Source organism: Mesoplodon mirus, assembly GCF_964341445.2.
Source record: "Mesoplodon mirus genome assembly, chromosome: 5".
NCBI lineage: Eukaryota > Metazoa > Chordata > Mammalia > Artiodactyla > Ziphiidae > Mesoplodon > Mesoplodon mirus.
Window position 1 is genome coordinate 18,407,230 of NC_138980.1, and position 72,089 is coordinate 18,479,318.

At 40.2% G+C, this 72,089-nt stretch overlaps 1 protein-coding gene and 1 pseudogene across 2 annotated transcripts; both read right to left on the bottom strand.

Moving 5' to 3' along the window:
- Positions 1–20,653: 20,653 nt before the first annotated feature.
- LOC309805245 (RNA-binding protein EWS-like) lies at positions 20,654–41,904 on the bottom strand (annotated as a pseudogene). The gene is made up of 2 exons: positions 41,823–41,904; positions 20,654–21,708 (listed from the first exon to the last, which is right to left on the bottom strand). The product of its transcript is annotated as an RNA-binding protein EWS-like (transcript).
- Positions 41,905–51,506: 9,602 nt separating this feature from the next.
- On the bottom strand, positions 51,507–54,654 carry DRD1 (dopamine receptor D1). Its single transcript, XM_082622647.1, has 2 exons — positions 54,245–54,654; positions 51,507–54,150 (listed from the first exon to the last, which is right to left on the bottom strand). The coding sequence occupies exon 2, from the start codon at positions 53,650–53,652 to the stop codon at positions 52,312–52,314; it is 1,341 nt and encodes a 446-aa protein (XP_082478773.1). The 5' UTR covers positions 53,653–54,150; positions 54,245–54,654; the 3' UTR covers positions 51,507–52,311.
- Between the last annotated feature and the right edge of the window lie 17,435 nt (positions 54,655–72,089).

A 72,089-nucleotide genomic window follows, 5' to 3' on the forward strand; every position in this document is an offset into this window, starting at 1 on the left:
ATAAGTTGAACAATTCCCATTCTCACATGTAGCTGGGAGACATTTGAGTTTCTACCAGTCAGAATGGAGAAAACTCACTAAAAACTGATGACCTTCAGTAGAGACCCCAGACAATACCCAGTAACTGCAGAATATACATTTCAGTCAAGTGCACATGTAAAACACTGTTAGATGATATGCTGGACCATAACAAGTCTAAATAAACTTAAAAGAACTGCAATCACATGGATATGTGCTCTGACCATAATGAAACTAAATAATAAATCAATAACAAAAAGATATCTGAAAAGAACCTAAATATAAATAAGAAACATACATATAAATAATCCATGAGTCAAAGAAGAAATCACAAGAGAAATTAGAAGATACATAACAGAATGAAGTAAAAATAGAACATAACAAAATTTGTGGGATGCAGCTGAATCAGTGCTTAGAGAGAAATGTATAGCTATAAATACTTATGGTTTTTAAAAAGAGAAAGACCTAAAATCAATTACCTAAGATTTCACCTTAAGAAGCTAGGGAAGAAAAGACAAATTTAACTCCAAGTAAGGAGTAGAAAGAAAATAATAAAAATGAGAAGGGAAATCAATGAAATAGAATATATAAAACAATAGAAATTTTAAATAAAAGCAATAAACCCAATTGAATTTGTTCTTTGAAAATATATTTTTAAAAAAATACAAGGTTTAGCTCAGGAATGAAAGATTGATATATCATTAGAAAATCAGGCAATGTAATTCACCACATTAACAAACACAAAGAAAATAAAAACCATACAATTATTTCTTTGAACTAGAGAAAGTATCTGAGAGAATTCAACTTTCATCTCTAGAATAAAATAGAAATAAAAGGAAATATCTTTAATGTGTAAGGGGAATCTTCAAACAAACAAACAAAAACCTATAATTAGCTCCATATTTAGGGATATGAGACTGAGTGATTTTCTACAAGATTGGGATAAGGCAAGGCTCTCCACCCTCATCAATTCTATTCAACAATCTATTGGAGATCCTAGCCAATGCAATAAGATAATGAAAAGAAATGAAAGAAATACAGGCTGGAAAGGAAGAAGTAAAATTGTTTATTCTCAGATGATATTATCATGTACATAGAAAATCATAACAAATACCTGAAAAAACTTCCAGAACTAATTAGTAAATTTATGAAAAAATATAATAAACAAGAACAATATACCAAACCCAATTGTAATTATATTTAATAACAGCAAACCATTTAGAAATAAATTTTTAATGCCATGTGTAATAATATCAACAACAAAAAATACTTAGGGATAAATTTAACAAAATATGTGTAAGACCAGAACCCAGAGAACCATAAAACACTTCTGAGAGTAATTAAAGAATTCCTAAGTAAATAGAAAGATAGACTAGAAGACTAGAAGATTCAATATTTTTAAGGTGTCAATTAGCCCCAAACTGATCTAGAAAGTCAATGCAATTCCATTCAAAATCTCATCAATCTTTTCTTTAGAAATTAACAAGATGATTTAAAAATGTATGTGAATGCAATAAACCCAGGATATCCAGAGCAAATTTGACATAGAAGGACAAACATGAAGGATTTATACACCTCATTTCAAGACTTGCGACAAAGTCAGCAACTTTCCCTTTAAAAGGCCAGATAGTAAATATTTTAGGCTTTGCATGCCATATAAAACTCTTTAAAGATATGAAAACCATTTTTAGCCCATAGGCTGTACAAATCAAACTATGGCTGGATTAGGCCTAGAGAATTTAATTTGCTACATGACAAACTTCCCTAACAATAGTCAAAATAGTGTGGAAATGATGTAAGGATAGATATATAGGTCAATGGAACATAACTGTGTCCAGAAATAGACCCACACATATATGGTCAATTTGATTTTTGGAAAGAGAGCCAAGGTAATCCAACAAGGAAGACATTAGGCTGCACTGCCCAAGAAGACAGGGTTGGAGCTGAAGACATAATTTAGAGAGGCAAGAGTTTAATTTACATCTTATGGTTTTACAACCTTCAGCAAGAGGAATAATCAATAATTTTTCATTCAAGAATTTAACCTTCTTAACTGTTTCTAAATCCCACATTGGTTGCTTGGTTGTTTACTGCTGTTCAGTCCTAAAAACAGGAACACAAAAAAGTAACCATGACATGGTTTTACAACTTCAGAGAACACTCTTAAGGAAGTACAATCTCTACCATGCCAAGAAATCTGCCACCCTTCCTCCTTATTTAAGAAGGCTCCTTTAGAACTGGACCACTCCCCACCTTCATCCACTAAGTCACACAGCCCCAACCCCATCTTCTTGGGCAGTGCAGCCTAATCTCTTCCACAGGCCAAGATTTCATGAACAAAGACCTGTTAACTCTCTCTAGGAAGAAAAAGAATCACAGGTCTCAGAGACACAAAGTCCTACTGAAAAGTAGAAGGAAAGATGGGTTTTCCTCAGTGATGAGACTACTTCCAAGAAAAGAAGACTTAGTCAATTTTTAAGTGTGTTAGTCTACTTTATTAATTTTTCAAGAAATTAATTGCCTTGTTGCCAGAATAAATAAGAAAATTAAAACAACTCATAATCTCACCCCCTGGAGATTAATGAATTAATATATTTGTTATACACAGAGCTAGAACTAATTGTGAAACAGAAATTAAAAAAAAAAAACTCATAAGATGCCAACACCTAAATGGGTAAACGACATGACAGCTAATTCACAAAATAGGAACTAAAGCTGGTAAACAGCTTTATTCTTTCTTAAAGCCTAAAATGCAAATTCAAACAATAGTGTTGTTCTAAATTTCACCTATTAAGTTAGCAACAAACAAAAATACTGGAAATACAAATCCACAATTATAGTTGCAGACTCCAACATACCTCTCTCAACAACTGATAAAACAATTAGGCAAAAAAATCAGCAAGGATATAGAAAAACTCAAGACCACCAACCAACAGGATCTAATCAACATTTACACAACACTCCACCCAACAACAGAATGCACATTTTTTTCAAGCACCTATGGAACATACATAAGGATAGACCAATATCCAGGCCATTAAGAAAAAAAAAAAAAACTTCAGCATATTTAAAATAATTAAATCATACAGAGTGTATTCTCTGACCACAATGGAATCAAACTAGAAATCAATAACAAAAAGATAAAAGGGAAATCTCTAAACACTGGAAACTAGACAACATAGTTCTAAATAATCCATGGGTCAAAAAGGAAGTTTCAAGAGAAATATTTAAATACATTGAATTGAATAAAAATGAACTAAGATGAAAATTTGTGTGACAGAGCTAAAGCAGTGTTGAGAGGGAAATTTATAGCACTAAATTCATATATGAGTAAAGAATAAAAGTTTCAAATCAATTATCTAAGATCCACCCAAAGAATTAGAAAAAGGAGAGCAAATAAACCCAAAGCCAGCAGAAGGAAGGAAATAATACAGATAAGAGCAGAAACCAATGAAATCAAGAACAGAAAAGCAGTAAAGAAAAAAATCAATGAAATAAAGAGCTGGTTCTTTGAAAAGATCAATTAAAATTTCAAATCTCTGATAAGACTAACAAAGAAAAAATAGAAAAGATATAAATTACTAATATCAGAAATAAAGCAGGGGATATCACTACAGACCCTGCAGACATAAAAAAGATAATAAGAAGTACTATAAACAATTTTGCACACATAAATTTCACAATTTAGATGAAACGAACCAATTACTCAACAAGTACAAACTATTCCAACACACACAATCTGAAATAGATTATTTGAACAATAGATTTAAAAATCTATTGATCTATCTATAGATTTAAAAATCTCCTCCCAAAAAAGAAATATACAGGCCTAGATGATTTAAGTGTTTAAGAAGAATTAATACATATTCTGTTTATTTTTTCCAGAAAATAGAAGACAAGGGAATACTTCCCAACTTATGCTATAAAGCCAGTCTTATCATGAATTCCAAAACCAGACAAAGGCAATACAAAGAATATCCCCCATGAATATAGATGCAAAAATTCTTAACAAAATATTCGCAAAGAGAATTCATCAATACATTAATTAATTATACACCAAGATCATGCAGGGTTTATTCCAGGGATGCAAGTCTATTTCACTATCTGAAAATCAATCAATGTAATGCATCATATTAGCAAGCTAAAGAAGAAAAATCACATAATCATATCACAATGCAAAAAAAAAAAGCATTTGACAAAATCCAATACTCATTCATCATTTTTTAAAAATCTTTCAGAAAATTAGGAAGAGATAGACCTTCATCTATCTATTCTATCTATCTATATAGATCCTTTACTCTCAACTTGATAAAGAACATCTACAAAAATAAAACATAACAAAACCTATAGCTAACATCATACTTAATGATGAAAGATTGAATGCATTCTCCCTAAGATTGAAAGCAAAGCAAAGATGTCCACTTTCACCATGGCTATTCAACATAGTACTGGAAGTTTTAGCCAGCACAATAACACTGGAAAAGAAAATAAAAGACATGCAAATCAGAATAAAACTATCCCTCTTTGCAAATGATCTATATAATACCAATAAACAGGATACAAGATAAAAATACAAAAACCAATTATATTTTGTATATACTACAAATGAACATGTAGACAATGAAATTTTAAAATACAATAACATTTATGATCATTTAAAATAATAATAACCAGGTATGAATTTTCCAAAACATGTACAGGACTTGTATTTTGAAAACTATGAAACGCTGATGAAAAAAAAATCAAAGATCTAAATAAATGCAAAGGCATGCCTTGTTCCTAGATTAAAAGACTGAACATGAGAAAGATATCAATTCTTAAATTTATATACAAGTTTAATGCAATTCCTATGAAGATTTTGTAAATAAAGAGAAGATTATTCTAAATTTTTTTTTTTTTTTTTTTTTTTTTTGTGGTACTCGGGCCTCTCACTGTTGTGGCCTCTCCCGTTGCGGAGCACAGGCTCCGGACGCGCAGGCTCAGCAGCCGTGGCTCACGGGCCCAGCCGCTCCGCGGCACGTGGGATCCTCCCGGACTGGGGCACAAACCTGTGTCCCCTGCATCGACAGGCGGACTCTCAACCACTGCACCACCAGGGAAGCCCTATTCTAAAATTTTTAAAGGACTAAAGTAAGTAAAGCTATTCTGAAAAATAGATTCTTGATTCTGGAATCAAGACTGTGTGCCTGCTCAAAAAATAAATAAACTCCTAATTAATCTTAAAAAGGACTGTGTGGTATTGATTAAGGACACATAGATCAATAGAACAGAATAGACAACCCAGAAATAGCCTGACACAAGTACAGACAACAGATTTTGACAAAGGTGAAAAGCAACTCAATGGAGAAAGCACAGTTTTTTCAAAAAATTTTATCAGAACCACTGGATATCCATAACAAAAATAAATAAACCTCAATCTAAGTGTCATCTCTTACACAAAAACTAGCTCAAAACTGGCTATAGATTGAAATGTTAAATATAAAACTATAACACTTTCAGAAAAAAAAAAAACACACACAGAAGAAAAACCTTTGGGACCTGGGGATTGGTGAAGAGTTCTTAGATATAACACTGAAAACATGATCCATAAGAGAAAAAAAAAATCAATAAATTGGACCTTACCAAAATTAAAAGCTTTTTCTTTGTGAAAGACCCTGTTAAGACAATGAGAATGCAAGCTACAGACTTGGAGAAAATATTTGAAAACCACTTATCTGACAAAGGACTCATATCTAGAACATATAAAGAATTCCCAAACTGAAGATTTTTTTAATCAATTCAATTAGAAAATAGGCAAAAGACATGAAGAGACATTACATAGAAGAGAACAAACATGGCAAATTGTTATATAAATGAGCCAAAAATGGCCTTTTTGTATTGGCCCCTAGGTTGCTTACTTCTTCATTGCAGGCTGAGATGCATTAGCCTAAAAGCCTGCTGGCACCAACTTGAATTTTTACACATCCAGCTGTTTTAAAGATAGACCAACTAAGCAGATTTTTAGCCATTTATGGCTTCCTTGCTTTACATTCCCTGAAAAACCTCATTCCGCATCTGTTGACCATTTATAAGCTAGAGCCTTATGGTTATAAAACCCCAAGCTACTATGGCCCTTAGGAGTTCTGTGACCCAGAGGCTCCCTGCTGTGCTGCTACATCACCCAAACAGATAAGCCTCCTCTCTGATCCTCCTCTTTCCTTGACCTCCCCTCATTCTGAGTAGCAACCCCTCAAGCCACAGCTTCAGAACAGACTTCTGCTAGGAGAGATTTCCCTCCACATGCAACCCTGTCCAAGCGCCAGCCAATTAAGCCTGTTGTGTTTTACTACCTTTCCTGGTCATATCTTTTTTCTTGATCTGTCCAAACTCTCTCAATCCCCAGCCATAAACAAACACTTGGAAAGATGTGCTGTATCATTAGCCTTTAGGGAAATGCAAACTAAGACCATGATGAGATATCACTATATACCTATTAGAAGAGCTGAAATTTAAAATATTGACAATACTAAATGCTGGTGAGAATGTGGAGAAACTGGATATCTTATCTATTACTGGTAAAAATATAAAATGTACAACCACTCAGGGAAGTAGTTTGGCACACGCAAACCAAACGACCCCAGGAATTATGCTCTTAGACATTTATTCCAGAGAAGTAAAGGTATATGCCCACATAAAATCATGCACATGATTGTTTATAGAAGCTTTATTTGTAAAAACACAAACCGTGCACAACTAAAATGTCCTTCAATAGATGAATGATTAAACTCTGGTTCATCCATACCAGGAAATACTATTCAGCAATAAAAGAAGTGAATTATTGATACATGCAACAATTTGGATGGATCTAAAAGGCATTATGCTGAGTGAAAAAGCTCAATCTCAAAAGGGCAAATACTGTATAATTCCATTGAAATAACATTCTCCAAATGACAAAATTATAGAGATATGCAATGGATCAGTTGTTGCCATGGGACAGGGATCATAGAGGGGAAGGGTGTAGGTGTGACTATAAAGGGATAGCACTAGGGAGATACTTGTTTGTGATCGAATAATTCTGAAATTGACTTCAGGCGTGGTTACACAAATACACATGACATAGAAAAATACACATACATTGTGCCGATGTCAAATTCATGGTATTGATATTGCATCATTATTATGTTAAGATATGGAGAGGGTTAATTTCAACTGGCACGGTGGAATTTCTCCTAAACAACTTTACTTAGCCAGTTTGGCATTCCCCCTGTAAAGCAAGCAGACTGTTGCCCACCGAGACGTTATCACTCCCACTGTAGTCTGCTCTCCAGGACTCTGTGTTCTAATGCTCTCACCAGTTGAGCTGCCTGTTTACCAAGAGTAAGTTGTATCTGTTCTCAAGCCTGTTGGGACCACTGGAACTGTTTTTCTAATTACTTAATTAAAATAAACATAATAAAAACCAATGAAATATTAGTGGGATAAGTAGGAAAGTGGCTGTTTCATTCAAAATGAAATTGAAGGCTTTGGAAAGACTCAAAAAAGAGCCAAATTATGGATGTCGAATTAGGGGTGGGTGAGCCAACAGTAAAAGATTCAGAGGGGGTAAGAATTTTAAAAATCCAGAAGAATGCTGCATTCAGGTGGTCTCACAAAGACCTCTGGTTCTTGCTCTCTTTTACAGAATCCTAACGGGGAAATTTCAGACAATGCATTGAGTGTAATGCTTATGCAGGAAAGAGAACACAAAAGCCCAGACAGGGGACACATACACCATGATCTTGGCTCTACATCAAATGATTAGCAATGTAATAGATTTAGACATAGACATAGGTAAAAGAAAATGCTTAAGGTGTGTTTGTATAATCCTTGATTCTCCATTTTAACTAACTACCACTTCCTACTACTTCTAATAAGGTTTCTCCTGTACTGTCATATACATATTTGACAATGTCCATCAAGAACCACCCCAAAAGTTCTACTCTCTCATCTCCTCATCTCACTTTGGGAAATTTCATCTAAGAAAATGATTCAAAAATCTAGAAAAAGCTATATGTGCAAAGATGAAATATTTATATAGTAAAACCTTGGTTTATGATTCACCTAATGCCACTGCCCTTATTTTCTTTGAGGGGTTTATACCCCACCTCCTCTGTGTATAGTCTTGGTGCTACTGTGCAGCTAGGCATTCAGGTTTCACCTCTCCTAGGTCTGTGCATGTGACCCAAGATAGGTCAGTCACATTTTCTCGCTCTCTCTCCCTCTGTAGTGGAATAACTCAAGGAGAGGAAACCAGAGCTAACATGTATTCAATCTAACAGCAAAGCTCTAACCAGATCATCAAGCAGTTCCTGTGATCCTGATCCCCAGAATTTCCCCAACTCTTGGGTTTTTTGTTCACCTGGTTCTTCAATCTCCTTGTGAACTTTGAGAACTCATCTATATGATTCACATAAATCCCTTTTCTGCATAAGCTATCCAGAATTGGTTCCTGTTACTTGCCAATGAAGAACCCTAACTGACTTGATTTATAAAAGTAGAAAAATATAGGAATCATCTAAACATCAAAAAAATTGGAAAACAGCAATATGTAGTTTAGCCACTCAAGGAAATATTATGCTGTCATTAAAAATTATAGTTATTAGGATATATAGTACAATAATGATGTCTATAATACAATATCTGTGGGGAAAAAAGTCAAGGTGCAAAATCTTACATGCGGTATAATTACAACTATGTAAAATATACACAGAAGAACTTCAAAATAATAATATTGTTGGGATTATGTTTTTTGTTCATTTTCGTATTTTTTACATTTTACTAATTGAACTGCCGTCTTTTCAAAATAGAAAAGCTAATTTTTATGTTTGTTCAGTTTTTTAAATAGGAAAAGAAACAGATGCAAACACTTTGGTCCTTTATTGTTGTCACTGTCTGTCTTTATAATGGGGCATGAGTTCTCCCATTGGTTCACTGCTTAACTGTCTGTTGCCATATAATGGATATTGCACCTCAGATTCTTGAGTGCCTAGGATGGGCTGGGCACAGTGCTAGAACTTTATGCCATCTCTAATCCTTATAACAATCCTATGAGGTCAATAATATTGCTCCCAATTTTCAGAAAAACAAATTGAAGCCTAGAGTTTGTAGCAGCTAACTCCGCATGATAAGTGACAGAGACAGGATTCGATTAGCATCATGTATCACATATGTTCTATAGCACAATTTTGTTTATATATGGAACAAGGTATTAAAATTAACATTTCATTAAAATGAAAATCTGAATTTTCATCCAGACACTAATATACAATAGGTATGACATTTCCAAGTGAGGAATCACTATAGACTTTCAAAGTAAATTGTTGAGAACAATTTCCCAGGCCCTTCACCCACTTGGATGATATAAAAGGGTAGAAAAATAGAGGAAGAAGATTTCTGTGAGTAGGCTTATTTGGGAGAGAGCTGTGCTGGAAGTTTCATTCCCTCTCCCAGGTGCTTAGAGGGTTTCTTTCACAGAGCTACTCAGAAGTGACCCCTACATGTGGGAGCAGCTCAGCAGATGGACTGGGGTCCATTTCCTGCCAGGGAAATCAACAGAAGGGGCAATGGGCTGGCAAGTGCACTTCCGGGACTGTCAGGGCCAGGGATGCTGATTGCTTCCTCGGGACGAAATGAGGTCCCCTGTGGCAAAAGCTGAGTTGATTTGTCTCAGTTCTGGTCAATCAGGGCAGCTTAGAGGGACCAAGGCACCCAGAAGCAAGTAGCTAGATGGAACTCCTAGAGGTTGGGGAAAGGAATCACAAGTCACCACCCAAAATAAAGATAGATCCAAGGACTTACAGGGAAGGAGAGCCCAGTAGGAAACTTCTGAAAAGTACACAAAAGAAAGAGTCACAAGTAAGAGAGACAGCTATAAGCATCCACTGGGACCAAGGAATCCATGTGCCACACACAAGACAGCACCAGTTCAAGAAGGACCTCCCTTTACCCTAGCACCTTTCTCCCCATTGGAGCCTGGCGGGGTTAGACACAGGGCAGCTAGGAGGCTGGAAGTAAGAGAAGAACAAAACAGAGGAGAGAGAAGTTTCCAATGAAGCCCATCTTCCCCACATCATGCTTCCCACTGGCATCAGGGAAGAAGATTTAAAGCCAAATCCAGCTCAGAACTTAAATTTTATCTTGGACTAAGCTTTCAAATTACTGCATTAAGACTGCATTTTCGGGAACTGCCCTGGTGGTCCAGTAGTAAAGAATCCACCTTCCAATGCAGGGGACACGGGTTTGATCCCTGATCAGGGAATGCTGCAGGGCAGCTAAGCCTGTACGCCACAACTACAGAGCCCACATGCCCTGGAGCCTGTGTGCCACTACTGGAGAAGAGAAAACCCACACGCCACAACTAGAGAGAAGCCCGCATACCACAACAAAAGATCCCGCATGCCGCAACTAAGATCTGACACAGACAAAAAAAAATTTTAATTTAATTTAATTAAAAAAAATTTTAAAAGAAAGACTGCATTTTCAACCAAAAGTGACTGTCAAACTGTTGAAACTGTGTACAAGCCCCTGTGTCCTTATTTTTTTAAGTAAAAGGCTGACTCAAGAGTTAATGATTGGGAAACGTGAAGATGTAGAAACAAAGAATAGCTGTTGGGCTGAGGAACAGGTAAAAATTTAGACTATAAATCTGCCGAATAGCAGAATCACATAACTCCCAGTTCCCTGAAAGATATAGATAAAGGCCTGATACATATTCCTAAATTGTTTTTACAGGAAGCAGACACCCACCAGATGAAAACTGCTGACCAAAAGAACATGGACCCTAGACTGGTCGAAACCAGAAGGTTGATGATCCTTGGAACTTCACCTTGATGCCAATCAATCCCAGAATTGTGTACAAGATGATCATTCATGCTGCAGCCCCCTCCCTCACTCTGCCTTTAAAACCTCTTGCCTAAAAGTCATCGGAGAGTTCAGGTCTTTTGAGCATGAGCTGCCCATTCTCTTTGCTTGGCACCCTGCCATAAATGCTGTACATTCCTTCACAACCCGGTGTCACTAGATTGGCTTTACTGTATGTGGGCAAGCAGACACAAGCTTGGTTTGGTAACACTTCTTGTACTTAGGAGTGAGCAGAAAAGCCATGGCACCTGCCAGAATTCCTATGCAGAGACAGGGGAAATAATTTCCACTGAAGAAAACACTCAAGGGAGGAACAGAATTTTTTTTTTAAGTCATGTTTTAATATGTCATGAGCTGTACTTGTTTAACATACTGGTTGAACACACAGGTTTTATTTATAGATGTCTGTCTGGCTGACTAGGCCTGTGCTCTAGGACAGGGCCTAGGGTTTGTCACCACAATATTCCCAATACTTAGTACAACACTTGGCACATAGTTAGTAAGAGTTTATCAGATTCTCTCCCCACTGATCACACTACCTAAAGAAATGGTGGATGAGCTAGGAAAATCATCTTATTTCCATGTGATACCTTCAGTAACTTATTTGAATTTCTCACATCTTGAGAGAGATTGGGAAACAATTTATCTGTTTCCTTTATTTAACAAGTTCTGGCAATGACCTCTTTAGGTATCCAAAACAGCATTGTTTGAGGTTATTTCAGGGCACTATGTTTTTTCCAAAATAGCATTTTATTGTTGTTTAAAGTAATTCTGAGAGCACTCCATATTAAATATTTTGTGTTAAATCTTCTCTGATGTTTTTAGAGGGTATATAAGAGAAACAGAACCCAAAATATAGGTAGACAGAGAGATAGGTAGGCAGATAGAGAGAGAGAGAGAGAGAGAGAGAGAGAGAGGTAATAGACAGATTGATTGATTGATTTTACAAAATTGACTCATATGATTTGGGAGGCTGGCAAAGCCAAAATCCATAGAGCAGGCCAGCATTCTGGAGACCCAGGGAAGAGTTGATGGTACAGTGTTTAGTCCAAATTTCACAGGGCAGAATTCTGGAATTCCTTGTTGTCTTGAGGAGAATTCCTTCTTCTTCAGAAAGCCTGCCTTTTCCTCTTAAGACTTTGAACTGATTGGATGAGGGCCACCCACATATGGAGGATAATCTGCTTTACTCAAAGTCCGCTGATTTAAATGTTCATCTATCTTAAAACAAAATGCCTTTACAGAAATATCTAAACTAGTTTCTCACCCAGCAACTGGGCACCATGGCCTAGCCAAGTTGACACACAAAATTAACCATAATAGGGGGAAAGATTAACCTTATATCAAGAATATAGGACATTATGGGGGTAAACATGCCTCTCCCCAGTGCTCCTGGACTAGGGGAAGTTAAAAAGTTTTCCCAACATTATTGTCATAAATGAGTTGGAGATTTTTTCTTTCTTTCTTTCTTTGCCCAGGTCTTCTAGAAAGAAGAGCCTGAGGCAGAGTTTAGTTGCTTACAACTTATATGGAAGGGCAAGCCCAGGGCTCTGACAATGAAGGAAAATGGGAAGTGAAGAAAGGGAAAACATGATGCCTTGTGGGGCAGTGTATTACCCTGTGGGTCATCACTTCACAGTGAGCTAAGAGCCTCAGCATATCACTCAGAAGGCTTTCTCACCCAGTACTGTACACAGATGGGCCAAGAAGAGAGAGACTGTCTCAAAGTGGTACCAAGGAGAGAGAAGGAGATATTCATCTGTCTGACTCACCCCTTCTCCTGCTTCCCATTGGCCAAGATTGACTCCACAAGGACATAACCGCATACCCACACTTCCCGATGCGTCACCTTGGGGACTGCTCAGGAAGCCAGGTCCCAGGTCCCCACACCCTGTGGCATGGTGTCAGGTCCAACTTCACAAATGGAGCGGTGACCTGACAAAGTGAGGCGTCATCAAGAGAGAAAGAAAGGAGCGGAGGAGAACATCTTAGAAAACTAAAGTTTGTATCCCAAGACACATCAACTTTAGGGAGTGAATAAAAACAGAAAAACAGTGAGAAAAGGTGATTAGAGTCGAATGCTGATCCTATTTGTAAGTGCCTATTTGGAGAGTCTGAGGTGAGATTTTAATTCCCAAGGGTTAGGGGAAAGGAGCTTTGGAGTCAGATGAGTCAGAGTTTAAATACGAGCCCAGCCCCTTTCCAGCTGTTACCCTGAGCCTCCTTTATTTCTCAATCTGTAAACCCAGGAGAATGAATGCTCCCTGCAGCCAGGGCTGTGATGAGATTTAAATGAAATCCTGTCCCTAGACTGACACACAGAAATGCTCAATCAGGATAAGATTTCTTCCTTTTCCTTATTTTATCCAACATTCTTCATCTGCCCTATAGTAAGATATTCAGAGAAGGAGTTTAAGACCTGAATAACTATCCACGATTACTTTCAAATCTCATGGATGTGCACATTTCAGGTAAAAAGAAATATAGGAATAGTGTAAAAGAGTTATTAGCTACATGGTATGATGTTTAGTGAAATTTAATTTTAGAACAGTTTGCTGAACATATTCTTAGCTTTCATCACTCAACAAATATTTGTGAATCATCCATGTGTCAGGCATAGATTCATAGGCTGTGTTTTGGTAAATTTATGCCATTAGAGGTAGATACTTTTAGAATCCGTTGTGGCAAACAGAACATCATTTTGATAATAGTAAACTGTTAAAGCAAATCCATTGGTCTTTTTGTAGCTCAGGAAGTGGGTCTGGGGATATTCTTGGCAGGAGAGGGGGCCACATGGTAACTGCTGTAACAGAGGTGGTGTTACATAAAGGAACTTGCTCTTGTTCAATTGTGCCTTGCTTTAGTACATACTATTCCCATGAGCTAGATTTCTCATCTTTATCCTTCAAAAAAAAACCTCTAGGCAGCCATGTATTCCCTTCCTTTATCATCACCCTAGTCTGTTTCTGATACCTGTCCTCCGCCCTTCTCCATCACAGCACCCATCATACTCCACTGCTGGGTAGTTGCTGATTTTCTGGTCTATATTACCACATTGAATAACAGCTCCTTGTGGACAGACTCATGCCTACTCATCTGGCTAAGTCCAGGGCCTGACACAGTGCTTGGCACATATTGGGCACCCAATGGAGGAAGAGAGGGAGCAAGAGAGGAAGGAAACCTACTACATTAATACATAAATAAATTAGTTAATATATAAATACATATATAACTGGGTCAGTATATAAAAGAGTAGGCATTATGTACAGTTGTATAAGAGTATATAGAACGTGAATTTTGATAAAGTAATTTTGTAATAATTTTGGTTTTAATTTTATAGTTTTAGCATCTCCCTTTTTTGGCCAAAGAACCCTAATTTTTTGTTCTTACTGAAGAAACTGAAACAGAAAAAAGGAAAGTTATTCTCTTCCATTCACAACTTATAAATGGACAGAAACCCCATTCAAACTAAGTTCAGAGAATTTATTGGCTCTGGTCTTTGAAAGTCCAGAGAGTATATCAGCTTCAGGAATAGCTGGATCTGTGGGCTCTTTCCACTTCTCAGTGTTCCTTTGGGTTGACTTTTCAGATTCAGATTTACCTCACTGATACTTCTAGAAGCTCCAGTGAACAAAAGTACAGTTTTCCAACAGCTCCAACAAAAGTCTCAGAACTGAATCCCACTGGTCTGTCTCGGGTCATGTGCCCATCTCTGAACCAATCATTGTAGTAAGGCAGATGATCATATAGGCCTGGGCCATGGTTCACCCCTGGAATTTGGGGCAGTATCAGAGCCCCCTGTACACCATGGATAAGAGTGGAAGAGATGCCACGCTCCAAAAGGACATGAAGGTGCTGTCCCCAGAGGAGGGAATGGTTTTGCTGGATGGCAGAACAGCATCTGATCAAAATAAAGTGATGATAGAGTCAAGAGTGGAGTTGATGGATTTCTATGAGAAAACTTCCAAAGTTCTTGAGGGGGTGGGGGTAACAGTGGAAATGGAAGGAAGGGAGGGAGTGGAAAGATAAAAGGAGGGAGACTGAGAGACACAGGGTAATGGCCAGGCTGCGCTGGGTAATGACAGAGAACAAAGAGCAAGGCAAGCAAGACGGCCAAGTGACAATGTGGACTGGACAGGTGACATGAATACCAGTACTTCGAGAGGATCTCTCATGCATGGGTACTACCCTAGAAGCCTATCCATTTCCATTCGACTTTGATAAAATCCTAGAATCACGTTTCCAAGTTTAGGAAAACTTCCTTCTCTTTGTTCCTTCAAAAGCAACCTGGTCTTTGAAATCTGGCTTCCAAAAAAAAAAAAGCCAATTTTATTATTATTATCATTATTAATCTCCTGATTGAAGAGGAAGGTAATGGGATTAGCAGTCCAATAGACCCTGTCAAATCCCTGCTTTGCCACTTGGCAGCTGTATGAACTTGAACAAGTCGCTTCCCCCTCAGAGCATCAGTTTCCAGAGCTGTAAAATGGGGATCAATCAGGATTTTGGAATATGTGACAGCTACCAGTCAAGTCCCCGAAGTGCTCAACTCCTGTGAGTTGCTATTACTGTTACTCATGGCACTGTAAAATTTAGAGATCTAAAAAAGCCCAGCCATGAGTTCCTCACAACAAGTTCATAACTAAAGCCAGCAGGATAGGCCCCAGATGTGTCTGCAGCCTGTGGAATTTTTCATTAAGGAGCAAATGCTTCCACTTTCTGAAGATCAACATTAACCCAGGTTTTTTTTTAAATTTTTTTCCATACCACCATTAGACTCTGCTCAGGATTCTCAGAGGGAAACAGTACTTAGATAATTCATTTTTAATCATCTGAGCCACACAAGAAAATTTCCTTCTTATCAAAAGATGAAAAAGCAGAAATGAGGGCAAAAGCAAAAGGGAAAAGGGGTTTTGCTGGATCTGAACTTGAGCTATGGCCTGCACTTGTAGAGAAAAGTCAGTGACCTGCTGGTTTTCACACTGGATGGGCCCACCCTCTACCACATGAGCTTGCATTTCATCCCTTTAGTCATCCACCCAGTTATTCATCTCCCAACACTCACTGACTACACTCTGCACCAGTTTTGAGGCTGGGCACCAGGAACAGTGTGAAATAAGACCTGTCCTTCACCCTAAGTAGCTCATAATCCACAGCTAGTGTCCTGAACTGTTTTAATAAAGGACCAGATAAAAGTAAATCATTTAGACTTTGCAGGCCGCATGGTTTCTGTCGCAGCTACTCATCCCAGCCATCATAGCACGAAAGCATCTAGAGACACAGGGTATATGAATAGGTGGAGCTATGTTCCAATAACCCTTGACAAGCAGCCCTAGTTTGCCCACCCCTGCTCTAGAGGCAGAGGATGCCACAGGCAAATAAATACAAGGTTTTTAATTGTCCCAAGACAGAGATGAAGGCAAGAGGGAACAGTGGCTTGTGCTGGAATTTAGGCACAAAACTAAGAGAGATGATTAAATATTGGGGAACTTTTGAGACTTATTGGGGAGAAGAGTCATTAAGGATGATGCCTAGGTTTCTGGCCTGGGCAACTGGGTGGTAGCCCTTACTGAGGCTGCCCCAAGGGGAAGGTCATCCAAATCAGTGTCTCTCAACCTTTTTTAAAATTATCACCTCTCATCTGGAGCCTTTTTAGACATTATTTTCTTAACAACCCCCCAGAAAATTCTAATACCACCAATGTACTATATATATTTGTGCACTGATATATATCTCTGCTTTATACATAAAGAGAGTAAGAGGTTTTTTCCCTACCCACAAGAGACAATTTTCATCCCCTTGGGAGCAAGTTAGCCCCTGTCAAGAATGCATGGTCTAGATATAGGAGAGGTGACTCTATCTCCTGCCTATCCATGGCCTTCGAGGGGGCATGGCCAGAACCTCGAGATGTCCAAAGGAAGACCGTGTTACAACACAGCAGGGCAATGCCACCTTCCAGGGCTTTTGTTACCTTCTCAACCTTCTCAACCTTCTGGGATTACTTTGCCCCAGATTTTCACTTGGCTTTTCACCCACAGTCACAAGGTGATTTTAAAAAAAAAAAGAAAAAGGATATTCACAATTGGCACCATAACTCCCCTTAAGAAGAGGATCCTAATTCGGTGTGGAGAAAACACCTAAAGAAGTGCTTTGGGTAGAAGATGAGAGCCTTGGTGTAGGTATTACTGGAGAGGGGTGTAGAAAGCATTTACTGTTCTGGAGAACAGGATGGGGTGGAAAGAGAAGCTAGGGCAGACCCAGCAAGACAGGAAGGCCACCTGAAACACATGGATCCCTTCCCTCAGCCTGTAAATCTTCAAGGAATGCAACAAGCACACCCAAGATGTCCCACATGAGCACATTTCTTGTGGGAAGATGTGAAGGGGCTGGGATTTTCACCAGAGAGGAAGGCAAAGGAAGGTGAATGCATGAAGGTGCAGCAGGCAGAACCCAAGCAGGTGAGCCCAGGAATAGAAAAATTCTGGAGGTGTCTCATTTCCAAGACAACATAACTGGGAGCATGAGATGATCCCACTCAAATTTCCAGGTCCAGGGAGGCCCAGGAAGATGGCCAAGGATTGCTTTCTGTATCAGCTCCCATAAACGTGCAAGCCACAGAAGACCCAGCAGAAAGTTAAGCAACCAGGAAGTATTATATCAGGAATAAAATGTTCAGAGGGAGGACATATCAGGGTTGGTTCATTCAGTCCTAACATTATCATCATGGCATCTTCCATCTTTCCCCTGCCATCCTTGTCATGTGGGCCATGTCTCCCTTCCGGGGTTCCCAGGGGCTACCACAGTTACAGCCACATCTAGAGGCAGAAAAAGTGTGAGTGGCTGTTGTGTAAAAGAGTGAAGAAAACTTTCACAGATTCTCACCCGAACCCCGAGTCCTCAGCACACATCTCAGAGGTAATGGATTTATCATAGATCCTTGTCCATAGCAGCCCCAGGCAAGAAGAATGGAATTAACTTGATTGGCCAAACCAGTGATTCTCAGAGTGCAGTCCCTGGATCAGCAACATCAGCATCACCTAGGAGCTGCTTAGAAATGAAAATCACCAACCCCAGCCCAGGCCAACTGAATCAGTAACTTTAGGGGTGGGACCCAGCAATCCATGGTTTAGGGAGCCCTCCAGGTGATTCAGATGCACCCTGAAGTTTTGAAACTAACCACCTGGATTAGACTAATAAACATGCATCCCTGTGGACTTACCTGTCCTGCAGGTGGCTACCTGAGCATGAGAGAGGCTAATTGGAAAGTCAGCAATATATATATCAAGTATAAATTTAACTGCATGTATATCAGGGTGGAGAGCCTGTACTCTCATCACTTGGCAGGGAAGAGATGAATGAATTCCTCATGGATCAGGTGGACCCATGAAAGTACCTGGGCTTAAGCATCTTGCCAAAGGCAAGACAACGCAAGACTTTAAAGGAGAAAGATCTTTGCCCCACATCTAAAGATTAGCAACAAAATGTATACTGCTATTTTATAGAGTAAAATAAAATGCTTAAGATATGTTGGTATAATCTTGTTTTAAATGATCAATTACCTATTTAAATTAACAATTTCCCTGTTGCTTTGAATAAGAAAGGAAACTTAAACACCTCTCAACAACTGATAGAATAAGCAACACCCAAAAAAAACATTGTAAAGATGTAGGCTATCTAAACAACATGATTAACAAATCTGACCCAATTGACATATATAGAACACTGCACACAACCATAGAAAAATACATTTTTTAAGTGCACATGGATTTACCAAAACTAGCCACATTGCTGGGTCATGAAGCAAAGGTCCACAAATTCCAAAGGACTGAAATTATACTGAGTATATTCTCTGACTGTAATGGGATTAATCTAGTTATCAATAACAAGAATATTTTCAACATTTGGAAATATTTGGAAATTAAGCAACATGCTTCTAAATAACCCACTAGTCAATGAAGAAGTCAAAAATAGAAATAAGAAATCATCTTGCACTAAATGCTAAGGAAAATATTACATGGTTGTGGGCCACAGCTAAAACAGTGCTTATGAGGAAATATATATCAAGTATAACTTTAACTGCATGTATCTAGAGAAAAGAAAGTCTGAAAATGAATAATCTAAGAATCTATCACAAGAAGTTAGAGAAAGAGGAGCAAATTAAGCCCAGATGAAGTTGAATAAAGGAAATGATAAAGTGTAGAAATTAATTAAATAAAATGGAGACTTATGAAATCTTACATGGAAAGCATCTAGTGTGTAACAACCGCAAGGAATGAGTAGCCGTCTTTCACTTTAGTTGGAATACTGCTAGTGTTTCCCCATTCGGCATAATCCTGGCTTTGGAGCTAAGTATATTTTATTATGTTAAGGAAGAATCAATTGATTTCTATTTTATAAATAATCGTTGAGTTGTGTCAAATTTTGTGTTGAGTTGTGTTTGATTGTTTCAGCAATCATAGAGGTAATCTGGTGATTTTTCTCTTTAAATCATTAATTTAATCAATTTCCTAATATGAAATCGTCCTTGAATTCCTGAAATAATACTTGGCCCTATAATATTATTTCTGTTACATTTTCTTTCATTTGTGAGAGTTCTTTTCAAGTCTTTTATTGTGATGCTACACTGTGGTCTCTAATACTTTATTTAGATTTTTGTATTGATATTCATAGGTAACTTTGGTCTTTCAGATTTCTTTTCATCTCAATCTTTATCAGGTTTTACTAATGTTAATGTCACTGTTTTTTTTAAAAAAAACATGTTTCTTTTCCTTTTTCTTTGTTCTAGCTTAGTTTAAATAAAATTGGAATTATCAGTTATTTAACATTTTGCCTTGAAGAATTACAGATTTAGAGAAAAGTTGTTTTTTAACAAAGTACAAATTTACCATACCCCAGATTCCCTAAATCTATATGTCATTTTTTCTGAGTCATTTAAGAGTAAGTTATACATATATCCCTTTAGCCCTAAATACTTAAGTGGGGATTTTCTGAACACAAGGATGTACTCTTAAAAAACCACAAGACAATTATCAAAATCAGGAAATTAACATCGATACAGTCCTATCATCTAATCTATAGACCTTATTAAATTTTATCAGTTTTCCCAAAAATGTCTTTCATAAAATTTTTTTCTCTAGTTAGGACCCAATACAGCATCACATGTGTATTTATCATGTCTCTCCAGTCTCCTTTAATCTGGAGCTATTCCTCAGTCTTTGTCTTTAAAAATCTTGATATTTTTGAAGAGTGCAGGTTATTTATTTTGTGTAATATCCCTCAACTGGAGTTTTCTGGTGTTTCTTTATGACTGGATTTAAGTTATAATTTTTTGTCAGAAATGCCACAAAAATGAGATCATGTCCTTCTTAGTGCATTATATCAGGAGACACACATATGTTTGTCCTGCTATAAATGATGTTCACTTTGATCATTCAGTTAATGTGTATCTACCAGATTCTCTGCTATAAGGAATATCTGTGCTTTAATAGTTTGGTTAAAATTCCCCTAGAAACTTTATAACATTTTTTTTTCTTCATGGAGGGGATGGTAGCTTTTTCAAGACTTTCTTTATAACTGGTTTATTTAGACATTAATCTCTTCTAAGATCAGGCTTGATAAATTACATTTGCCTAGAAAATTGTTTATTTCGTCTAGATTTTAAATTTTATTTTTAGGGATTTATAGGAACTGATCTCATTTTTTTAAACTCCTGTTTGATAGTGTTTCCCCCTTGTCATTTCTTTTTTTTTTTTTTTTTTTGACGGTTTATAAACATTTGGAATTTTATTTTAAAAAAAACATCACAACCATGAACATTGTTACAGTTAGAGAGGCCCTCTTGGTTCTCCACAATGATACTGAGCATGCTCACAAGGGATTCCCATTGTTTAGTCTTAGTTAAACAACCATCTTTAAAAGAAGGAAAAAAAAAAACTCGGCACACTACCATTTAACTTGTTTTAATGTTTCTTCACAAATGGTGAAAAATACTAAAGTACAGACAGGAATAATCATAATGTTGTGGCCAACATTATAAATATGGAATTATAAATTTAAAACATTTTCTGGTTTAAAAAATAAATCTGGTACTCAATGCAGCTCTGCGGGGTCTCTGCGTCTAGTAGGGCCGGTCTCTGCCTTCCTGACGGTGCTCGCCTTTATCCATTTTTCCAGGTCCTCCACGCCCACCTCTTCTTCCTCCCATCTGTTCCATCAAAGGTCCAGGGGGTCCCCCAGGGCCACCTCGTCTTCCTCCACCAAAGCCACCGCGGTCCATGCCCCGGGTGCCACGGAAGCCACCTCTGTCTCCACCACGGCCACCTCTGAACATTCCACCAGGACCACCTCGATCCATGAGGCCACCTCTTCCTCCCCGCATGCCACCAGGGCCACCTCTGCCACGGTCACCGCCCGGGGGTGGGAAAGGTGGTGGGAGGAAGCCTTCAGGCTTTGGGGCCTTACACTGGTTGCACTCTGTTCTCCACACAAAGTTCTGGTTTCCACACCCCGGATTGGGGCACTGCCAGTCTCCAGCTCAGTGCTGGACATTTCCTCCTCCAGAAGGGTTCCCTCGGGAACCGCGGGGCCCTCTTGGTGGGAAGCCTCCTCTGTCTCCTCCACGGCCTCCCGTGCGACCCATGGGTCCTCCAGGACCTCCTGGGCCTCCTGGACCTCCTCGGAGTGGCGGCGGCATCCCTCTGCCCTCACGGGGGGGCATTCCTCCCCGCATGCTGTTCATTGGAGGCTTCTTCCGAGCAAGAGAAACTTTAAGTTTGCTCCCTTGAAAATCTTTCCCATCAAACCACTCGACCCCTTGTCATTTCTTATTTTGCATATTTGAAGTTTCTTTTTATTTTGCTTCATTAGTTAGCTAGTGGGTATTTTATATATTTTTCCAAGAATTTGCTTTTGGTTTCATTTGTTTATTACTTCTAAGACTTTTGTTGCCTAATTTGTTAATCTCTGCTTTCATTTTTTTAATTTTTAAATTAACATACAATAAAATTGACTTTTGTGATATAGTTCTATGAGTTTTAACACAGGAATAGTTTCATGTAACCACCACTAATATTAGGAAAACAGAATAGTTCCATTCCTCCCAAAATTTCTTCATGCTGACCCTTTGTAGTCACTCCATCCCCTAGTCCCTAACCCTGGACAACCATTGATCTGATCTGTTCTCTGTCTCTCTAGTTTGCCTTGTATAGAATGTCATGTAAAAGGAATCATACAGGAAGTAGACGTTTGAGATTGGCTTCTTTCACTCAGCCTAATGCCGTTGAAATTCATCTATGTTGTTGAATGTATTGATAATCTGATCCTTTTTATGGTTGAATAATATTCTGTTGTATGAATGGACAAAAGTTTGTTTATCCATTAACCCATGGAAGGACATTTGGGTTGTTTCCACTTTGGAGTGATTATGAATAAAGCTGCTAAAGAAGCTGCTACAAAAAGTACATATAAAGAATTTCTCTTTATTCTTTACGAGGTAATAAGTTTCCCATATGCTAAATATATCTACCTTATTAATTACTTATTCAATTTAAATATACCTGACCTGTTATTGACTAAGAGATTTAATGTCCCTTAATATTGTTATGTTTCTATCATGTATTATTTTTCCTCCGAGTAATTCTTGTAGTTTTCACCTTAATCAGTGCTGATGCATCATTGTGAATCACACTCTTTGCCCGTTTTTTTTTTTCTTGGCTTATTGAATCCCTTAATTTTAGAGATGTGTCCTGTAAACATTATAATATTGGTTTTTCATTTCTGACCCAATCTGAATTTATTTTTCCATTAATAGATGAGCATATTAGTTTCTCATTGCTGCTGTAACAAATTGTCACAAATTTAGTAGCCTAAAACAACACAAATTTGTTACCTTACAGTTCTAGAGATCAGAAGTCTGAAATGGGTCTCACTGGGCTAAAAGCAAGATGCTGACCCAGCTGTATTTCTTCTGGAGGTTCTAGGGGAGAATTCTTTCCTTGCTTCGTCCAGGTTCCAGAGGCTGCCTGAACTTCCTTAGCTTATGTCCCCTTCATCCATCTTCTAAACCAGAATTATAGGTTGAGTCTTATTCAGATTGGACCACTTCTCTTCTATACTCAAGTTTCCCTCTGCCTCTTTAAAGAATGCTTGTGATTATATCAGGCCTACCTAGAAAATCCAGTTTAATTAAATATCTCCTTAAACTCAACTGAGCTGTAACCTTAGTTCCATCCACAACCCTTGCCATGTAACATAACTTAATCACAGGTTCCAGGGATTAAGATGTAAACATCTTTGGGGACCTGGAGAGGGAGCATTATTCTTCCTACCACAGTGAGTTTAGTCCTTTTACATTTAATAGTATGACCAATACTTTGGTCTAAATTCTGACATATTTTTGTACTTTCTTTGCTTGGTGATCAATTTTCTTTGGTTCATTTCCTATAGGCAGTTCTTCTGATATTTAGAAAGGTTTTTACTTTAGTCTAGTGATTAGTTTTAAATTATAATAGTATATGATACTCTTAGTCATTAATTTTTTACTTATCTATTAGTTCCCTATCATCAAATTTTAGTTAATAGTATCCTTCTTTAGTGTTTATATTTGTACTCTTAAATATGCCATAATAGATTGACTTATTGTCCTAAGTTCTTCACTCAAGAGCAATATATTCTTCTCACCACCATTGATAATGGGCTTGGACACGTGACTTGCTTTGGCCAATGTATTGTTAACAGATAGGAAATGAGCAGTCCTGAAACGTGCTTCATTAGTTGGCTTGGCCTCTTATACTCTCGTGGTGTGCTATTAGAAGACCTCCCTCTGGGAGCTGCTGCCCCTTTAGCCTGGGTCCAGAGCTAATACATCTGAATATCTGAACCCAACCCACAGCTTGCAGCCAAACCAAGATGACTCACAGCCTGAAGCAGGTCCTCCTGACAATTTTACTTTGGATCAGCCCAAACCTCAGTCAAACTGGTAACAGATGAATGTGAGAATAAATGCTCTTGTTGTTGTTCTTGTAAATTCTGACTGTGGGGGATTGATTATTATATAGCAAAAGCTGGCTATTATATTTTTATTTCTACTACTTTGTCAGCTTTAAATGATATGATTTTACTCCCAGCCATTATATGAAACAATCAATATACTTTCTTTTCCTTCTATTTTCTTTACCTTTTCCTCCCTGGTTTTTGTAAGTTTTATTATTTCTATGATGTTCTACAATATGTAACATTCTTATTGTATTCTACCACTTTAATACCCACATTAATATTAGTCTTGGTTCCAAATACTCTATGTTTTCACTTATATGTGAAATCTAAAAAATAATAAAACAAATGAATGAATATAAGAAAGCAGAAAGAGACTAATAGATACAGAGAACACATTAGGGTTACCAGTACAAGAGACGTAGAGGGGTAGGCAAGACAGAGGAAGGGTATTAAGAGGTACAAACTACCAGGAATAAAACAATTAAGATACAGGGATATAATATATAGCACAGGGACTATAACCAACATTTTTAATAATTTTAAATGGAGTATAATCTATAAAAATATCAAATCAGTTTGTTGTACACCTCAAACTAATATAACATTGTAAATCAACTATATTTCAATTAAAATATATACGTAAATTAGTCTTGGTTCTACTGTCAAATATGTACAGTGCTCACTCTCAGTCACTGTTAAACTTATACATAGTTTCTCAAAAAATGTCTTGGTTTGCTGAAGTTTGTCATTTTTATTTTCATCAAGGAGGGCTCATAGGAGCACATTCTCTGAGCTCTTGGGTTTTTAAAATTGTGTTTCTCTGGCTTCTATATGTAAAGGATATAAAGGTATAAAACCATTGATTCATATTCTCTTTTATTAGATATTGCTTAAATGTTGCTCTATTTTCATCTGGAACTGAATGTTGCTCTGGAGAAATCTGAAGCCAGCTGGAGGAGAGAAGAAATAAAGTCCTATATAAGGGGGAAAATCAGGGATCTTCATATTTGAAGTCCACTAATATTATGAGACAATGTCTCGGTGTTGACCATTTGGGGTCATCTTTGTCAGGCACATAATTTGTTCGTTGCAATATGTAGATTCAAAAAAATTTTTTTAGGAAACTCTTCTTTATACCTTTGTCATTTGCTCTGTTTCATTATTTTGGTTTTCTTTTTGATGAAGTCCAATTATGCATATATTTGATCTCTTTTGACTCTCTTCTACATCTATACAGTCCTCTTTAGCTATTCTTTTAATCTACATTTCACTTTGTTTGTTCTTCTCACTTCTATTTTCTATGTCCTTTCTTGTATTTTCATAGAGTTTATTAACCCTGTGCTCTGTCAAATTTTGTCTTTATTTTAATAATGGTTTCATTTTTTCTTCTATTTATTTTCTGAGTTTTGCCAGATCACATCTCATCCAGTGCTGCCTTGCAATCCCACCCCTGAGTTATTGCATGGTGGTTGTTCTCAGAGGTAATTGCTCCTATATGATATTTTCTGTAAGGTGGAAGTTTTGCTCACAATTTTAGTCTGTTCCAGGGCCATTTTACTAGTGAGTGTTCTTTGTTCATAACTTTTACTGCTCCTTTCTCCCTTTTTTATATAGTATCTTTGTTAAAATACAGCACTGGTTTGTTTGTTATTGCTCATTGTTGACTGAATTAGGACTTTCTGGAGCAAACATTGGACAAAGTTTTCTGTAGGTGGGGAGAGGCCAGGGTAGAATTATAATAAAGTTGCTTTTCACAGCTCAGGGTCTCTCTTCTCATTTGCTACAAAGTCAGAGTGCTTCTACACATAACCTGGTGTGGAGGATTAAATTTCTATCCTCACTTGTTCATCTCCCAAAGTACTATGCATGTACACTCTTGTCATGGTCTTATGGTGATGGATTGTACTTCCTTATCTCTTGGTTTCAGATTTGACCATGCAACTTGCTTTGGCTAATGGGCTATTAGTGTGTATGCCATGAGCAAAGCATGAAATGTGCTTGCGTAGTTAGATTTACCTTCTTGACTCTTGCTTTTCATCACGAGAAGAATATGCCTCAGGTTGCCACTGGATTAAAAGGTTGAGATACACATGGAGCAGACCAGCACCCAGCCCTCAGACTGTAGTCAAACCCAGCTTAGAACAGCCTAGATACATTAACCCCAGCCACCCTGAAGACACATGAACAGGAAAAAAATGTTTATTGAATTTGGAGGTGTTTGTTATGTAGCAAAAAATGACTGATACTTTCAGCCTTCTTACTTCTCTGAAGCTAACCAAGTTTGGGGGAATCTCTTCTTCTCAGCTTATCCTATGTCCCCATCCTCTTTTTCAACCAAAGGATAGAGATTTTCTCCTTTAGACTAGTTCCCCCAGTATCAAGAAATTTTGTCTTTGTCTTTGTTTTTTGGTCAAATACTTTACTGAACTCTCATCTCTGCTTTTGGCTACTGCCTCTCTCACAGCTACTGTGTGCTCTTGACAACCCCTACATAATATTTTTCAGCCTGTCTCCTAGCTTCACTAAAAATGGAGTTTGGAATTTTGTTTTCTATCCTCCTTATTGTTTTGGATGGTTTCCAGGAGGAGATGGAAAGAATATCAAGTTGGCACATCCATTTTCAAATGGAAGTCTCCACCTCGTTTCTAGAATAAGAATAAGAAGGTAGCATGGAGTCTTGGAAAGAATATGAGCTTTGGAACCAGACAGACCTGGATCAAATCCTGGCTCTGCTAATTTTCTTTGTGAATTTGAAACACTTACATCAACCTCCCTGAGCTTCAGCTTGTTTTCTCATCTATAAAGACAATCTAATGACACTTATATCAGAGAGTTATTTACTGGGGAAAAAACATCTTCAGAGAACCAGGAATCAAAGCTAAAAGACAGTACTGCAAATAGTAGACACAGCAAAAATGAGAAATGTCATTATTGTACTTTTTTGTTGTACTGGTGGTGATTGTCAAATGAATGATGTAGGAAAGGACTTTTAAAAGCACCTAAGTGATGAAGCAATAAAAGTATGGAGATATGCCTCCCATTCTCTGAAACTTGTATAGCAGCCATGAGAGCTGAAGATTCTTTCAGAAGCTCAGAAAACAGTTTCTTTCCTAGCACCCTCTTCCCCTTTTCAATACTTGGATTTTCTTACTCCACTACTGCAGAATACATGCCTTGATTCTAGGTATGGAGCAGGTGACTCAAGCCAAACCAGCTAGCACAACCTCACTCCCTGAACACCATCCAGTGGTTCACTGATGGATATGTGATTAATTCAGGACCAAGAAGATTGTAGTTATTTGCTGGTGGCTTCAGGAAAGCAAGGTTTCAGTCTTCTAAGAGAGTTTCTAGAAGCAATTCTATCCTTCTCCCTGAATATGGTCATCAAATCCCAGATTTTGGCAGCCCTCTTACAGCTACACCAAGAAAGAGGATGGTCTTAGGATAAGGCTGGCACAGCATAGAGAAAAAGACCCTGGATCCTTGATGATATGTTTGAGCAGCTGAAAAAAACCAACCCTGAAGCCCACCCAACCTTGTTGCTGTCTAGTTATATAAGCAATTAACCATTTTTTAAAAAAACTAGTCAAGCCCATTTGAGTTAGATTTTCAGTTACTAGCAACTGAACACACACTACCACACTGTCAGATGTCAAAGCTTCCCAACAATTTCCATTGCCATCATTGGCATACCTTCTCAGATGAAGACAATCTTCTGTCATGTGTCCCTGGTGGTTTCCAGCATCAAAAGATTATTACTCAGTATCCCGTTTATGATCCCTCTTTTCCATAGACTATGCTATGGTGTGTGTTCAACAAAGATTTAATAATAATAAAAGCTAACACCTTTTAAGTTCTTACTGCACACCAGGCCTTGTGCCATCCTCAAAACATCCTTATAGGTAAGCACCATTGCCTCTGCTGTACAGAGGATGAAACTAAGACTTAGCCATCTTACCTACTTGACCTACATTACATATCAATAAAGTGGAGAGTCCAAGAGTCAAAGGCAGGCCTCTCTGACTCCAGAGTCAAATTTTTAAACACTAGGCTGAACTCCCTGTTAAAAAAAATTTATTGAGCACCGTCCATATGCCAGTTATGAGAGGTACATGGAATCAGACAGTTTTTACTCATGAGTTGCACACAGTCTGGTGGGATATGCAAATGTGTGCACAGATAATTACAGCACGGCAGGGCACTCGCCAGCAGGGGCTAAAGAGGCAAGTTGAAGCCAACTCAGGAAAAGTCTGACCATTGTGCTAAGCAACCAGGACTCCACCCTGCCAGTGCAAGGTTTTCATCAGGGGAGAGATGTGAGTAGACAGGGGTGTGTAAACTGTGGATGTGACTCTGATGTGAAGATGACTGACCAGAATGAGACTGGAGCCAAGCAGACTGTGAAGAAGGTGTGCAGTACTCCAGGTGAGGTACAGAAGAGCATTCACATGACTGTTCCCTGAGAGATAGAAAGAGGAGTGTAACACGCTTCTCCCAGATTCCCCTATAAGCCCACATTCTGCACAGGACCTGTAGCCCATGAAAACTCCAGGTGTTGGCAACACATCCCACATTAGTAAAGCGCCCCATTACACAGGAGTCATGTCCCTCTAACCAAGAAGGAACTCCACTCTCTAGGAGACCTGCTGAGCTGCCCAGCAGGCACTTACAGTAGTTGGATAGCAGAGAATACAGCCAGAGTCAAGCAAGAGCAGGGCATGGCCTCCAGAAGGGAAAAACATTTCATGCTGTTTTCAACTGTTGTAAAGACTAAATTGATTCTGTGATTCATCCAATTCTCACCGTGGAAATTCATCATTAAACATGCTAAAGTACACACACAAATGTAAACACACACACACAGGAAATTAAAAGAATGCTCAATTGAGCAATCACTGGTTTGAACCATTTCTTCATTTTTCATGTCCTATCTTTTGTGGCATCACTTCTGAGCCAGGGGTCATAATCAAATTATAATTACTAACACTTATTGAGCACTAACTGTGTACCAGGCACTATACCAAACATTTTATGCACATTAACCTCATCGAATTCTAAAACAAACAAACAAAAAAACCTGTTATGTATTACTATCCCACTTTTGAAGATGAGAAAACTAAGGCTTAGCAAGAGAGTGCCTGAGCAGAGACTGAAACCAGCTCTGCCCGACTCTGGACACCATGACTTCCACAAATGATCACTCTCCCTTACATTTATCCAGTCCTTCAAATTTACAATATCATTATTACTAACATTATCTTGTTTGATCATCATAGCAGCTCTTCCCAAAACCATTCCCATTTTTCAGGTGAGGTTTGGAGAGGGACAATGACTAACCTAGGGTCACACATCAAGGAGTGGAAGCAAAGTTGGCACCCAGCCTCCCAAGACAATGGTCCTAACCATTGAGATACACTTCCTGCCTCATTCATGGGATTCTGCTCCTGTCTGCATTAAATATGCATCTTCTATTTTCTGATTCTCATTGACCGAGCAATCTTCTCATGATATCAACCTAAATTATAGTAGAAAAGAATCTAAAGTTGATCACTACCCCATGTATCTCTCCCATGCACACACAGAAAATAATAACAATAATCAGAATTATCATAACAGTGGACATTGCCCTTAGCATGATTTCAAAAAACAATTTTCTTATTACTTTGTTCTAAAGTGCCTGAGCACTAAAACTGCAAAACAGTTTACAGAACTGTCTTCAAATGCATTTGGAAAGAGATGTGTTTCTTTTGTTTAACAAGACCTGGACTTAGGTAAGGAACATTGATTTTACCCTTAAGGATCTTGACATCTATATCTTTCACTTATTAAGAATCAGGCTAAAAGCATAAAAAGAAAAGTCAGAGTTGTGGGGCTTTGCATGCCTGGTCAAGACTGAATTCACCAGCTGTCTCTCCAGTCTCCTGACAGCTCTGACCACAGGGGACAGGCCACCATCACCATCCCAGAGCAACTAGTGAACCAAGAGGAAAGGAATTACCCCTTTATGGAAGACCCACCACATGCCAGGGGCTGTGCTAAGGATGCACAGCAAAGGGCTAAATGTACATGCTCTGGAACCAGCCTTTCTGGGTTTGAAGCCCAGATCTGCCTTACTAGCTGAAGGCCTTTGTCAAATCTCTCAACCTCTCTGCCTCAGTCTCTCCTCTGTAACACGAGGACTGTAATAGTACCTACCACATTGGATTGTTGTGAGTTGGTTTATGTTGAGCACTAAAAACAGTTCCTGGCACATAGTAAGAGCTCTCTCTGTAAGTATCAACCAGAGTTATTACTACTGTCTTGTTTAATCCTCACACCCATCCTGTGAGATCGAGGTTCTTATCCTCTTCTGAAAGATGAGGAAACTTAGGCTCAGAGTGATGAAGTGACTGTGGCTGGGAAAGGTCTGGAAAAGATGGATTTAGCCCAGCTGCATTCACTTCCAGCTGGCAGGCTCTGTGCCCACATTTGCCTTCAAGATTCATAGTCCAGGACTTCCGGGGAAGATGGCGGAAGATTAAGACGCGGAGATCACCTTCCTCCCCACAGATACACCAGAAATATAGCTACACGTGGAACAACTCCTACAGAATACCTACTGAACGCTGGCAGAAGACCTCAGACCTCCCAAGAGGCAAGAAACTCCCCACGTACCTGGGAAGGGCAAAGCGGAGAGATTCCCGCACAGAGGATCGGTGCCGACCGGCACTCACCAGCCCGAGAGGCTTGTCTGCTCACCCGCCGGGGCGGGCGGCGCTGGAAGCTGAGGCTCGGGCTTCGGTCAGAGCGCAGGGAGAGGACTGGGGTTGGCGGCGAGAACTCAGCCTGAAGGGGGCTAATGCGCCACAGCTAGCTGGGAGGGAGTCCAGGAAAACTCTGGAGCTGCCGAAGAGGCAAGAGACTTTTTCTTCCCTCTTGGTTTCCTGGTGCGCGAGGAGAGGGGATTAAGAGCGCTGCTTAAAGGGGCTCCACAGACGGGCGCGAGTCGCGACTGAAAGCGCAGAGCCCAGAGACGGACGTGGGACGCTGGGGCTGCTGCTGCTACCGCCAAGAGGCCTGTGTGCGAGCGCAGGTCACTGTCCACGCCGCCCTTCCGGGAGCCTGTACAGCCCGTCACTGCCGGGGTCCCAGGATCCAGAGACGGCTTCCCTGGGAGAACGCATGGCGAGCCTCGGGCTGGTGCAACGTCACGCCGGCCTCTGCCACTGCAGGCTCGCCCCGCACTCCGTGCCCCTCCCTCCCCCGCGGCCTGAGTGAGCCAGAGTCCCCGAAGCGGCTGCTCCTTTAACCCTGTCCTGTCTGAGCGAAGAACAGACACCCTCCGGCGACCTACACGCAGAGGCGGGGCCAAATCCAAAGCTGAGACCCGGGAGCTGTGGGAACAAAGAAGAGAAAGGGAGATCTCTCCCAGCAGCCTCAGAAGCAGCGGATTAAAGCTCCACAATCAACGTGATGTACCCTGCATCTGTGGAATACATGAATAGACAACAAATCATCCCAAATTGAGGAGCCAGGAGTCAGTGCTGTGCCTCTGAGGTGGGAGAGCCAAATTCAGGACACTGGTCCACAAGAGACCTCCCAGCTCCACATAATATCAAACGGCAAAAATCTTCCAGAGATCTCCATCTCAACACCAGCACCCAGCTTCACTCAACGACCAGCAAGCTACAGTGCTGGACACCCTATGCCAAACAACTAGCAAGACAGGAACACAATGCCACCCATTAGCAGAGAGGCTGCCTAAAATCATAAAAAGTCCGCAGGCACCCCAAAACACACCACCAGACGTGGACCTGCCCACCAGAAAGACAAGATCCAGCCTCATCCACCAGAACACAGGCACTAGTCCCCTCCACCAGGAAGCCTACACAACCCACTAAACCAACCTTAGCCACTGGGGACAGACACCAAAAACAACGGGAACTACAAACCTGCAGGCTGCAAAAAGGAGACCCCAAACACAGTAGCATAAGCAAAATGAGAAGACAGAAAAACACACAGCAGAAGGAGCAAGATAAAAACCCACCAGACCTAACAAATGAAGAGATAATAGGCAGTCTACCTGAAAAAGAATTCAGAATAATGATAGTAAAGATGATCCAAGATTCTATTTCCAAGATCCAAAATCTTGGAAATAGAATAGACAAAATGCAAGAAACAGTTAACAAGGACCTAGAAGAACTAAAGATGAATCAAGCATCGATTAAAAACACAATAAATGAAATGAAAAATACTCTAGATGGGATCAATAGCAGAATAACTGAGGCAGAAGAACGGATAAGTGAGGTGGAAGATAAAATAGTGGAAATAACGGCTGCAGAGCAAAATAAAGAAAAAGAATGAAAAGAACAGAGGACAGTCTCAGAGACCTCTGGGACAACATTAAACGCACCAACATTCGAATTATAGGGGTTCCAGAAAAAGAAGAGAAAAAGAAAGGGACTGAGAAAATATTTGAAGAGATTATAGTTGAAAACTTCCCTAATATGGGAAAGGAAATAGTTAATCAAGTCCAGGAGGCACAGAGAGTCCCATACAGAATAAATCCAAGGAGAAATACACCAAGACACATATTAATCAAACTGTCAAAAATTAAACACAAAGAAATCATATTAAAAGCAGCAAGGCAAAAATAACAAATAACACACAAGAGAATCCCCATCAGGATAACAGGTGATCTCTCAGCAGAAACTCTACAAGCCAGAAGGGAGTGGCAGGACATAATTAAAGTGATGAAGGAGAAAAACCTGCAACCAAGATTACTCTACCCAGCAAGGATCTCATTCAGATTTGATGGAGAAATTAAAACGTTTACAGACAAGCAAAAGCTGAGAGAGTTCAGCACCACCAAACCAGTTTTACAACAAATGCTAAAGGAACTTTTCTAGGCAAGAAACACAACAGAAGGAAAAGACCTACAATAACGAACCCAAAACAATTAAGAAAATGGGAATAGGAACATACATATCGATAATTACCTTAAATGTAAATGGACTAAATGCTCCCACCAAAAGACACAGAGTGGCTGAATGGATACAAAAACAAGACCCATATATATGCTGTCTACAAGAGACCCACTTCAGACCTAGAAACACATACAGACTGAAAGTAAGGGGATGGAAAAAGATATTCCATGCAACTGGAAACCAAAAGAAAGCTGGAGTAGCAATTCTCATATCAGACAAAATAGACTTTAAAATAAAGACTATTAGAAGAGACAAAGAAGGACACTACATAATGATCAAGGGATCGATCCAAGAAGAAGATATAACAATTGTAAATATTTATGCACCCAACATAGGAGCACCTCAATACATAAGGCAAATACTAACAGCCATAAAAGGAGAAATCGACAGTAACACAATCATAGTAGGGGACTTTAACACCCCACTTTCACCAATGGACAGATCATCCAAAATGAAAATAAATAAGGAAACACAAGCTTTAAATGATACATTAAACAAGACAGACTTAATTGATATTTATAGGACATTCCATCCAAAAACAACAGAATACACATTTTTCTCAAGTGCTCATGGAACATTCTCCAGGATAGATCATATCTTGGGTCACAAATCAAGCCTTGGTAAATTTAAGAAAATTGAAATTGTATCAAGTATCTTTTCTGACCACAATGCTATGAGACCAGACATCAATTACAGGAAAAGATCTGTAAAAAATACAAACACATGGAGGCTAAACAATACACTACTTAATAACGAAGTGATCACTGAAGAAATCAAAGAGGAAATTAAAAAATACCTAGAAACAAATGACAATGGAGACACGATGACCCAAAACCTATGGGATGCAGCAAAAGCAGTTCTAAGGGGGAAGTTTATAGCAATACAATCCTACCTTAAGAAACAGGAAACATCTCGAATAAACAACCTAACCTTGCACCTAAAGCATTTAGAGAAAGAAGAACAAAAACATCCCAAAGTTAGCGGAAGGAAAGAAATCATAAAAATCAGATTGGAAATAAATGAAAAAGAAATGAAGGAAATGATAGCAAAGATCAATAAAACTAAAAGCTGGTTCTTTGAGAAGATAAACAAAATTGATAAACCATTAGCCAGACTCATCAAGAAAAACAGGGAGAAGACTCAAATCAATAGAATTAGAAATGAAAAAGGAGAAGTAACAACTGACACTGCAGAAATACAAAAGATCATGAGAGAGTATTACAAGCAACTCTATGCCAATAAAATGGACAACCTGGAAGAAATGGACAAATTCTTAGAAATGCACAACCTGCCAAGACTGAATCAGGAAGAAATAGAAAATATGAACAGACCAATCACAAGCACTGAAATTGAAACTGTGATTTAAAATCTTCCAACAAACAAAAGCCCAGGACCAGATGGCTTCACAGGCGAATTCTATCAAGCATTTAGAGAAGAGCTAACACCTATCCTTCTCAAACTCTTCCAAAATATAGCAGAGGGAGGAACACTCCCAAACTCATTCTACGAGGCCACCATCACCTTGATACCAAAACCAGACAAGGATGTCACAAAGAAAGAAAACTACAGGCCAATATCACTGATAAACATAGGTGCAAAATTCCTTAACAAAATACTAGCAAACAGAATCCAACAGCACATTAAAAGGATCATACACCATGATCAAGTGGGGTTTATTCCAGGAATGCAAGGATTCTTCAATATACGCAAATCAATCAACGTGATACACCATATTAACAAATTGAAGGAGAAAAACCATATGATCATCTCAATAGATGCAGAGAAAGCTTTCGACAAAATCCAACACCCATTTATGATAAAAACCCTGCAGAAAGTAGGCATAGAGGGAACTTTCCTCAACATAATAAAGGCCATATATGACAAACCCACAGCCAGCATCATCCTCAATGGTGAAAAACTGAAACCATTTCCACTAAGATCAGGAACAAGACAAGGTTGCCCACTCTCACCACTCTTATTCAACATAGTTTTGGAAGTTTTAGCCACAGCAATCAGAGAAGAAAAGGAAATAAGAGGAATCCAAATCGGAAAAGAAGAAGTAAAGCTGTCACTGTTTGCAAATGACATGATACTATACATAGAGAATCCTAAAGATGCTACCAGAAAACTACTAGAGCTAATCAATGAATTTGGTAAAGTAGCAGGATACAAAATTAATGCACAGAAATCTCTTGCATTCCTATATACTAATGATGAAAAATCTGAAAGTGAAATCAAGGAAACACTCCCATTTACCATTGCAACAAAAAGAATAAAATATCTAGGAATAAACCTACCTAAGGAGACAAAAGACCTGTATGCAGAAAATTATAAGACACTGATGAAAGAAATGAAAGATGATACAAATAGATGGAGAGATGTACCATGTTCTTGGATTGGAAGAATCAACATTGTGAAAATGACTCTACTACCCAAAGCAATCTACAGATTCAATGCAATCCCTATCAAACTACCACTGGCATTTTTCACAGAACTAGAACAAAAAAATTTCACAATTTGTATGGAAACACAAAAGACCCCAAATAGCCAAAGCAATCTTGAGAACGAAAAAGGGAGCTGGAGGAATCAGGCTCCCTGACTTCAGACTATACTACAAAGCTACAGTAATCAAGACAGTGTGGTACTGGCACAAAAACAGAAAGATAGATCAATGGAACAGGATAGAAAGCCCAGAGATAAACCCATGGACATATGGTCACCTTATCTTTGATAAAGGAGGCAGGAATGTACAGTGGAGAAAGGACAGTCTCTTCAATAAGTGGTGCTGGGAAAACTGGACAGGGACATGTAAAAGTATGAGATTAGATCACTCCCTAACACCATACACAAAAATAAGCTCAAAACAAACTCTTAGAGGAAAACATAGGCAGAACACTCTATGACATAAATCACAGCAAGATCCTTTTTGACCCACCTCCTAGAGTAATGGAAATAAAGACAAAAATAAACACATGGGACCTAATGAAACTTAACAGCTTTTGCACAGCAAAGGAAACCATAAACAAGACCAAAAGACAACCCTCAGAATGGGAGAAAATATTTGCAAATGAAGCAACTGACAAAGGATTAATCTCCAAAATTTATAAGCAGCTCATGCAGCTCAATAACAAAAAAACAACCCAATCCAAAAATGGGCAGAAGACCTAAATAGACATTTCTCCAAAGAAGATATACAGACTGCCAACAAACACATGAAAGAATGCTCAACATCTTTACTCATTAGAGAAATGCAAATCAAAACTACAATGAGATATCATCTCACACCAGTCAGAATGGCCATCATCAAAAAATCTAGAAACAATAAATGCTGGAGAGGGTGTGGAAAAAAGGGAACACTCTTGCACTGCTGGTGGGAATGTGAATTGGTACAGCCACTATGGAGAACAGTATGGAGGTTCCTTAAAAAACTACAAATAGAACTACCATATGACCCAGCAATCCCACTACTGGGCATATACCCTGAGAAAACCATAATTCAAAAAGAGACATGTACCAAAATGTTCATAGCAGCCCTATTTACAATAGCCCGCAGATGGAAACAACCTAAGTGTCCATCATCGGATGAATGGATAAAGAAGATGTGGCACATATATACAATGGAATATTACTCAGCCATAAAAAGAAACGAAATTGAGCTATTTGTAATGAGGTGGATGGACCTAGAGTCTGTCATACAGAGTGAATTAAGTCAGAAAGAGAAAGACAAATACTGTATGCTGACACATATATATGGAATTTAAGAAAAAAAATGTCATGAAGAACATAGGGGTAAGACAGGAATAAAGACACAGATCTACTAGAGAATGGACTTGAGGATATGGGGAGGGGGAAGGGTAAGCTGTGACAAAGCGAAAGTGCGACATGGACATATATACACTACCAAACGTAAGGTAGATAGCTAGTGGGAAGCAGCCGCATAGCACAGGGAGATCAGCTCGGTGCTTTGTGACCGCCTGGAGGGGTGAGATAGGGAGGGCGGGAGGGAGACGCAAAAGGGAGGGGATATGGGAACATATGTATATGTATAACTGATTAAATTTGTTAAATAAAATAAATAAATAAAAAAGATTCCTAGTCCAGTTGAATAATGCCCCACATTAGAAACTCAGAAGTGCCCATCACCAAAGGACAGTATTGCCAAGCTACTGACAACCAGACACACAATAGCCTGGTCATGTTCCATTCTGCAACTGACACTGAGTCTCAGAAATTCTAATGACATTGTTCCTTCCATCATTCTAGACACTAACTCACCCATTCATCATTCACCCACCCATTAGCAAATATTTACAGAGATCATTCTCTTTGCCTCTTCCTGGTGAAGCTGCCAAAATCTTCAAAATAGCACTACATTGAATTGCAGACTGAATTCTGTACCAGGTGCTAGAGAGGCATAAAAGGATTATCCGACAGGCCTTAACACAAATATACATTCTTTACCTTTGGTATCCAGAATACATTTTCCACTTACCCTCTATGCTTACCAGTCCTCACCACCACCACAGAGACATTTCTCAATCCGCACACCAGGTAACTTGACTAGTTATGTATAGAGCTGACACATCTAACCTCACTAGCTTGAGATACATATTTTTCTTAATATTCAAGTGAAACAACTCCAACCTGCTACTCTACCTATCAGGGAATGTCTTTCTTCTCTCCCAGAGCAATACCATGTACCTACAAGCTGTTGATTCAATCTCAGGAGACAGGTCTGTTAATCATCGTCAAAAGATCAGGACACAAATATCCCTGTTTGGCTCAACAGCTGGCCAAGGTGGCTTGGTCTCTCTAGCTTTTGTGGCTGATGGGGCCCCACGACTGTATCTCTGAGGGTTCGTAACGTCAAGGCCATCTCTACCTGGGACATGCATCCCCACTGTTGATACTGTACTATTTTTTCCAGATGCAGAATAAGGAGGTCAAGGAGCTTTTGGGGATAAAAAAATCCCCTGTTCACAAGTGTTTTACTCAGCTATGGTTGCTGCACCAACCCCTCTGCCTTCCAGAGCGAAGCTCCTTGGGGACTCAATTCTCTCAATACACACCACACAGGTGCACACTTTCTTGCATTATCCATGATCCAGGGAGTCTCTGTTAGAAAGAATTCAGTTTTGCCTAGAACTAGTCCTCCCCTAAGTTCTTGGGGTATTTATACAAGGAAGTAGGTGGGTCAGAGCAGTGAGCTCAATGGTGCCTCATGAGGCCAAGGGTTAGGGTTAGGATTAGGGTTCTGGTTCCTACCACCAGAACCCTGGCTGGGCCTCCACACACACACCTGCCTGGTCTAGAGGAAGTCCCTTCTTCCCCCATTTCCAGGACCCACCCACATCTTGCCCCATCATGATTGCTAGTCAGAATGCCCATTCTCTCACTTTATGTCTTCCTAAAGACAGATAATAGCATATTTCCCTCTGTCTGGGATATCCAGTCACCATCCTATATTCCTTTCCACTTTATTTCCACCACTTTATTTTCTGGGATCCTTCTTTTCTTCCCTAGGAAGTATCATTATGCAGTGGGCCAGGGGAGAGGGGGAATCTACAGGCTGTGGAGACATTTCATAGGCTTGTTCTGAGTATTAAATGACATGGATGCAAAAGTGCCCAGGGCAGTGCCTAGCTTAGAAGCACCAGGAAACTTGAGCTCTCTTCCCCCTTCCTCAAACTACTTAATTTTCTTTGAAACTAAAACTTATTTTCTAATTGCCCTTGACTTCAAATGTCACATTCTTTAGCCCATACCCTATTACTAATCCATTCTTGCCTAGGTCCTCCTACATTCCTTTTGTTCATGTTAAAGATGACTTTTCTTTTCACCTGTGTAAGTCTTGTTGCCTCCTACACTGATTAATTCAGCTAGATTGAAAAAGAGGACTAGCTCCTCCTCCATAAAGCTCCAATTAATCAATCATCCTAGAACCAGAGCAACTTCGTGCCTTGATATTTTGTAGAAATGTTGCTGTCAGACCTGGGACATAGCGTTTAAGAGCAGAAAGAGCTTAGGCAAGTGACTTTACTCTGATAAGCCTCAATTTGCTCATCTCTGGTACCTTAACACATAAGGTTGTTGAGACATTTGCAAATAACCTAAGAGGAATCTCTAAGGCGATGCCTGGCATATAGGTGCAACAGAACATGAACTTACTGCACCTAGACAGGCATACCTGGTTCTGGTATGCCACTTAGCCAATTTTTATGTATAGGAAGTACAGAACACTCCATCAGACAACGGCAGAATTCACATTCTCCTCACATGGAATATTCACCAAGATAGACTACATTCTGGGCCATAGGACACAATTTTTTTAAATGTTAAAGCGTAGAAACATACAAAATATGTTCTCAGACCACAATGGAATAAACTAGAAATCAATCACAGAAAGATAACTCAACAAATATTCATAAATTAAATAACACATTTCTAAATAACACATGGGTCAAAAAGAAGTCTCAGGTGAAGTTAAAAAATATTTCGAGCTAAATGAAAATACAATTATCAAAATACATAGGATGCAGCAAAACCAGTTCTTCAAGGGAAATTTATAACATTAAATGCATATATCTTTTTTAAAAGAAATCTAAAATCAATAACCTAAGCTTCCTTGAAAAACTAGAGAACTAAGAGTAACTTGAGCCTAAAGGAAACAAAAGAAAACATATATTTTTTTAAAGAACGGAAGTCAGTGTCATGAAATTGAAACAGAAAAACATTAAAGAAAATTAACAAAACCAAAAGTTGCTTCTTGGAAAGAATCAATAAAATTGATTAAAATTTTGATAAGCCAAGACAACAGAAGACACAAATTATAATATTAGAAATGAAAGAAAGGTCATCACTACTGATCCATGGGCATTAAAAGGTTAATAAAGGGATATTGTGAACAATTCTATGCCTCAAATTGGAGAGCCTAGATGAAATGAACCAGTTTCTTGAAAGATACAAACTCACAGACACACAAAAAGAGATAACCTGAATATCCCTCTATTAAATCAAATCAATAATTAATAGCCTTCCAAAAAAAAAAACTACTAGGCCCAAATAATTTCACTAGTGAATTCTATCAAACATTTAAGAAATAATGCCAATTCCCTGTGATCTCTTTCAGAAAATAGAAGCAGGGAAAACAATTCCTAACTCATTCTATGAGACCAGCATCACTCCAAAACCAAAACCAGATAAAGACAGTCCAAGAAAGGAAAACTTGAGACTAATATCTCTCATGAACATAGGCACAAAAATGCTCAACAAAATATCAACAAATCAAATCAATAATTTAAACAAAAATACACTATAGTCACATGGGATTTATTCCAGGATGTAACCCTGGTTCAACATTCAAAAATCAATGTAATCCATCATGTTAACAGGCTAAAGAAGAAAAATCATGCTATCAATTAATGCAATAAAAGCATTTAATAAAATCTAGGAGCCATCCATGGTTTTAAAAACTCTTAGCAAACTAGGAATAGAGGTGAACTTCCTCAACTTAATAATGAATACCTTCAAAAATCCTCCAGCTAGCATCATATTTAATAGTGAGACACTGGACTTTTTTCCCCTAAGATAGGGGACAAGGAGATTTCCTCTTTCACCATTCCTATTCAACAGGCTCCCTGAAAAATACCTAATTCTATAGTTGGGTCAGGAAATATATGTGATGAGTCTAGAGCATCTTGTAATTCCAGAAACTAAGGAAGTACAGAAAAAAAAAATCTCACAAGAATAGAGATATGTCAAAGGGACACAGAAGCCAACTGAAAGAGCTCCCAGAGCAACAAAATAAACAAAGTACTTATGGGTTATAACCCAAAGTAAAATATAGATACCCATGAGCCATACTGAGATGAATGAATGAATGAATAAACAAACAAACATGGGAGAATGGACAAGTTTCCATACAGAAGAATTCCAAATAATTTATGTAGATATCCCCCCTCCTTAGGGGCAGGTTGCACATAATGACATCCCTCCAAAGAGTACAGTATGAAAGGGGGGAAAGATGAATGTGACAGTAGAGAGACCCAAAAAACACTACTTTAGTCAGGTGATCAGAGTGATGAGTCATGTTGATGGTATATACCCTTGATACGATGTGATAAAAATGGCACTTTACCTCTGTGGTCTTCCTCCCAAAGCCCCATAACCCCAGCCTAAATATAAGAAAAGCAGACAAATCCCCACCGAGGGACGGTCTACAAAATACCTGACCAATACTCCTTAAAACTGTCAAGGTCGGGCTTCCCTGGTGACGCAGTGGCTGAGAGTCCGCCTGCTGATGCAGGGGACACAGGTTCGTGCCCCAGTCCGGGAAGATCCCACATGCCACGGAGCGGCTGGGCCCGTGAGCCATGGCCGCTGAGCCTGCGCGTCCGGAGCCTGTGCTCCGCAATGGAAGAGTCCACAACAGTGAGAGGCCCGTGTACCGAAAAAAGAAACTGTCAAGGTCATCAGAAACAACGAAAGTGTGAGGGGATGCCAAAGCCAAAAGGAGCCTAAAGAGACATAATGACTAAATGTAACATGGTACCCTGGATGGAGCCCTGAAAGAGAAAATGAATATTAGGTAAAAACTAAAGAAATATGAATTAACTATGGATTTAGTAAATAAGACTATATCAATATTCGTTCATTAATTATGACCATACTAATGAAAGAGGTTAACCATAGGGGAAACTGCATGTAGGGTATATAAGAACTCTCTGTTCTATCTTTGCAATTTCTCTATAAATCTAAAACTCTTCTAAAATAAAATTTTTATTTTAAAAAAGTGAGATGCCAGAGTTTAATTTCTTGAGAAACCTCAAGCTCTTCCCTCCTGCTGTACCCTCTCTCCCTCCACCCCTCTCTCTATTGAATCTGGAATCTCTGTCAAATACACATCTGTAATTTAATAACTGTCAGGGTGAAAAACAGGAGAAATAAAGCTAACTACCTACTCCTCACTGCTCTTTACTGTGAAGCCAGAGGGAGTCTGAGCAGAGGTCATACGGCATGTAACCTTCCTCTCCCCAAAGGAATCAGCCATTAATGCGAACTGATGCTCTGACCAGATCCCCAAAGATCCTTTCCTATACAAAGTTTGTCTGAAATAACTAAGTGTCCCAGTTTAACAACCTCAGTCTGCATGTGACGATTAGCCACTCTCCCTGACCAGTATCTGGCCTCAGCATCTCCTCTGCCTGTGACTCGTTGTTCAAGTCTCTTACAGGTTATAGAATCCAAGCCTTCACACTTAAATTTCTTCCTCCTTTTAGAATAAAAGATCAAATAAGGAAGCCTGTCTTTTCCTTCAATCCAGCCCTCATTGCTTTTATCCTCACACTTTGAATTTACCATCTAAAATGAGCGTGTGGGAGCATTTAACATAAAAATATCACTAAAACATTTAATATCTATGTCAATGATGAGAAAAATAGAATTTGAAAACCTCCCAAAAGGTTAAACCTAAGCACAAATGCTAGGGTGTTTTTCAGTTTCAAAGTAATCCAAAGTGGTTTGTATCACTGTCGTAGACAAGACCCTTAAATATTTGAGCAGTAATAACCTAGCTAGAGAACAAGAGAGATTTCAACAGGGAAAACAGCAGTGGCCTCCTCTCTTGCTGTGCCTAAAAGCACACGGCATTTCTGCTCTCAAAACTTGGAGAAAATTCTGGCTGTAGCTTGTTCAGGGCAGAGGGACTAGAGGTCCCTAAGGCTCTGAGCATTTCAAAAGCACCCCAAAATGTTTGAGACCAGAGGGGGAAAATGCATTGGTTCCAAAATATGACCAAGTAACTGCAAAACTGAAATCAAAATAATTTCAAGACATTTAAAAATCCTACTTTTTTGCAGTAATAAAATTATATTTAAGAAGCATTTTAATATGTTTGAGGTGATTTGCACTGGGATACCACAAATAAGACCCTTTAGGGTCCATAAAGGTTGTAAAATAGCCCAGACCCCTGAGAGGAGTTGGTTCTTGAAAAGAGGACTTCAGAGGGCCTCTCGCTAGTGACCCCCAACCTGGGGTCCCCAAGGGCCCCACCATGAGTGCTTTCTATCATTTCTCAAAAGCTGAACAGAGAAAATGCTTGAACCTATCAAAGGGCCACACAGACTATGATTCTCTAAATGAGATGCTTTCGATCAACAAAATTATTCCAAATATGGGCTCTGTGGAAGGACCTTCTGTGTGGGAAACTAAGACCCCCCCACCATGGGGTGGAGAAAGGTCTTGTCCTGGAGGAAAGGGAGGGCCTTTGGAGCAGGCAAACCAGAAGTTCCTGTTCCCACTGACCTTCCTCCAAGGACACACCCAGCAACCACAACTAGAATTCTACTTTCCTCACCCCTGGTTCAGCATGCTTCTAAAAAAATATTTTAACTACACACCTGATCTATATAAACACAAGCTTCTTGTAAAACCCGAGAAACATAAAAAGGAAAAAGGGAAAGCCGCCCCCCTTTGCTCTCCCCAGAGATACTACTGTTTTCAGATAGGTGGGCATTTTCCTACACCTTTTTCTATGTATAGATATAAGAAATATATACTTCTTACACTGTTTTAAATAAAAGGGATCATACCGTCCATATTGTTTTTTAACTTGCTTTTTCGTTTCATGAATATCTTTCCATAATAGTGCATATTGATCCGCCTTTCTTTTTGACCACCACACACCATGGACATCCTACATTTTAGTTATTCATTTCACTTAGCGGACTTTTAAAGCAAGGCTGCAGCCTTTACACAGGCATCTCTGAGCATACAGGTAAGGATGTACGTAAGCCAGATTCCTGGAAGTGGAGTTGCTGGGTCGAATTGTATGCACAATGTCAGTTACATTCCTGTGAGCAGGCAGGAGAGTGGCTATTTCCCATCCTTAACCCAGAGGTTCTGCTTCTGTCCTTTGACAGAGCCACATCCAAGTGTGACATTCTACAAACTTGTGGTTGCCAAGGAAAAGGGGGGTGGGAGAGGGATGGATTGGGAGTTTGGGATTAGCAGATCCAAACTCTTATATATAGGACGGATAAACAACAATTTCCTACTGTATAGCACAGGGAACTATATTCAATACCTTGTGATAAACCATAATAGAAAAGAATATGAAATATATATATATATATATATATATATATATATATATATATATATAACTGAATCACTCTGGTGTACAGCAGAAATTAATATAACATTGTAAATCGACTATACTTCAATAAAATAAATTTTTAAAAAACACTCAAATACAAACTTCTATATATAGAACTGGGTACCAAATAAAGGCAAACTAAAAGGAAAAGAAAAGGGTGACATTCTAAATTGCACGGTCTTGTGAGAAGCAAATAAGTTTTAATTTCAATATGGGTGCAATGGATGCTTTCTAAAAATGGCATTAAAATTTACTTTTGCCTTGATATTACAACCAGGCTATTTAAACTAACTGTCACCTTCTTGCCCCTGGTCCCCTCTCAGAGTGGATCCTCTTTAATCCTCCCCTGTAACAGTCAAGAACATGCGGTTTTATAGGGACCCCACCATCAAGCAAGGAGAAACCCACAGCAGTTTGGGCAGAATTAGCATGGAGCTCCTTCCTTCCTCCCAGTTTAACAGTAAACAGCAGTGTGTGTTAAAGCAGCATCTTACAAATGGGGCTGGACTTTATCTAAATTAGTCAACATGTTTATAATGCTAAATACTTCTGACCTAAAAACTCAGCCTCAAAACAGCATGCATGCAGCTAATCTCAGAACACACTGCTGGCATTTGGTTGACATTTCCTCTCCCTCCCTTGTGAAAGGGTTGATCACTCACTATCCATGCACAGTGATAGGAGAGAGAGCCCTAGTTTGCCATTTAAATCCTATTCCAATTATTTTCCTGCGATTATATCAGTGTTGGAGAACCACACTTAGCAGAGATCAGCCCTTATAAGCTCAGCAGAGTCAACCCCATGGTGAAAATTAAGGTATGTGTATAATCAGTTATTCATTTTCATAAAGTGATTAATTCACCCATTCATTTAAAAAATATATTAAGGTGGGTACTCCTGTGTGCCAGGCTATGCTGGGCACTGGGAAAAGAGTGTTGAAAAGGACACCTTCTGTGCCTCTGGGAGCTCCCCCGAGAAACAGGGGACACAAACAGCACACAACAGGATGCGTGCCCTGCAGTGGGCCACCAGCCCGGGGGAAGAAGGGCCAGAGAAGGGCTCCAGTGAAGCTGACACCTGAGATGAGGCTCAAACAGAAGACAGGAGGAAGGGAGTCCCAGTTGGAAGAGAGGAAAGGGGTGTCAGCAGAGTCTATCTGAGAGCAGATAAGATGTGAGCAAGGCTGCAGGGAGGGTGTGAGGAAGGGAGGGTTGAGCCATGATCACCTGACCAACTTGTTAGTCATCCAGATGCACTGAATTCGCCCCTGCAGGGCATGGAGACCACCCCAAAGCAGTTACTTTGACAGCCTGTGGGACCTCATTTGGATCAAACCTTCTAGTGCGTTTCAGCTCATCTCTGCTCCAAGTCCTGTATACAGAAAATCCACCCAGTGCCCATTCCTCAGCCCTATGTTTGCAGGTACTGGAGTTCCAACCTCAACTGTTCTCGCTCCCTGCCGGTTGAGTCCTGTCCTGTCCATCCCACAAGCCCACATCCAGTGCCATGTCTTTCCCAACCCTACCCCATCCCCATGCCCCTCCAGCAGCACTGTCTCCCTCACTAAGCATCTTCCCCCTCCCCACCCTGTTCTCTCATCCTTCCCTCCTCACTCCCCCTCTCAAAGCAGCACTGAGGACCAGGAAGGTATAGATAAATGTTTGCTGAATTAAACTGAGTAAGGGTGTCCTGATCAAACTGATGCCTGAACATGGAGTGTTTCGACATTTGAATAAACCATCTCCCCATTCTGTTATCTTTGAGCTCCACAAGGTGACATTTTTGAAATTGCAATGTCCTCTTGACTTCCACCTTGTGCTCTATCCAAAGACATGGAGCCCCTGTTATTCCTTAAAGATCAGCAACTATAGTCTTGCGAATGTTTCAATCTGGGTAACAGGATGGGTGCTCAGGGGTTTATCATACAATCCTCTCTATTTTTTGTACGTGATTGAAAATGTGAATAATAAAAAGTATTTCTTAACCCACCAATATTTGAGGTGATGTGGAAGCCCCTTAACAAGTTACTTGCTTGGTTAGGGATAGTTCCTGGTAAACAGAACAGGTTCCAGATCAAAAGAATATGCTTTAAAGTCAGACAGCCCTAGATTTAAACCTACCCCATCATTTACCAGCTGTGTGATCTTGGATGCATTACGTGCCCTTTCTAAATCTTCATTATTTTGATCTGTAAATTGGGGATGTTGATGATGGTGCCCACCTCATAGGATGGGTGTGAGAATGGAATAAGATAAGAAATGAATGGCACATGGCATGATGCCAGGTGGGGCTCAATAGAATGGTGCTATTGGCATCACCTGGAAGAAAACATTTTCCTTCTTCTTATATTTTACTTTTAAAACACTCTTTGATGATGGTTTATTTGCATACATGTTTCTACTTTAAGCTCCTCGAACACTGGGATAGTGTCTGATTCATTTCCAGCATTGGGCACATGGCCTGAATCACAAAAGGTACTCACAAAGGTTACTGATTGTAAATAGCATCAATTATATACATAAACACACATAAGAATGGGGGCGCAGTGTTTGTGTGTATGCAATGACCTCTATAAAACCATTCAGACCCCAGGGAACTGCAGGCCTCTGAAACCACATGGGGATTCTACCCAAAGATGTTAAAGAGAGCCTAGAAGACCTGCACACATACACCAAGCACTCCAGAAATAAATTTCACTAAAACTGTGGCTCCAGTCTTCCCTGTTTTGACTTGCTTGTTCTTTCATTCATTCAACAAAGTTCTAACAAGCAATTCCTATAAGCCAAGCAGTGTGTTGGATGCTTAGGAATATATAGAGAAAGGGAAACAAAGTAAGGCAGTCTCTTGCTCTCAAGAGACTCATAGGGCTTCCCTGGTGGCGCAGTGGTTGAGAGTCCGCCTGCCGATGCAGGGGACACGGGTTCGTGCCCCAGTCTGGGAAGATCCCACGTGCCGCGGAGAGGTTGGGCCCATGAGCCATGGCCGCTGAGCCTGCGCGTCCGGAGCCTGTGCTCCACAACGGGAGAGGCCACAGCTGTGAGAGGCCCGCATACCGCAAAAAAAAAAAAAAAAAAAAAGAGACTCATAATCTAGGGAAAGAGATAAGGAAGTTAGGAGATTATTTCATTCCAGCACAGTAAACTCTTTGAAAGAAATGAGAAGTAGTAGAAGCAAGAAGAAATTGCCAAGGAAGGCCTTCTGCAATTATGCCCTACTGAATCTTAAAAGATCAGTAGGAACAAGCAAACAAAGGCAACAGGGAAGGGTGTTCCAGGCAGAGGGGACAGCATGCGCAGAGCATAAAGACAAGAAAGGACCTCGTACACTCCACAAGCTGTATGAAGTTCAGAACCTCTGTAGAGAGAGTGCTAGTGGGGTAGTGGCCATAGATGTGCCTGCATAGACCACCAGGGGTCTGCTCATGAAGGGCCTTACATGAGTTTGTTTGTTGGTTTGTTTTTCCTGAAAATAACTGGGAGTCATTGAAGAATGCTAAGCAAGGGCATAACCTAATAATTGCATTTTGGAAATATCACTTTGTTAGCTTTCTAGCAGCAAAGAGAATAGACTTGGAAAATCTATCAGACTCATATTTTTACCAGTAATGGATCTCACATCTAGTATTGTCAAGCCAAAAAAAAAAAAAAAAAAAAAAAATCTTAGAAATCATCTCTTCTAACCCACTTATTGTAGAGATGAAAAAACTTATTTTCAAGGGTTATAAGGTAGTTTATCCAAACTACTTATCTTTTAAAAAAATATTTAATGAAATTAAAAACTCTGACTTACAATTCAGCTCTTCTAGGTCTCACTACCACCTGCCACTTTGCTGGCATTTCTGCTAGGTGGGCTCATTTCTATGGACATAGCTCAGGGCAGATCCTCTTCAATGACTGAAAATATTTACCCATTTTGAGAGCTGGTAGAATATATATTCTATGAGCATGAGAAAAATTTTAACTGGTTTTGTCCATTTTCTCATAGTGATTAAAAAGTTAAACCCTTCTAAACCACAGATTATTCTTTGAGCTTCTAATACTATTTAAATTACAACTCCCAAATCTTGAATGATGTAACATACTCAAGTCCAAATGCTGCTTTTTTTAATTCAGTACATCACATGGTAGTTACTTAACATGACAGAAGGCAACATGACTAGATCGGCCTGGTAACAAGATCTTAGAGGGGTTCTCTGTGCTGTAATGCTTCCCATCCCCTCAATCCTCCATAAAAATAAACAGGTTGATTGTGTCATGTTTCTACCCAGGAAATCTCAGAGAAATCCACAGAGGTGCATCTAATCTATATAATGCTACAATCTCATGATCCACTGGGTTGGTTCCTTCAAATGACCATGGTAAGCATATTGTGCAGAGCAGCAGGTCCCAGTTTTAACAGCCCAGAGCTAGGCTGCCGTCAACTCATCATTCCTGAAACAAATTCTGCAAGGTAAGTAGATTTCATAGACTAAAACATCGTAGACAAGACATATTTAGTCGATATCTAGTGGAAAAAAAATTAAGGCAACTGTCTTAGCCATGCAGATATAAAAATCTACTTGCTTCTGGAATACCAGATAACCACAGCAAAAGAGAATGGTGCCTGGGAGAATTCCAAACCACATGCACTCTAAAAGTCATGGCCATTTGCTTCAAGCAAACATGCAAGAATTCAAATGCATAGCAGCTCCATTACTAGTAATGCAGTAAATATTGTCATCAACCCCTTCCAAGTAGAGATCCTGCAAAGAATTGGTGAGCGCAAAGATCTCAGGGCTCAGGACCCTTATAAACATTAGCTTCATTTCAACCCTCACAAGAACCTGCATGTTTATTTCCATTTCACAAATGGGCAAACAGGCTCAGAGGGGTACAGACATTTGTTTAACTCTCACACAGCTTGACAGTGGTAGCTACAATGTGAACCCATATCCGTCTGAAACAAATCCTGGGCTTTCTGTGTTCCAGGCCCCCGCATGTGGACTGGCTCCTAGCAGGTGGAAGGATCAGGCTGAAATGCCGCTGGTGCAAACCTGGGAGGAAATCATGATGGAGCCCCCAGAGAGTACAGAGTTCAGAAAGTCCCTGAGATTAGACTACATACCAGTTTCTATTTGGAGTGACCCCCTCCACTGAAGAAGTTAATGCAGAGGTTTTGTTCTTCCCGTTTAATGGATCAAGACAACTGAGGCTCACAGACCATGACTTGCTTAGATCCCAAGAAAAAGCCACGACTCTCCTACATAAATTCCAAATCTACCATTTGGAGCCCAGGGCTCAGCATCCCTTCCTTAAGACTTCTTGTTATTCTATCACCAGTAAGAGCTCTATATTTATTTGACCAGGAAAAGCATCTTCTTAGCTTGAAAGGGAAAAAGAACACCTCTTTTAAATTGTCTCTGTCTTGCTAAAGTGTCTTACATATATTTAGCATTATGAAGGCTTATCATGATAGTTAAATGAAATGAAATGTCATACTTGAATTTTGGTTTTATGGTTGTAAATTAAATTCTCTGAAAGATGCTGTCAGTCAAATCAACATTTCATAAGATACCCTTTATCCATCCAACATGCCAGAAACCCAAAATACAGTCTCATCCACAGTGTCCTGAATTTTACAATTATTTAATATAATTTCTACATGTGTCTTTATTTTTCACTCTGCCAGTGGAATACATGGTGAAGGCTTTTGTCCCATGTTTCACTGGTTGGACAATGACAACCCTGAGCATCTTAGCTGATGCTGCCGGACCACTAATTACAGAACAAAACTAAACTGCAAAGAATCAAGATGTGCAGAAAGTTAGGAAGCAGAAAGAAATGGCATCATGCTTTATGCGTGTTCATTCTAGATATGTTCATTATCTGCCAAAGCCTGGGGAAGGCAAATATGGAATTTAAAAAGACACCATCTGTTGCGTGATGTTCCAGATTATAAACTTAACCCTTAATTTCTACATCACCTGCTGTTCAGTCATTCTCCTTCCTTGGGTTGAAAGAAAAAGGGGGTGGTTAGCACATGAACTAAGTAGGTTTAGCAGGGTCGATGGAAGTGACCTGTAAGACTTTTTGCTAAGCCCAGCATCACAACCTGTATGTTTTTTCCAAAAAGTAATACTTGTTAGATTTTACTCTTAAACACTACACATACAGTGGTTGCCATTAAGCTGAGGGTCCACGATCACGCATAGCCAGCCACATTATTTTCTATAATCTGTAAGTTATTGAAAACCTCTGGGCTCTTAGAAAGTAAAAACAGAGATTTTAGAAATCTTTCAAATCTGTGAAATGAAGAGTAATTCCTTGAGAAAAGGATTTCTTTTTGAAAAAAAAAATTTTTTTTGAGACAGAAGGAAAACAAGAGTATATAGCCCAAATCAACTTCTTATTTAAATATTCAAAGGCAGCACATGGCATACATAATATGAGAGATTGCCACTAAAAAGGAAAAAAGAAAAGTAACCTAACCTTGAAAATGCCCATGTTTTCTTACGTGTAGATCTGAATTATCCTAGTTTTTAAAACACATTTAACAAATGCAACACAACTCATTCAGGGTTGATTTGAGTTCACAAAATAATTTTATTATATGTAAGAAAGCATACAGGCAATAAAATTAAGAAAACATTCACAATGCATAAATAACACAGACCTGATGCAGGAGATAGTTTTCAGTAGATATCTTTCTTATTACCCATTTCATCTAAATGTTAAGTCAATTGCTTATCAACAAGAATACTTTGTAAACATTTCCAAAAAATTCTCTTGAAATGCCCCACATGAATTAGTATCTGGCAATGGAGCCTTAGGATACTTTTTACAGTCCAGGTGATGACACAGGAGCTTGATGGCAAAGCACAGAGAAAGGGCTAACATTTGTCAAAAGAGATACTGATGGCTTTGGTGTGCTTAACATACGCAAAGAGAAGGGGTCTCCTGTCTTATCTACCAACAGAAGAGTCTTGCTCAAGGATGATAATGAAGCACTCTCTGTTAGTTAGTATACCATTAACATTTAGACTTTTTTAAAAAATCAATTCTAAGTTCAGATTAAAGCACTACAAAAAGTAACCCCACTGAGTAGCTTGGCTGGTAAGATGGAGATGCAGGATTTGACCTTTGTCCATGGGTGAGACTGTTGTGACACACGAGTTAAGAGGAAACTCACTGTCTCCATTACACATCTCTAACCAGGACAGTCATTTATTTGGCTCAGAAAAGCTATCTGACACAGGAAATGAGAAAAGACAAAGAGGGCCAATTATTTTACATAAATACAAAGTGGCATACACTTTTTATTACCACCTAAGATCATATATTTCAAGTTGGATTCTTCTTAAGCTAACTTTTATTTCAAATATTTACAGAACTGCAAATCATTCTCCTGGAAAAGTCCTTGTCACTTAAGAAATTTTGAACACAAGAGTAGCTATGCTTTTTTAAATCTTTCAAAATATTTTTAGGAGGAAAAAAAAAGCAATAACAGCATTTGTCAATTCTCACCTCATATTTATTTGTTCCCATGAATTTTAAGGAATCATCACAACTTCTTTTTTTTTTTTCTATTAGACTTTGCTGTGTTTCTGGAAGTTATACATGAGCACTTAGACTCTCAGAGAGTCTATGTGTTTGTTTCATCGGCTTATAAAGTGCTTGTCAAATGGACAAAAATGTTATTGTAAGATTTCCGATAACTCATTCATTTACCCTATTAAATATGATAAATATAGATTTATTATAATAAATTAAAAATATCCATATAATACAATAACTAAATAAACCAATATCAACAAAGCATCAACTCTGGAAAAAAAAATCTCATTCCTACTGTAAGGCTCAATTATTTTTTAGGAATAATTTATGAAGGCATGCACCTACCTTTACAATCTGAAAACTTTGCTTGGACCAGTGTTAGCACCTGTTTGTACACAGCAAACTCAACCCTTCTCACTTCCTTCTGGGAAAGATTTAATATTTAAGTGAAGCTGTTCATTGTTGAGTCTTTGCCCTATTTCTTAAGTTCTAAGATAAGGCTCAGTTTCTAAAAATAACTTTGGAGCCAAAGACACGTCCCTTATGAGCATTCGCTTCACTTGTGCCCCTCTTGATTCGCTATGAACAACACAGAAAACACACTGGAATGTAGATTAAAATGTAGTTAGTTGTGTGTTGAGGCGAAGCAGCAGAGGAGGGCTCGCCCGACATCTGAGTCTCACCACACCTTAGTTTCTTCACAGCAAGCCCCAGAGAAGTCTCCTCTAGCTTCTGGGATGAGCATGTCTGCTAGGATTCATCTTGGAGTTCAGGTTGGGTGCTGTCCGTTTTGTGTGATGGGCTGGATCTTCTCTAGGGAGACATCAGTGTCATAGTCCAAAATGACAGATAGGGCTGGGGAGAGCTTCTCCAAGGGCTCGGCTATTCCACCCGCCTCTGCCTTCTTCAGGTCCTCAGAGGAGCCCACGGCATGTGGGATCAGATACACCAGATTGCAGTCCTTGGAGATGGAACCTCGAGGCTCGTGATGGCTGGAAAACACCACAGCCCCATTGTTATTGATGCTAACTGTCTCTATGGCATTATTCGTCGCCGGGCAAAGTCTGTAGCATCCTAAGAGGGTGGAAAATGCCTTCCGAAAATCAGCATTAAAGGCATAAATGATGGGGTTCAAGGAGGAATTAGCCCACCCAAACCACACAAACACGTCAAAGGTGATGGAATCGATGCAGAAGGGCTTGGTCTCCCCAGACCCACAGAAGGGCACCATGCAGTTCAAGATGAAGAAAGGAAGCCAACAGCACACAAACACCCCCATGATCACAGACAGAGTCTTCAGAACTTTAGTCTCTCTTTTGAAGGACATCTTAAAGGAGCTTTCCGGTTGAGAACACTCCACGGGGTTTCCGTTACCTGTAGTGGTCTGGCAGTTCTTGGCATGGACGGCTGCCCTCTCCAAGGCCGAGATGCGCCGTATTTGTTTCTGGGCGATCCTGTAGATCCTGGTGTAGGTGACAATCATGATGGCCACAGGGATGTAAAAGCTTATTAGGGAGGATGAAATAGCATATGTCCTGCTCAAGCTGGAGTCACAGTTGTTGATGGTCTTACCCAGGGAAGTGGCATTCCCATCAGAGGGGCTTGTGGGTTTCGCCTTGTGCCAGCTGAGCTGCACTGGAATGAAGGAGATGAGAACAGACAAAGTCCATGCCACGCTGATCAGAATGAAGGCTGCCTTGGGGGTCATCTTCCTCTCATACCGGAAGGGGCTAGAGATGGCCCAATACCTGTCCACGCTGATCACACAGAGGTTGAGGATGGACGCAGTGGAGCACATGATGTCAAAGGCCACCCAGATGTTACAGAAGGACCCAAAGGGCCAGAAGCCAGCGATCTCAGCCACCGCCTTCCAGGGCATGACCAAGACAGCCACCAAGAGATCCGACACGGCCAAGGAGATAACAAAGAAGTTGGTCACCTTGGACCGCAGGTGTCGGAACCTGATGACAGCAGCACAGACCAGCGTGTTCCCCAGGAGTGTGGACAGGATGAGCAGTGACAGGAAACAGGCTGTAAGGATGCGGAAGGAGAAGTCCCTCTCCACCACCATCCCGGCGCCATCCATGGTAGAGGTGTTCAGAGTCCTCATCTTCCTGAGGGAGAGTGCAGAGGGGGCTCGGACACCCCTCAAGCAGGGATTAGGGGTTGGTCAGACCTACAGGAGTCCTCGCTGGTCAGGCAGCCCCTTGCACAGCCCCACTTGCTCCCCTGGGTGGAGGATCTCACCAGCATTCCATTAGAGGGCTGCAGCAATTGTGTGGCAGGAGCCTGCCCTTGGCAGTCCAAATCAGCCCCTTGGAAGGTCCCTCTTGCTCTCTACAACTGTCTTCTGACTCCCTTGCTCCAATTCACTGTCACGGGGACCAGTTGGCCCTTCAATGCCCCATGGAAAGCACTGGCTTTTTAGCATATTCTAAGCTATCAATCCAGAGACTCCCAGTCTTCTGACGAGCTAGTCAATTGTCATCACATTTCAGGGCTGTTGTATTTCTGGTGGTGACAGAGAATTCTCCCCTTCTGAGGCGCAGCTGAAAATACATGCCTTGCTCCTCCAAGCCCCTGGCTCTACACCAGCTCCCCCAAAGCTCTAGAAAGCAAAGAGAAAGCAAAGGACGTTTGCCAAGATAAGCAGATCGCATTTTTACTGTCAAGCCCAATCCAACCCCCTCTGAGCCACCTACCTTGCCTTGGGGTTGTCTCTCTCCAAGCCCCCAGGAGCTCGGGGAGAGCGGGCTTCTCGAGGCGCCCGGGAGGCACGCCTCAGTCCTACCCTGCGCGCGCAGCCGGGGTTCTGCTCCCGATGCGCAAAAGTCGCCGGAGCGGGTTTGGGAAAAGGATCCTGGGCCAGGTCCACAGAGAGCTGGCGCTGCCCCCACTGTCTCCAATGACTGGAGATGACTGGAGATTGTTCAAAGCGGACGAGACCCCGGAAAAATGCTCCCGGACGCTTGGAGCCTCCTTGAGAGAGGACACCCCCAGTATTAGTCACCTGGGCAGCTTCTTTGCTTCCCTTCTCCGGAAAACGAGCGCCCGGGCGCCCCTCGAGTGGCCTCTGGTCCCTCGGGGAAGAGCCCTGCGCCTTCCCGCGGAACTGCCCGCTACCTCCCAAGGAGCCCGTGGGAACACGAGGCAGGGAAAGCCGAGCTGGCACCGGCGGGCGCACGGGCTGGCCAGGTTCCCTCGGGGCACAGCCCACCCCCCTGCGTCCCCTCCCCTGCCCTGGAGGCGGACTTCGTTTGACAGGCAGAGTTACAGGCGACAGCCCCACGTGGTTCCCCCGGTTGGTGCCGCGGGCGAAAGGGGTGGGGGACGCCCAGGTGAGCGCTCGCCCGCAACCGGGTTACCCCGCCGAACCCCGGGCCCCCGGCACTCGGGACAGCACCCGACAGGGGCCCGCGAGAAAAGACCCGATGTTAAAACCTCAAGTGAGCCCGAGTCTCCGGAAAGCAAAGCTCCGCCCGACACTCAGCGCCTCCTGGGGTCAACCCGAAGACCTTCCCAAAGACCAAACGGAAGCAGGGACCGCGCTCACTCTCCCACGGACACCAACCACTAGAACAGCGCGCCCAGGTCCGACAGGCGCTGCCTCCAAGTGCCCCCCAACTAGGGTGAGATGTGCCCTGAGGGCGCCTCTACTCACCGCTCGCCGGGAGGGCTCCGCGCAACAGCGCGCCTGGCCGGTGCGCTCCGCTGCGCCCAGAAGGCGCTCACTTCGCGCTCAGCTGGGGTAGCGGGCTCGTCCACGGCTGCGGTCAAGGCCGGACTGCAGCCAGTGCCCAGCGCCCGGCGAGCGCCCCAACCCCAGAGCCAGGAGCTCAGCGGGCCCGGGGCGCCCTCTGCCGGCGGTTTTGGCTTCCAGCGCCCCTACTGCGCTCTTTCAGGCACCAATCTCACCGGTATGGGCTCCAGCATCCACGCGGGACCCGCGCCTGGACCCAGTCTTCCCTGACTATGACCGCCAGAACCTGGGAAAGAGGACTCCTCTGCTTGAAATCCCCTAAAAACCGACAAAGGTGAAAATTTTTCTTTTGCTAGCACTGCATTCATTGAGCCACTGTATTTTCCTGAGCCTCACTACGTACCAAGAGCGACAGGGTAAGCAAGATGCAAGCCTTACTCTCAAAGAGTAAACCAGAGAGAACTGGCAGTTACTGAGCGGCGTCTGGGTCCCAGGCACACGCCTTATGCCGTCCACTCTTTAAAGAATCCCTCCTCATAAGCCTCCTCATCTTCACTTTGCCAGAGTGGAAAATCAGGTTCAAAAAACTACCCAAAGTTGCAGAGTTAATGAGGGTGCCAGCTGCCTGACTCCCACCTGCGTGTTCTTTTCACCTACACGCCACTGCCTACTGGGAACTCTGAGTCTAGTGCGGGATCCGGCGAACTAATTACCCACAGAGCTAAAATAGAGGAAAGGACAAGATGGAAGCAAGAAGGCCCGGTGGAGATGATTGTCCCTGAGCCCCTCCCCTGCTGCCCTGGGCAATGCCCCACAGGACAGACTTCACAGCTGTAAATGGCGCGATCACCGCGCCTTGCCGTGCCTTCCTAGGCGTGGGGAAGATAAGCAAGCAGTTTCCATGTCAGACTGCCAGGCTTCCTGTCCCTACCCTGCCGCTGCTGGCTGCATGTGCCCCCTATCCTCTCTGAGCTTGGTTTCTTCCCCTGTAAATGGTGATGACATAACAGGATTGTTATAAGTATTAAATGAGATGATGTTTATACAGGGCTTGGCGCGGAGCCTAGGACCCAGTCAGCCCTTTCCAGGTAGGCACCCCTGAGGGCTCGTTAGAAAACCTACATAGTCTTATCTCCTTGAGAACCTCGCACCGCACTGGAAGCCACAATTTTCTCTGTAAAAACCCTGACCCTAAGTAATAATTCCATTCAATTAGCCAGTTCAAACTGCACCTTGATTTTAAATGAAAGAACTGCATTACAGACAGCAGACCCTCCTGTGCCTCTGTTACCAGCTCTGTTCTTCCACCCTCAGCCCTACTGTCACACATATTGACACCATGGGTCATGCATGAGTCATGGTCACAGATACAATTTTTGCCACAAACCTGCCCAAAGAACCACATGCTTAGAGAGTCTTAAAGCCATGCTTAACATAATACTTCCAGATCATTTTCCTTAAGGTAGTCATTCCCCAAGCTTCCTGGCTTTATTGCATTTTTCTCTCCCTTTTACTAACAAACACAAGTGAAAGAATATGCTTCTGGTTCAAGACAGTCATGTCAGCCTTAATGTTTAACTCCGCACATTCTACCCACCCATCCTGGAGTGTTTCCACTGCAATTACCCAGAAATACACAGGTAGCGGAAATTCAGCATTAACCCTGGAAGGCAGGAAAGATTAGGGATGGGGGTCCTTTCTCCAGGATAAAAGGCAGATAGGACTGAACTGAAGGAGGGAGGTCTCCCTGGGATTTTTCATCTGGAAAGAAACCCCAAAAGTACACACTACAAGATGGGGGTAACAGGGCCTGAAGGCCAGAACAAGGCCAATTTGAGGGGTAAAATGTCTGTCTAATGATTCCCCTGAGAAATACCACCAATGCCCGAGTCCTCCCAGAGTCAATAATCCTGGCACTGCCCTGCCCACTGCTCTTTATATTAAAGCCCCGTGACAACCGGTCTGATCTCAGGTGGCATCACATTCAATGAAACACAGTTCAACAGCCAAAAAATATTTGACATGAAATTTAAATATGAACCGAAACCTCGTTGGCGGGAAATGACGTTCATAACACATTTTGTATCCTTGTTTCTCTCAAGCTCAGCAGCTGCTCCAAAAAAAAAAAAAAAAAAAAAAAGACTTTTTTCTTTGCTTGAAAAATTCCCTAAATTCTTTCCAAACTATCCCACACTGACCTGTGTTTTTTTCTCTCAACTCATTCACCTGATAGGTCTAGGTGATCAAATCAGCATATATCACTTTTGTACTGGTTGAGAGGTATTTCTTGTACAAGTAAATTTCTGCCATTTTTACTTTTAGAGCATCCAATTTCCTCCTTACCCATAACATTAAAAAAAAGAAAAAAGCTCAGGAATGCAGCTACAGAAGGAGGGAAGTCTCTGTGAACACCTAACAGGATAATTTTGTTTCCTGTCACTTAAAAAACAAAAGAGTGGGACAATTTCTTACGATTCCAAGACAGACCCTTGAGTTCTCTTTCTGGCAAACTTAGGTCACTGATTTTTGAACGTCATTGCTGAGCGAACAGGAAAAAGTAAAATGTAGCTTAAATCTCAGGGTTTTCTTCACGTTGCAGAGTGTGAATTTCAGACGAACTTAACAGTTTGGCTAGAGGTTTGGGGTTTTTTCCATATTTTCTCTCTTGAAGCCCAGGTGAAACAAAACTTTCCATTTTGTTCTGTAAAAATCTCCCCCACAAACATCAGGAACCGAATATAAATGCAAGCAGGTATTAGCATTAGATCATGCTGGGAATGTAAACACTAACACAAAAGCACATTTGTTTCCCAAATTGGCAGGTCTTTTAAGCTGTATGGTGATTTATGCACTGCAGGGAGGGGGAAGTTAAACTGATGCTTTTCAACAAATTTTTATTGGAGTTTGTAAAAGTAAATGAATACAGAAGGCACACAGGGGAGCTTAAGCTCATAAAAGACTAAATAAAACAACTGACCTGTCAAGAATAACAAATGAAATATTTGGGAGGCTTTAGGATTTTTAAAGCTAATTTTATACCCAAAATGATTGCTTATAATGTTAGTGAAAAGAGATAAAGCTTGGCTGACCTTGACTGAGTAACTAGAATGCTTGTTTTAGACCATAAATATAACCTCTGAAATTCCTGATCCCATGTTGGATTTTCTTCTCCTGTAAGCTTATTATATGATTCAAAAATCAACACTATTAAAATTTTTTAAATCTACAAATATCACTTTGAGTAGAGGTTGAGAGGTAGTCCAGCATGCATAATGTGTGTTTGTTATTGTTGTGCCTGTTCTTGGTTCGTTTTTTCCTTTTCCTCATTTTCTGACTTCTGTAGATTTACCTGAGTAGTTTTTTATGATTTCTTTTTATCTCCTTCATTGCCTTAGTTTCTATAATTCTTCGTTTTGCTATTTTCATGGTTGCTTTAGTGTTTACATAGTATACATGTGAAGATATATAAGATATAGGTACAGATATACAGCGTTTTGCTGCATTTCACAGATATTGCATGTTTTACAAACTGAAGGTTTGTGGCAACTCAGTTCCAGCAAGTCTGTCGGTGCCATTCTTCTAACAGTGTTTGATCACTTTGTGTCTCTGTGTCAGATTTTGGTAATTCTTGTAATGTTTCAAGGTTTTTCATTATGATTATATTTGTTATGGTATGTGTGATCAGTGAAGGCTCAGATGAGGGTTACCATTTTTTAGCAATAAAGTATTTTTTAATTAAGGTATGTGCGGTGCTGTTTTAGACATAATGCTATTGCACACTTAACAGACTACAGTATAGTGTAAACGTAACTTTCATATGCACTGGGAAACCAAAAATTCATGTGACGCATTTTATGGCAATATTCACTTTATTGTGGTGGTCTGGAACTAAACCCACTAAACCCACAATAACTCTGAGTATGCCTCTATACATCTTATATCAGACATATGTATGATATATATTATAGATCTATGTAAGGTATAGATTATGTCATATCTTATACAACTTTCTCACAGACTATCTTCAAGTGATTTGATACCATTTTGTGTATAGTTAAGAACCTTACAATAGTATTTTTCCACGTCTGCCCTCTCAATCTTTATGCTGTTTTTGTCATACATTTTACTTCTATACATGATATAAATTCCAGAATACATTGTTATAATTTTTCTTTAAATAGTCAGTTATCTGCAGCACTATTTACAATATCCAAGACATGGAAACAACCTAAATGTCCATCAACAGATGAATGGATAAAGAAGATGTGGTATAAATATATATATATATATATATATATATATATATATATATACCCAATAGAATACTACTTAATTATAAAAAATACCATTTACAGCAATATGGATGGACCTAGAGATTATCTAGAGAAAGACAAATACCATATGATATCACTTATATGTGGAATCTAAAATATGACACAAATGAACTTATCTATGAAACAGAAACAGACTCACAGACATAGAGAACAGACTTGTGGTTGCCAAGGGGGGTGGGGGCAGACTGAAAGTTTGGGATTAGCAGATGCAAGCTATTGTACATAGAATGGATAAACAACAATGTTCTACTATATAGCACAGGGAACTGTATTCAATATCCTGTGATAAACTATAATGGAAAAGAATATGAAAAAGAATATATATATACGTGTATAACTGAATCACTTTGCTGTACAGCAGAAATTAACACAATATTGTAAATCAACTATACTTCAATAAAATAAATTTTAAATAAATAAATGGCCAATTATCTTGTAAAGATATTTAAATAATAAGAAAGAACTATTATATATTGACCTGTATAGTTACCTATGTACCACTTCTGATGATCTTCATTCTTCTGTAACTAGATCCATATTTTCATCTGGTATCATCTTTCTGCTTGAAGGATGATCTTTAACTTTTCCTGTAGTACAGATCTGCTGGGGATGATTCTTTCAGCTTTTATATCTCTGAAAAGTCTTTAATTTGCCTTCGTTTTTTAAAGATATTTTTACTAGGGATAGAATACTGGATTGATGGATTTTTCCTTTTAGTGTTTTAAAAGCTTGGACCACAGTTGCCTTACTTGCATTGTTTCCAGTGGGAAATTTGATGTCACCTTCATCTTTGTCCTTCTATATGGAACACATCTTTTTTCCTCTGGCTACTTTTAAGATTTTTTTTTATCATTGATTTTGATCAATTTAATCATGATGTACTTTAGTGTAGTTTTCTTCAAATCCTTGATGTTCTAGGGATTTGTTGAGATTCTTAGATATGTGGTTTTACAGTTTTTGTCAAATTTGAAAAAATTGACAATTATTTTTTTCTGTCTCCCCTTTTCTCATTTTCTTCAGGTTCTTCAATTATATGTATATCAGACTACTTGGGGTTGGTCTACAACTCACTGATGCTTATTCTATTTTATTTCCTCTCTTTTCTCTGCATTTTCATTTCGGATAGTTTCTGTTGCTATATCCTTGAGTTCACTAATATTTTTTCTTTTTCACTGTCTAATCTGTTGTTAATCACATCCAGTGAATTTTCTATCTCAAGTTTTGTAGTTTTCTTCTCTAGAAGTTCATTTTGTGTCTTTTTTACATCTCCCATGTTTCTATTTAACATTCTGAATGTATGAAATATAGTTATAATAAGAGTTTCACTGTCCCTCTTTGCTAATTCCAACCTCTGTGTCAGTTCAATTGATTGCTTTTACTTATGATGGGTTGCATTTATCCAATTCTTTTCATCCATGGTAGTTTTTGACTGGATGCCATATATTGTGAATTTTATCTTGTTGGGTACTGGATCTTTTTATATTCCTACAAATATTCTTGAGCTTTGTTCAAGAACACATTTAAATTACTTAAAAACAATTTTATCCTATCAGGTGTTTGCTTTGAAGACTTGTTATGTAGAACAAGAGCAGTGTTTAGTCTGGGACTAATTATTTTCCATGACTGGGGCAAGATTCTTCTGTGTACTCTACCCAATGCCCTGTGAATTATGAGGTTTTCCAGTCTGGCTGGAGGCAACAAGCACTGTTCCTATAATCTTCAACTCCCATTTCCTCACATCATATACTGATTAGTTTCCTGCTGAATACTCTAAGGGACTCTGAAAATCTCTGGAGCTCTCTCTCTCTCTCTCTCTCTCTCTCTCTCTCCCTCTCTCTCTTTCTACCCCCCGCCCCAGGTCTCTCCTTTCCAGTACTCTGTTCTGTGACCTCTAGCTGCCTTGGTGTCTCTGGACTCTCAATTCTGTCTCCTCAACTCCAGGAGTCCACCAGACTCCACCTCTGCTACCCTTCCCCACACCATGACCTGGAAATTCTCTTGAGTCAGTAAGCTGGGGCAGTTGTAAGGCTCACCTCACTTGGTTCCCTGCTCTGAGGGATCACCGTCCTTTATTGTATGATGTCCAGTATATTGGAAACCATCGTTTCATATATTCTGCCCATTTTGTTGCTTGTTTCAGATCAATCCAGTCCCTATTACTCCATCCTGTCTGGAAATAGAAGTCTCAACTTTTATTTTTATTTATTTATTTATTTATTTATTTGCGGTACGTGGGCCTCCCAATGCCGTGGCCTCTCCCGCTGCGGAGTACAGCCTCCGGACGCACAGGCTCAGTAGCCATGGCTCACAGGTCCAGCCGCTCCGCGGCATGTGGGATCTTCCTGGACCAGGGCACTAACCCATGTCCGCTGCATCGACAGGTGGACTCTCAACCACTGCACCACCAGGGAAGCCCCTTTATCTTTTTTTTTTTTTTTAAGTCTCAACTTTTAAAATTTTAAGTCTAAAAAGGCAAAGGAATCAAGCCAGAAAGGGAAATTGGAGTTGGAAATGAAGATTGATTCAGCAATACTGATTTTCTTCTGTTTTTTTTTTTTTTTTCTTTTAACATCTCCAAACTGCTACTGGCCCATGGCTCTGGACTGCCACAGGAACCAAATCTAGCCCTGGCCCACCTATATTATGACTCCAGTGTCCTCCCTCTTCCTCCATCTAAATCCCTCAGTCTTGAGAGGTATATGGAGTCAGTTTGGCCCAACCTGGCCTTCTGGGGTTGTGGACAGAGTCAATTCTCTGAGAAGAGATGGAATGGTTACAAATGCCATCATGCATTCCATAAATATTTCTTGAGTGCCTATTATTGGCCAGGTACTTTTCTAGGTGCTGGAACCACAACACTGTACAAAACAAACATTCCTGTCCTCGTAGCATTTATATTCCTGTGCTAAATGATAAATGTCTTTTGTACAACACAATATAGAATTGCCATGAGTTTCAATTTTGTTGAAAAAAAATGAATGCTTTTACTGGCAAAATCATAACCTAAGCTAAGATAAACTATGGGCTCATTCAGAAAAATTGTTTACACTGTGTAAATATAGAATCTATTTAAGTCACCTTGGAGAGTCTTCTTTAGGCCATTTACAGAAAACACAAAGCCCAGGGGAGAGACTTTGCAGAAAAAAATGCTGAAGCAGGCTCTTGAGGCTGTAAATCAATATTCTGTGAAGACACAAAAGATGCTAATTCGTCTGTTGGGCCTATGGGATAATTTATGATTAGAGGACCCCAGAGAGCATCCTTCAATTCACAAAAGAATTCATGAGCTGAGGCCTTTCCTCCCAGCCTATCTCTGCCATTGGTTAAGTTACTGTCCCTCTTGACAACGTAATCACTGGTCAATCTAAACCCCCAGCTTCACGTGTCCCAATTCTGCGAGAAGGTCGCATGGGGCTGCAGTGGAAAGAAATTGAGTCAGACAGACCTGGATTTGAACATTGACTCTACTATTATAATAGCTAGCTGTGGGAACTTAGTTAAGTTTCTTCACCTCTCTGACCTCTTTTTTCTACCCTTTGAAAATGCAAATACTACTATTTACCATGCAAGGCTGTTAAGAAGATTAAATGAGATTCTGTCTATGAAATATCAGGTACGTAGACAAAGATCAGGAAATGTTACCTCGCTTTACATTCTGTCCTAGCAAAGGCTGTTCGTCATGCATCTTTTGTTGGGTTTACCAGCCCAGCACCGATTTCACCTTCTCCTGGTAAAAACATCCAAGATTTGGGAGAGTTGGGGCAGGGGGGCTGGTTACCTGTTCCTTACTGACTACATTCTAGTGGTCTGATAAGGTAGACTGCCCCTCTGTAGCTAAGAGGATGGACACATGACCTGAGGATGTTTCCCCCCTGAGACTTGAATCTTACACAGAGTGACAAAGAGACTGAAAACATTTGGCTGTCACTCATCCCATCAGCATCACCTTGACCAGATTGCTTCTGTTGTGAGACTATCCCTATAACTCTTCCTTCCAGGACCCTGGGTGCTCTGCTCTCTGTCGATTCCCAAGCCTGTTTCTATGGCCTCCCCTTCACACACTGTATCCTTTCCAGGGAATTTCCTTTTGCTTAGGTTAGCCATAGTGAATTTCTGCTTACAACCAGATAGCTCTATTTGATCGGCAGAATAAAAAGGAAAAAAAAAAACATGTTTCATGTTTTATTTGGATTCAAATCAACTAGAGCCACCATTTTTACTTGCCTAGCCAGCAAGGAGACAAATTATACATAGAGGTCTCAGGATTTTTCCTAACTAACGAAAGAGCCTATTTAATTTGTAGAGTGATGAGTCCTCCCAATGACTTATTTCATTTATAGCCTTCATTCCCTATAACCAAGATATTCAACAGATTAAATGAACAATACAATGCATTACCTGCTTCTAGTGGGAAACACCCTGCCCCTGATCTCTAGAGTTGCTCTGGCCACCTCCACGTGGCATCCTTGGGGCCAGCATGCACTCAATGCCCACATTTTGGACACTGGGATTTACCTGATTGGCTACTTCTCCAAAGAGTAAAGCACCTTTCCCAGCTTCAGGAATGTAGATAGGGGGACCAAGGGTGACTTCCCAGAAGAGACAACACCTAATCTGATCTTAAAAGAAAGGAAGGAAATAATCCAGATGAGGAAGGAGGGAAAGGTATGTTTGACAGAGGGGACAATATATGTGAGTGATGGTGATGGGAGAGGGGGCGGGGAATGATGAGAGATGAAGTTGGAAGATTGGAAGAAATATAAAGAGGAGGGCCCACCTCTGCTTTGGAAACTCAAGCAATTTTAAGGTCAATATCCTTTTATTTAGAGGCTTATTGGGGGGGGGTCTCAAATATAACCAACAGGGCTTGTGTTCATGGGGCAGAGAAACTAGAGGCAGAAGCCCCCCGTATCTCAGTGGCTCCAATTTGGAAGAGATAGGGAACATGGAGAAGGGTCCAGAGAATGGTCAACAACCTTGCAGATGGAATCCTGGGGGCCTCTTTAAAAAGTTTCCTCTCCATACCACCTATAAGTTGTGTGGCCCCAGTCTCCAGCCACCCACTTCTCTGGAACTACTGTATCACCAACTGCTTACTCAACATCTCCACCAGGTCATCATAATTGTGTCCTTTATTAAACTCATCATCTTCCTCCTTGCTGCTCCTCTTGTGATTCTTCTCTTGGTGACAGACACCTCTCCTCTCCCAGATACAACAATGGAAGCCAACACATTACCTGATGTCTTTATTCCCTTCTTCTTCCCATTTAAAATCATACACTCTTTTTTATTCTTCTTCTGAGATCCATGGCAACATCTGCTCCTTTCTCTTTGTTTCCAAAACTACTGTTCTAATCCAGGTCTCAATATTTCTGACTTGGTTAATGCAACCAGCCTCCCAATAATCATCCCAGTATATGCCTTAATGAGTTGTTAGGTCATGGGTTTATGTCTCTAGTCTTCAGAGACACCTTGTGAAATGGAATTAGTAGGGATGAGAAGAACCTTTAATTGCTCCTCCCATGTTCCTACCTGATGCTACTGGATATGGTAGCAAATAGTATACATTACTTGTCCTTTTCTTTAAAATATATTATTTCTGTATATGTTCTATTGGCTCTTAGATTTCTTTAAGCATCACCTTATTGGATTCAATTCTAGCAAAAGGAATTCTATTTGCCGCTTTTCAAAAGAAGCCCTCCTAATTACAAGCAAAGGAACAACAACAAAAAAAGTTGGTGTAGTGGCACTTGGAGATAAAATCCTAAACAGTACAGCCTTTTGGGAAAAAAGTTTAGATAAATTTGGAGGCAGAAAACATTTAAAAAGAATAAAACCCAGTTCTCTGTTTAGAAAACAGCAAGGGCCCTCAATTGTCCATAAAAGTCTCTTTGGAGGTACCTGGACTCAGGGTCTTTCCTGTTGAATGCGCTTTTAATCTCTCAAGGATTTTCATAGTGATTGGCCATCATCAGGCACACTCTTCAAATTGGTATCTATTATTCCTGTCAGGTTCATAAACTGCCAATGCTCTTTACCAGAAAGAACATTCAACCAGAAAATTCAACCCTGTCTCTTTGTTACAAAGGTAAATAATTGAATGGATCGGAGGGATTTCTTTTCTTCAAACAGTGAATGCTCATGATTAGGGTTCTGTCTCTGGGTGTAGTGACACCTCTAGTTTTTGTTCACTCAGCACTTTCCTCCCCTGCCTATCATGGCACTCAATTCCCCTGACCACACGGGACGAGCACAGGACCTACATTACTATGTTCAGACTCTTCTCAGGCATCCGAAATTTGAGTTGGAGACACAGAGGAACAAAAAGAGGTCAGAGCTGTCTTTTCAACAAATGTTTTTGGGAAATCTGGATATCTACATGTGAAATGATAAAGTTGAACCCTCACCTAGCACCATATAGAAAAATTAACTCCAACTTCATCAAAACTCTAAAAGGAAAAACTAAAACTATAAAACGCTTAGAAGAAAATATAGGGTGAAAACACATGACAGTGGATTGGCAATGGACATCAAAAGCACAGGCAACAAAAGAAAAACTAGATAAATTTAAATACATCAAAAGTAAAAACATGTGCATCAAAGGACATTATCAGCAGATTATAAAGGCAACCCACGGAATAGAAGAAACTATCCACAAATCATATTTGGTAAGGAATTAATATCTAGAATCTATAAGGAACTCCTACAACTCAAATTTTAAAATAGACAAAGACTTAATTAGACAGTACTGTGACGAAGGGATACAAATGGCCGGTAAGTAAATGAAGAGATGTTCAACACTAATCTTTAGGGAAGTGCAAAACAAAATCACAATGAGATACTGCTATCATCAAAAAGCAGAAAATATCAAGTGTTAGCAAGGATATGGAGAAATTAGATCCTTTGTGCATTGCATTGCTGATGGGAACAAAAATAGTGCAGCCAGTATGGAAAATATTGTGGCAGTTCCTCAATAAGTTAAAAATAGAATTACCATGTGATCCAACAATTCCACCTCTGGGCATATACCCCACCCAAAATTGAGAACAGATACTTACACGCCCCCTAAAAATTTACTCAAACAGATATTTTCACACCCCTGTTCTTAGTAACATTATTCACAATAGCTAAGAGATGAAAGTAGGACTTCCCAGGTGGCACAGTGGTTAAGAATCAGCCTACAAATGCAGGGGACACGGGTTCGTGCCCTGGTTCAGGAAGATCCCACATGCCGTGGAGCAACTAAGCCCGTGCGCCACAACTACTGAGCCTGTGCTCTAGAGCCCGCGAGCCACAACTACTGAGCGCACATGCCACAACTACTGAAGCCTGTGGGCCTAGAACCCATGCTCTGCAACAGGAGAAGCCACTGCAGTGAGAAGCCTGTGCACCACACCAAAGAGTAGCCCTGCTTGCCGCAACTAGAGAAAGCCCGCATGCAGCCACGAAGACCCAACTCAGCCAAAAATAAATAAATAAATTTTAAAAAAAAGAAAGTAACCCGTGTCCATTGACAGATGAATAGATAAACAAAATATAGTGTATATATACAACGGAATATTATTCAGTCTTGAAAAGGAAAGATTCTGACACATACTACAGCAGAGAGGACATTATGCTAAGTGAAATAAGCCAGTTAACAAAAGGAAAATTATTGCATGATTCCACTTATATGAGCTACTTAGGCTAGTCAAATTCATAGAGACAGAAAGTAAAATGGTGGTTGTCAGGGGCTGGGGGAGGGTAAATGGGGAGTCGTTGCTTAATGGGGACAGAATTTCAGGTGAGGAAGAGGGGAAGAGTTCTGGAGATGGATGGTGGTAATGGGTGCACAACAATGTGAATGTGCATAATGTCACTGAACTATACACTGAAGAATCCTTAAAATTGTGTATTTTATATTATGTACACTTTACCGCAATAATGAGCACGGGAGATCAGAACTGAGCCCTTAGATGGCAGCCTCCAGAGGGCGGTCTGTGAGTTCCTGTTGTTGAAGCTCAGTGCTTCCCTGGACCTTCCATGGAAAGGTGGACCAGAGCTCTCTTTTCCAGTCTCTGAACTCCCATTATCCTCATTCTGAAGTCCTCTTTTGTCCTAAGGCATCCAGGATAGTTTTCTTTTGGCCAATAGATATTAACTGAAATGCTGACATTCTGCAAAAAAACAGCTGCAGTTATTTGCCTGTGAGGTAGCATTGCTAATTTATTCTATGGAACAAAGAATATCTGCCATTTGATGAGCATCCTTTATTCACTCTGTTTTCACCTGTACCTGACACTACAACCCAGGGTCACCTTGCATGTCCAGGGTCTTCAAACTGAAGATTTCTTTGACAGTACACTCATGTTTTTGTATTGGTTTCTCTCCAATATTCTTTCCCCTCTTCACCTCCCTAGATGACAGGCACCACAGTCCATGGGCCAGAAAAAAATACCAACTTGCACTGGTCCTAATTCTTGGAAATGACATAATAGTCAACACCCATGGACCTAGAGACTGTCATACAGAGTGAAGTAAGTCAGAAAGAGAAAAACAAATACCGTATGCTAACACATATATATGGAATCTAAAAAAAAAAAAAAGTTTCTGAAGAACGTAGGGGTAGAACAGGAATAAAGACACAGACGTAGAGTAGAGAATGGACTTGAGGACGTGCAGAGAGGGAAGGGTAAGCTGGGATGAAGTGAGAGAGTGGCATGGACATATATACACTACCCATCGTAAAATAGATAGCTAGTGGGAAGCAGCTGCATAGCACAGGGAGATCAGCTCGGTGCTTTGTGTCCACCTAGAGGGGTGGGATAGGGTGGGTAGGAGGGAGACGCAAGAGGGAGGAGATATATGTTTATCTATAGCTGATTCATTTTGTTATACAGTAGAAACTAACACACCATTGTAAAGCAATTATACTCTAATAAAGATGTTAAGAAAAAAAAGAAACTATTCAAACATGATCCCTATTTTACCCAAGATAAATGGGAGCCCAGAGAGGGAAAGTGATTTGTCCAAATCCACCTAATGAACGAGATGGTAGAGCTAGAGTCTTGCAAACCCTGTCTGACTCCAAAGACCATAATCTCTCTATGTTGGATAGAGGATGGATGATGTTCTGTATATCAGGGGTAATTACTGCATCAAATACAAAGGAGTCAGGGCTAATTCTCTGAAATCACATTCATTGGCTTGGGACTAGGACTCATTATTTTAAAAATTGGATTTCTTTCCTTAAAACATAAAAGCAAATTCATCAAGTGAAACAAAACAGTCAATATATCAACAGATGTCATTTTTTAAAAGCCAGATTTAGCAAGTTAATTAAAGAATATGAGACACAGTAGCAGAGCCAGAGATCACTAAGGTCCTCTTGGGTTAAAAATCACAAAACACAGCCAATGCCAAATGAAGGTTTCTGAATCAACACCAGTATAAAAATGTTGTTTTGTATTTGCTGCAATACAATAAATGTCAGGTTCATACTCATACGTGCTAAAATGAAACACACACCAAAAGAATGAGAACCAGTAAAGCAACAAAGTGGGAAAGAAACTAATGTTTTTTAGTGCCATCTATGGGCCAATTCTGGTGAAAGTTTCATCAGCCTTATTTTAAATATGAAGAAAGTGGAGCACAGTAATATCACGTATTAATAAAAGGCAGGCTGAGATTCACATACACCTCATTCTATATAATTGAAAAGCATGGGTTCTTTCTATGTTTTTTCATGTTTATGTGGTCATTCATCCAATAATGATTTATCAAAAATCTATCATGGGCCAGGCCTCTGTGATACACACATACAGACACACACATACAGACACACACACACACACACACTGTTTTTAGATAAATGTGGATTTATTTACAATTTACAGCTGTAGTAATTGCTGTGAAAGAAAACAAAAAGAGGAAATAAAAGAGAATGCAGATTGGGAATGAACTTTTTGGTAGATTATATTGTTGTTCCAAATACTTGCTGCCTTTCCCTGGAAGAATATTACACTTCCCCAGCTCACTGACTTTAGGCTTGCCCTGGGACTTATGGTGCTTCCCTAGGGCAGCATTATACATCTCCACCCTGTTATACTCAGGAGTGTCCATGCAACTTATTTTGGCCAATAGAATGTGGCTGGAAGCCATGTGTGTTTTTGTAAGGCAGATGCCTTAAAACCAGTTCAGTGTTCACCATCTCTCTTCTCTCTCCCCTGAGTCCAGCAGTGTCCCAGGTAGAGACTGTGATCAATCTGTCCCAGAGTGAAGCCATGGTGGATCGGAGCTGCAGCTGACCCTTGGTAGACATGGCTTTGTGGTAAGTCGCTGAGATCTGGGGCTCATTTGTTAGTGCAACATAGCATACCTTACCCTGACTTATATACCCTCTTAGAGGGTGGTCAGTGAAGACCTCTTTGAGGAAGTGACATTTGAGATGAGGCCTGAATGCAGGATCCTGCTAGGTAAAGAGCAGGAGAGGAGAGCTTCCCAGCAAGGATAAAACAGGCAGTGCACATGCCCTAAAGTGGGAAAGAACTTGGCATGGCCTCCGTGTCAGGAGTTGATGAGAGTGGTGAGAGATGAGGCTGAAGAGATGTCTGAGCTGAGCGTAAGGAAGTGGGAGCCAAGGGAGGAGGCTGGATTGCATTCCATGTGTGAAGCTGCTGAAGGATTCCAAGCAGGGGAATGAAGTGATCAGATTCAAGTGTTTAACATATTTCCCTATAATCTATAAAGCAGGAAAGGAAGCAAGGACACCAAGTATGAGGCTATTGTGTTGTCTTGTTAAAGGTGTGTTCTTTCTGAATTGTGTTCCCCCCAAAATTATATGTTGAAGTCCTAATCCCAGTACCTCAGAATGTGACCTTATATAGAAATAGGGTCATTGCAAATGTAATTAGTTAAGTTTAGATGAGGTCATACAGGAGTAGAGTGGGCCCTAGTCCAATATGACTGTTATCCTTATAAAACAGGAAAATGTGGATATTGACATGTACACAAGGAGAACACCATGTGAGGAAGGCAGATGTTGGAATGATGTTTTTACAAGTAAGGGAATGACAAAGACTGCCAGAAAATCACCATGAACTAGGGGAGAGGCATGGAACAGATTCTACCTTACAGCCCTCAGAAGAAACCAGCCATGCCAACACCTTGATCCCAGACTTCTAGTTTCCAGAACTTTGAGACAGTAAGTTTCTGTTGCTTAAGCCACCCAGTCAGTGGTATGATGCTATGCAGCCTCAGAAAACTAATATAAGGACAGAGACAGTGGTATCTTGGGCTGGAGTGATAGCTTTGGGAATGGTATAAAAAGCAGATAAATTCAAGATACACTTTGTAATTTTTTTGTCAAATTCTTATTATTATATTCCATTATTACAAGATATTGAATATAATCCCTGTGTTATACAGTAAATCCTTGTTGCTTATCAATTTTATGTGTAGTAGTTTGTATATGTTAATCCCATACTCCTAATATGTCTTTCCCCCCCCCTTTGGTAACCATAAGTTTGTTTTCTATGTTTGTGAGTTTGTTTCTGTTTTATATATAGAATCTTTTGCATTATTTTTTAGAGTCCACATATAAGTGAGATCATAGAGTATTTGTCTTTCTCCCTTCACTAAGTATAATGTTCTCTAGGTCCATCCATGTTTCTATAAATGGCATTATTTCATTCCTTTTTATGGTTGAGTAATATTCCAGTGTGTGTGTGTGTGTGTGTGTGTACCGCATCTTCTTTATCCATTCATCTGTTGATGGACACTCGGGTTGTTTCCATGTTCAAGATTCATTTTGAAGGTGGAAAGGACATTATTTTTTATTGGGTTAGACATAGATTAAAATGGAAAGGGAGGGGACTTCCCTGATGGTTCAGTGGTAAAGAATCCACCTTGCAATGCAGGGGAACGTGGGTTCGATCCCCAGTCAGGGAATTAAGATCCCACATGCTGCAGGGCAACTAAGCCTGCATGCCAAAACTACTGAGCTCACGCACCTCAGCTAGAGCCTGCATGCCACAAACTACACAGCCCATGTGCTCTGGAGCCTGTGCGCCACAACTAGAGAGAGAAAACCCTCACACCACAACTAGAGAGAAACCCACGCACCACAATGAAGAGCCTGCATGCCTCAACCAAGATCCTGCATGCTGAAACTAAGACCCAGTGCAGCCAAAAAAATAAATAAAATAAAATTTTAAAAATGGAAAGGGAAGAATTAAAGAGGAAATTATTGAAATTGTATATCAAGCACTCCATCCAATGCTATCATGAAGAATTGCTTTCTTCACAACAGTCCTGTGGTCCTGTGTGTCAATCGGGTCCCCTGGGAAGCAGACACTGAGTTGGGATTAGGAATACAATAGAGGAAATGCCTGTGGAAGATAAAAAGGGAAGGAAGCAGAATTGGACAGAGTAAGGACTGTGATGCAGATCTGACAAAGTTGCAGCCAACTCAACCCAATGGGGAGCCACAGAACAAAGACTTCCCATCACAGGATTCCTTCACTGGGCAGAAAT

Excerpts from the sequence above, each read along its gene's own strand:
- DRD1 (XM_082622647.1), bottom strand. The coding sequence starts at position 53,652 with ATGAGGACTCTGAACACCTCTACCATGGATGGCGCCGGGATGGTGGTG.